General features: G+C 43.7%; 1 protein-coding gene across 1 annotated transcript; it reads right to left on the bottom strand.

Moving 5' to 3' along the window:
* Positions 1-7,967: 7,967 nt before the first annotated feature.
* Positions 7,968-59,621, bottom strand: enpp6 (ectonucleotide pyrophosphatase/phosphodiesterase 6). Its single transcript, XM_078562026.1, has 8 exons — positions 59,237-59,621; positions 53,636-53,815; positions 46,153-46,264; positions 35,398-35,539; positions 24,789-24,968; positions 23,368-23,505; positions 18,217-18,340; positions 7,968-8,704 (listed from the first exon to the last, which is right to left on the bottom strand). The coding sequence occupies exons 1-8, from the start codon at positions 59,475-59,477 to the stop codon at positions 8,499-8,501; spliced, it is 1,323 nt and encodes a 440-aa protein (XP_078418152.1). The 5' UTR covers positions 59,478-59,621; the 3' UTR covers positions 7,968-8,498.
* Positions 59,622-72,089: the final 12,468 nt, after the last annotated feature.

The following is a 72,089-nucleotide window of genomic DNA, read 5'->3' on the forward strand; positions in this document are numbered from 1 at the left end:
GCCTTCAATGGCAGAGAATTCCACAGGTTGACCACCCTCTGAATGAAGATATTCTTCCTCATCTCAGTCCTAAATGGCCTGCCCTGTATCCTGAGACTGTGGCCCCTGGTTCTAGACTCCCCAACTGGGAGAAACATCCTCCCTGCATCTAGTCTGTCCAGCCCTGTTAGAATTTTATACGTTTCAATCAGATCCCCTCTCACTTTTCTAAACTCTAGTGAATACAGGCCCAATCGAACCAATCTCTCCTCATACGACAGTCCTGCCATCCCTGGTATCAGCCTAGTGAACCTTTGCTGCACTCCCTCTACGGCAAGTATATCCTTTCTTAGGTAGGGACACACATTGAGAATTGGTTAACGGACAGAACACAGAGAATAGGAATAAATGAGTCATTCTCAGATTGGCAGGCTGTGACTAGTGGGGTACAGCAAGGATCAGTGCTTGGGCTCCAGCTATTCACAATCTATATCAATGATTTGGGTGAGGGGACCAACTGTAATATTTCCAAGTTTGCTGATGACACAATGCAACGTGGGAATGTGGGTCGTGAAGAGGATGCAAAGAGGTTTCAAGAGGATTTAGACAGGCTAAGTGAGTGGGCAAGAACATGGCAGATGGAATATAATGTGGAAAAATGTAAAGTTATCCACTTTGATAGGAAAAACAGAATTGCCAAGTGTTTCTTAAATGGTGAGAGATTAGGAAGTGTTGATGTCCAAAGGCACCTGGGTGTCCTTGTTCATGAGTCACTGGAAGCTAACATGCAGGTGCAGCAAGCAATTAGGAAGGCAAATGGTATGTTGGCCTTTCTTACAAGAGGACTTGTGTACAGGAATAAAGATGTCTTACTGCAATTAAATAGAGGCTTGGCGAAACCAATTTTGTACAATTTTGTCTCCATACCTAGGAAAGGTGTACTTTCCATAGAGGGGGTGCAGCCAAGGTTCACCAGAATGATTCCTGGGATTGTGAGATTGTTCAATGAGGAGACTGGGCCTATATTCTCTACAGATTAGAAGAATGAGAAGTGATCTCATTGAAACAAACAGAACTCTTACAGGGCTTGACAGGGTAGATGCAGGGATGATGTTTCCCCTGCTGGGGGGTGTTGAACCAGGGGGCACAGTCTCAGGATAAGGAGCAGACTATTTAGGCCTGAGATGAGGAGACATTCTTCACAGAGGGTAGTGAATCTTTGGATTTCTCTACCCCAGGTTCCTGTGGAGGCTGTCATTGAGTATGTTCAAGACAGAATTTGATAGATTTCTGGATATTAAAGACATCAAGGGATACTATCTCCACCATCTACAAGGCACGTGCCAGGAGTGTGATGGAATGCTCTTCACTAGCCTGGATGAGTGCAGCTCCAACAACACTCAAGAAGCTCGACACCATCCAGGACAAAGCAGTCTGCTTGATTGGCACCCTATCCACCACCTTCACTTCCTCCACCGCCAACACACAATGGCAGGAGTGTGTACCATCTACAAGATGCACTGCAGCAACTCATCAAGGCTCCTTGACAGCACCTTCCAAATCTGCAACCTCTACCACCTAGAAGGACAAGGGCAGCAGGTGCATGGGAACTCCAACACCTGCAAGTCCCCTCAAAACCATACACCATCTGACTTGGAAATATGTCGCCGTTCCTTTACCGTCGCTGGGTTAAAATCCTGGAACTCCCTTCCTAACAGCACTGTGAGTGTACCTACACCACATGGACTGCAGCAGTTCAAGAAGACGGCTCACCACCACCTTCTCAAGGGCAATTCGGGATGGACAATAAATTCTGGCCCAGCCAGAGAAGCCCACATCCCATGAATGAATAAAAAACAATGGGGATAGTGTAGGGAAATGGTATTGAGGAAGAAGATCTGATCTAGTTAAATGGTGCCGCAGGTTCAAGATGCCCAATTCCCTACTCCCGCTCCTATTTCCTATGTCCCTGTGATCCAGGTAAGCTCCATTATCTGATAAAAACAAAAACCTACTGCGGATGCTGGAAATCCAAAACAAAAACAGAATTACCTGGAAAAACTCAGCAGGTCTGGCAGCATCGGCGGAGAAGAAAAGAGTTGACGTTTCGAGTCCTCATGACCCTTCAACAGAACAGGTTTCATTATCTGTGTTAATTAGTGTGATTATTTCAGACTTCTGAGAGCCACAAGACATAACACAATGCTTTCTCATATTGATAAGATTTGATAAGAAGTGGGGAAAAGTAAAATCAAATCGCCAACATAAACTTGTTGCTACAAATGCAACAAAATGTAATTACAATACTTTAAGTTGTACAATGAAACAATAAGCTGTGGAATAAATTCCATGGCCATCATTTCAGTGCCATATTTTAATTGGGAAAAACGTGTTTTTCAAGAACCTAATCATTACAAACCAACAGATTTATAAGTTTAAATAGTGAAATTGACAAGTTTTTAACAATTAACAATCCAGATATAAACTTAATTTACTTACTTGTTTTCCAGAAAGTGTAAGGTTGTTTTTCACCTTGATAGTGATCATATATATTTTTTTAAAATAATAGCTACATTAATGATTATTGTATATGTTTGAACACTAGTTTAACTCATTCGGGTCAAGCATGGACATCAGATGGGAGTGGCACAGCTGGACAAAGATCCCCCTTTCCCTGGGTTTTTTTTAATCCCAGTTCTAGGCAGAATACATTCACTGGCTAGATTTTGTGGTCAGCAACATAGGGATAGCCTTCACTACTGACGTTAAGAAAAGCTGCTGACATGGCTTAAGCAGGCTCAAGAGCATCAATTTTCACGGGCAACATTTCCCCCCGTTGGGGGGGGGAGTTGCGGGAGCAGGTGTGGGTGGGTGGCCCTCCGATCGGTGACCCCGATCAGGGGCACGGCGCCATTTTTCGTGAGTGGGCCAATTAAGGCCCGCTCAGCATGATGTCCGCGCGTAAGTGCTTGGTTGCGAAGGAGCGCTCCGACCTCCCTAAGACTAAATGCTGCCTCAGGGAGATCGGTTCCCAAAGTGAAAAAGTTATTCTGTCAAAAATTTCATTTACCATCCATATCTCCTCATGTGACAGTGTCACATGAGTTGGGACATGGACATAACTTTAAATAAAAGTGAATCTTAATTTTTTAATTCAGTCATGAAGCCTCATCCCGCCCGTGGATGAGGTTTCATGCTTTTTCAGGTGGCCGCCAGCGCTCCTGACCTGCCCGCCAACCTTAAGGTCGACTAAAGGGCAGATCCACTAATTGGTTTAATTGTTTTTTGAATGGCCTCAATAGGCCATTGACAGGTTGGCGGGTGCACAGCTGACCCGGCTGCACCCCCGCCGACCTGAAAATGCAAACGACGCAGGATGTCGTCGGGAGTTCCGCTCGATGTCATTCCATGTCGGCGAGCAGGCCCCGCCCCCCGCTCACCGACAGGAAAATTCTTCCCCACTATTCCAAAGTGATTTTGAATCTGGCACCATCTGTAGGGGATCTGTGGCACCCAGAAACAGTGAAGTCATCAAGCAGGTTGATCATCAAATCAGCTTAAATAATTCTTACAGACAGCAAACCAGGAATTAAAAATCATGGATTATAATTCATTTTTTAATCATTTTACAGGAAGTGATACAAAGATTGAGACGTACAAACGTGTTTAAGGTTAAAACTGAAATACTATAAACAGACTTTTAAAAATAAATTATTGTTTTTATTGTTTTCAAAAGTCATGGAATTTTTAAATGATATTGTCAGGGAGTGACATTCAATATTTGGTTAGTTTTTCAGGGCTAGAGAGGTTGTTCATTTATCATCAAAAACTCAGTTACACCTTGCTCAACAACACTTAACATTTTCGATAACTTTTACAGTGAGAATAGTGTGTAAAAAGTTGAAATTCACATCAAATCACTGATTCCAGGCAGGTTGTGTCTGTGAATATTGCAACAGCACAGCCTGTGGAGAAGAACGGTATCATTGACAGCAAGTTCCAGATTTCCAGGTTTAACTGCATGTGCGAATGCTAGAAATCTTGCTGTCAGTTTTACACAATAATGATGATGATCGATGGCAGTTCCGCCACTATTACAACTGCAAATTTTGGATTGTTAAGTGTTCTGATTTGTACCTGTCCCACAATCCACGTTTGTGGTGGGAACAGTTCCAATACAGCAGGGGGAATGCATCTCCTTGACACCAGCAGTGCAAATTCTGCTAGTTTACATTTCAGATGTACCTTGCAGCCCTGGAATAAACCTAGCAGACGAGTGAGTGGATCTGCTAAGCTGTCTGCGTAGGTCCGGGCAAAGTGGCTGGATTTGAATGCAGGATTAAACGCAAGTTTGGTTTTTTTTTGGTCATATTCTTCCCGGCGTATATTCGGCAGAGAATGTGCAAGCTTGAAGAAGTTCATGTGGAGTGTGATGTGTTTAGTGCATTGGTTCAAGTTGACCTTCTCTTGCATTTTATGCATGTGGTGGTTGTAAGAGGTTGTCCCCAGATTTTCCTCCATTCTTCTTTTGTTATTTGGTGACACTGACTTAATTATCAAGCTTCCTTTAGAATGACTGCGAGTTCTGTTAAGTGGGGATGAGTGCAATGTGAAACTTACAGGTTGATTTACAGGTGTTTGGGTCTGAGAACAATTAACTGTGAGGAAGGCTCTCACTATAGTTAGCAGCGTGCCACTGGCTCCGGCAGGTATATGAGCACATCCAACTAAGTGAGCTTTGTCGTTAATTATTTTTTGTGGAGAGTCTGGTCTTCCAACATCTAATTCTTTGTTACGCCAGATTGGGGAGAGGGTGGACAGGCTGACTGGAATTTTTAATTATGTGCAGGCCAGATTTTTAAAAATTCTTTCATGAGGTGTGGGTGTCACTTGCAAGGCCAGCATTTGTTGCCCATCCCAAATTGCCCTTGAGCTGTGTCTCACTCAGCCATTTCAGACAGCAGTTAAGAGCCAACCACATTACTGTGGGTCTGGAGTCACATGTAGGCCAGGTTAAGTAAAGATGGCAGATTTCCTTCCCTGAAGGACATAGTGAACCAGATGGGTTTTTACAACAATCAATGATAGTTTCATGGTCACCATCACTGAGACAAGCATTTAATTCCAGGTTTTATTTATTGAATCTAAATTCCACCAGCTACCATGGTGGGATTTGAACCCATGTCACCAGAGAATTCAGCTGGGCCTTTGGGTTACTAGTCCAGTAACACTACCACTACAGGCATTGTCTGTGGGACAGTTTAAATGGCATGGGGCCAGGGAGTATATGTTGGGAAGTTTCAGTATCATAACTCACCAAGACTGTTGTGATTAGGTTGTATTTCAGGCCACAAAAGCCAAGAGCTAGATCACTCAGAGGAGGTTTAAGGTATGGTAGGCCCTATCCCTCTTTGAATGTAAGCAACCCAGGCTCATTTATGGCCACCTGCAACAATTTGATGAATTAAAGCAGCACATTCATATTTAGTATTCTTGCCCACCTAAGAAGTGATTTTGGTAAACTGACCTCTCTGTATTTGTGAATATGATCACTGCGGGGGGAGCATAATTTCATTCAAGGCTGAAATTGTCAGGGCTAACTGTTAGACTCAATGGCCTGGATTTTCGCTGAGTCAGGAGGTTTAGGGAGCCCTTTAAAAATGCCCTTGCAGGACCCCATTCTGGGATTCCCGCCCCCATTCCCATTTCTGTCAATTTTTTGCAGGATTAAGGTGCAGGCAGTCAGCCCATATGCAGCACTCCTGCCCTTTCTGGCTCCATTGCGGGAGTGGGAAATTTAAACTTACCCTCGCAATTTTAGTGGAGTTCGACCTGTTCAGTAAGTCGACGTGGCTCGCAGTCTCTCATTGGAGATGTGAACTATGGCAGAATGTCAGTCCCATATGGGAAAACAAAAAAAATACACACATGCTGCTGGAATTCTTTCATTGGGAGTCTTTGTATAAATGTTAGAAGCTGTACTGTAAGTTAGATGTGTTTTTACCGCAGTGACAGATTATAGGGCTCTGTTCTACAAAGCCAAGTTCAATGTTACATTGATCAGCATTGTATAAGTGTTGAGTTACATTAGAGCAACATTCCCATTGAGAAACCTGCTTTTATGCATTCAAAATTGAAGAAAACACTGCTTAGGATCTCTGGTGTAATAATCTGAAGTGATTTAAATGACCAGAGTCCTTTTAAAATGAAAGAAAAACTTCCGCAGCTTTCACTTAGAGAATATAAAACTCCCGCCTTCGCCTGGACTGCTTTAATTGACAGGACATCTGGTGTAGCTTAGAGAAAAAAGCCATCTGGTTTTTCAGTTTCATAGACTCCATTGTTTACATTTCATAGGATTTGTTATTATAGCTGAGCCCATTATGAAAGCTTGGCTGAGTTTCAAAACCTCCAGAACCATTCATCTCAGTAGGGCGTGATTGGCAGTTTTAAGAGGATATTAAAGGTTTACCTATCTTTGATGTACTTAGTAAACTAGATTTTTGTTTGTTTTTACAACAGGTTGACCACTTGAGGGATTTAAACTTTTAAATAGGTTTTATGCATCGAGAGTTTTTTGAGTAGGAAGTGTGTTTGAGTAAATGCTCTATTAGGTTGTTAGAAGTTTAATTTTTTCCATGTCCATTTCAAAGACATGGATCCTGAGGTCTACCAATGGTGGATACTGGGTGAGTGGGTATGGAGGCATAGAGGGGGCATGGGAGTATGGAAGAATGGAGGTGGCTAGGGAATATGAGGAGCATACAGGGACTACGTGGCTATGAGGGGCCATCGGGGATATGAGGAAGCATGGAAGGATTATGGGGGCATGAAGGGGCATGGGGAATATGAAGGCGTACAGCGTGGCATGTGGGCTGGGTGGAGGGTGGGTGAGGGTTGAGGGTTCATTCATTCATCATTAAAACTGGGCCAATGTCCCAGTAAACAGAGGTGGGTGTTCTATCCTGCTGGCTATGCTACCCGCCCGCCTCCGCAGCCGCATCAGGCCTACCTAGGTTGGCAGTGGGCCCAACTCCAACCAATCTCCATCTCTGCAGAGCAAAAAGGAGGCAGGTGGGGGGCCCTTTTGAAGGAGATAGGTCTGCCAGGTCAGGAAGATTCCCAACTCGACCTTCCTGCCTCCTCCATGAAAATCCAGTCCAAGATGTCTAACCCTGGAAAGATGTAGGATTCCCATACTTATGGAGGAACACCTTGAACTGGGTTTCACGCTCCTTCGCCAATGGATTTGAAGTCCTGCCCCAAGTCTATTAACGACCAATTGACCATTAATGGCTGCAGGGCAGCTGGTGCTCCCCTCGGTGGGCTCCCCCCACCTGACATTTTAACCAGAGGGGCGGGGAATCTGACACCTTGTATAATTCAACACCTTGTGTGGAGGACATTTTGACATAATTAAGTAATAAGTTAATAACCTGGAAATTGGTCAAACCCTTTGACTTGGAATGTGACAGGTAGCAAAATGGATCGATTACAGAAAACCATGTTCCATCAAGGTGCAGCATAATTCTATGTTTAATTGCACCAGCATGAACGTCTGATATAAGTCTTCCTTATCTTGCCAGTGGGTCTATCGGAAAAAAAACGAATGGAAAATGAGCATCCCTATCTATTCACTCATTAGAGAGAGAACGGAGGGGTGGTGCAACAGTTAGCATATAGTGCCATGCAGTGTGAATAGAGCCTCCTGATCTAGTTTCTGAAGCCCTTGCTAAAAGGTGTTCTCTCAAATAAAGACAGAAGGAAGATCCACTTTACCCAAATGAATGTCTTCTCAACATCCCAAGAAGAGCAGTGTTTTGGGGCAGTTTGATTGCTGGACAGCATTAAATAGTCACTTGGCACTGTCATCTGATCTGTTTATTCTGGGTCAACTACACTAGGAACCATCATGTCTAGTGAGGACACCAGGACATTAGGTAGTATTTAAAAGTCAGCATTACACAGGATGTAAACTAGTAGTGAAATGAGATCAACAAATTTCATTCCTTATGTGGTTTTGACATAGAAGAACATCCCAAGGTGCATCACACGAGCCTAATTGGGCAAAAAATGAACACCAAACCAAATAAAGAGACATTAGGAGGAGAGACCAAAAGTTTGTAAAAGAGCTGTGATTCAGTGAGTATCTTAGAGGAGGAGAAGGGGTAATAAGGGGATATAAGAAGAAAGTTCCAGAGTGTGGGGCCAAGATGGCTGTAGGCACTCCCACCAAAGTAAGGAGGAAATGCACAAAGGGTTAGAGTCAGAGTAGAAGCATGATTGTCGCTTCTGGGTATGTTTGGGAGGTGCTCGATTATTGTGTCTTGTGGAATGCAATATTGATCTTAAACTCAAAAAGAATCATTTTAAAGCATTCAGCAGGGAGCCTGTCAAACCATGATGCTTTGGCAGCATTGCACATGTTATTAGCATATCCCAAAACAATCAAATACAATAATCTTGCCAAAAATCACACATGTTAATTGAATTTCTTTTTTAAATGGACTGAAAACACATTAGTGAAATACCCAGGCCAGTGTTAGTATCAATATGGTGACACTAATTTTTGCACTTTGCGCCAAATTAGCATTGTTCCTCAGCATCGACTCCACATGGGACCAGGTGCCATTGTTTGGCAATGGTTTTATTCCAGCAACACGACACATGACGTTGTACACATCAACCACCTTAAATGGAGGTACCTTGTAGTTTTTTCTGAAATCTGAACAGTAGAAAAACTGAATTAGTTGTGAAATTTCCTTACATATTTTAAAGTTTTGACCACTGTCAAGACTGTGCACTATAAAATGTGATCATCTCACAATATCGAAATTTAAGGTTTGTTCTGGTAAAAAGATTGTTCTCATACACATGAAAGGAATTGATCTGGCACACTTTGACGTAGGTGATATTTACCAAGCCTGTTACTTAGTTTGCTTTGTAAATGTGCTGTTTTATTGGACCAGCAGTGATGAAGAATTGGCGATTTATTTCCAGGTCAGGATATGTGACTTGAATGGGGATTTAGAGGTTATGCATTCTGCTTGTCCTGATGGTGGAGGTCAAAGGAAAGGATGGGCTGTTACAACCACTTGTATGGAAGTGGCAGGCATTAATCGGGGATTCACTTGTGCGCCCATAACAGTGGAGGGCATCATCTCCCCCGCCCTGGAAGGGTTATTTTAATTTAAGTTGATAAGTTTCCCTTAAAGTTTTTGTTTCTGTTATAGTGGGGGAATAGTACCCCTTTTAAATGGGGCACTTAATTTGTTATATCTATAAAAAAGATGTATAAATAGGAACAGGCTGAAACTATGGTGGTTGGGTTAAGAGTTGCAGAGGAAATTTCAGAACATAGAGCCTGTTTGTGAACACACGTCTGCCAATGGTTTGGTGATGCAGTAGAGTTGCATCAAGAGTTGTATCTTGAAATTGTTACAAATTTACAATGGCCAAAACAAATTTAGATTTTATTGCAGAGTGTTTTGGTAGGGAGGGGGTTTATTCAACCTTTTCTGATGAACAATCTGCAGATTATGATACAGTTAAGACTGCTGTGCTCAATACATATGAGTTAGCTCCAGAAGTTTATAGGTAAAAATATAGAAATCTGAGGAAGACACAGAGTCGAGACTTTTTTGGAATTTGCTGGAGAAGAAGAAATGGTGTTTGATCAATGGTAAAGGGAAATGAAGTTTGCTTAGGATTTTGAATACCTTAGAAAGGTATTCTTAATGAAGGAATTCAAAACAGTATTCCTTTAGGAAAAAATTTCCACCTAGAAGACTATAAAGTTCTGAAATAAGGGAATGGCTGTTTTGGCTGATTGTTACGAATTATCCCACCAACACATAGGTGGCAGCAAAACTTTGTTTGCAAACCCACACAGAAACTGGAGAGATAAGAGAAGTGATAGTAATCATTTGGTACTACAGAACTTGAGTATTGCTGGAAACAAGAGACATTCTGCCATTTGGCTTGGTGGCAGCATCCAGGATGCTGCCGTCAAGCCAAAAAGACATTCTGCCTATCACACAAATGAGCAAGGTGGCGTATGAATTTCAGTGCCAGTGTGATGCTAGGTATGTAGGCTGTACATCCCAAAACTGCCAGATCATAGCAAACAGCATGTCCCAGCTGCTATTTGCAATGGGCAAGGTACAGACCATATCCAACCAGCCTGTGCTTGCAAAACTCAAAACACAGTGTCCAACATGAAATGTGACTCACGATTGGACAACATTTGCTAAATAACACTCAGTATGCTAAGAATTACACAGACAACCTATTTAAGATTGTCAGTCAGGCTCACAGTGTGGTGCATTTGTGTGTATGGGAAAGTACATTTATCAGTACACAGGGCCCTGTTCTTTGCAGCCAGAAAGAATATGTACACACGTTGTGCCTGTTTCAGTTAAACAAAGTAAGTGACAGCCATTTGCTGACTCATTCCTCAGGGCAATGCATTGACCAATTAGGGTCAAGCTACCTGGTTTAAATTTCAAACAATGCTTGGCAGTTAACTGTCAGTCACCATCACTGGTGCATTCTCCATGGCAATGCTTCTACCAATCAGAGTCCACTTGCCAACCAATCAGCACTCTTCCCTCATACAGTATAAATTGTTTTCCTCCTATATTGGTGTTCTTGCGAAGCGTCCTGCTGAGTACAAGACAAAAAGCTTCGACATGTCTCTTTTTTCAGCAATACAGAAGTAATAGTGAACAGAACACTAACTACAATGAAGGGGATAGGAGAAATGAAAAGATAGATGCTTCTCAAAATAATGAAAGAGACAGTGTGGGAGATTAAAATGATTCAAGGAGACCAATTTGTTACTTTCGCTATAAGGCAGGCCCTGAAAATGAAGAGTGCTGGAAGTTGAAAGCTAAGTCGGTAGCTTTCATTGGCATGTTTAGTGCTTTTCCAGAAAATGCTGTACCAGAGAGTGAAACTAGGGACAAACTGATACCGTCTAATGTATTTGTAAATCAGAACATAAAGACTACAGGATGTTTATACTTGAGGGTGAAGTAACTCCATTTTTGTCTCACAGAAGAGCCAAAAGGATAGTTATTCAGATGGATATGGCGTCGGCCCAAAGCATGATGTTAACAATAGACATGAATTTTTCTCTAGAGAGTTTGCTAAATAAAAGTGCATTAAGACATGGTATTGATGTAAATTGTTTGCCTGTTCCACTGCGTAGAGTGAATTTAAACTGTGTTTTAGTCAGTGGGTCTGTTAACATGAGACTGGTGTCCAAATTGCCTATTAATAATGTTGATCTTATCTTGGGGATCAATCTAGCTGGAGACCATGTCCTATCTCCAGACATTTCCACAAAATCCAGTGAAGTGGGTAAAAATAAGAATGTATTCACCAGGTCTGTGTGAACTTTGAAAAGCATATGCCTATCATTGAATCTGTTGTAAAAGGCAATGTTTTGACTCAAGGGGTGCCCAAAAAATCAACAGCTCAAACTTCTGAAATTGGAAAGATACTGACAACTCACATTGACAGTAAATAATTAAAACTAAGAGGTAAAGGTGTTTTACCTGCCTGCACGCCATCAACACAGGTGCCAAAACAGAATACAGTCACAGAATTCCAGGGTAATGGACAAAGAAAGAGGAACAGCGCTTTAAACCAAAATGATTTGGCCCTAACCAATGCTGTCACTGTGGAACTATGAAGACGGATTTGAGTCCCAGGGTGGGAAATGTAAAAATTTTGGATAAGTGGAAGCTAAATCAGATTTAAAACATTTAGTAAACCCTGAAAGGTTGTAAAACCTATTTACTTCATCAGATCAAAGAAGAAATTGTACATGTGCAATAATTAATCTGGAAATCAGCTTGAGGACATCCCAGAGCAGTGTATGTCATTATGGAGATGGGTGGAAGCGTTCTGGTTTCAAGTTATCTGGGTGTTAGTTGAGAGTTAATAGCGGAGTGGACCTCGTGTAGTTTGCAGCTCGCTGAGAGAAGGCAGCCAAAGTAAATGACAGTTAGAGAGATCTACACTGTAAACAGATTAAAGAACTAATGTTATCGTTGACTGTGTGGAGGCAGGTAAGGCTTAATCTCAATTTGAATCTTGCAAGGGAACAGAAGCTGGAAGATTGCCTGGTTTGAAGCCAGTGGACGAATCTACAGTGGGCCTCACAGTGTCTTGTTGCAAAAGGAGGTGATCAGCTGAATTGGCTTGGGGGTGTTGAAAAGTAACCAGAGCAGAGGATTGATGCATTCACAGTCAGGAGAGAATGGACGAAAGTTTTAGCTCTGAGAATGGATGGAGCCGGGGAGGATTCTCCAGAGGACTGTGGTGTACTTGTGGGTGGTCCCTACAGAAGTGAATGGCTTTGGGATTGTTGTTTCTTGTGGGAGAGTTCTTGTGGGAAGCAGGGGGTGGACTTGAGTGCATGGCATACATGGTTGTGAGCCATATTGTTGGGAATGTGGGGGGTGGGGGCCAGAGTGGGCCATTCGGCCCTTCGGACCTGCTCCACCATTCAATGGGATTGTGACTGATCTTCTAATTCAACATCATTTTCCTGCACCATCCCCATATCCCTTGATATTTTTAAGGTGTAGAAATCTATCAATCTCAGTCTTGAACATTCTTAACGACTGAGACTCCTCAGCCCTCTTGGGCAGAGAATTCCAAAGATTCACCACCCTCTGAGTGATGGAATTCCTCCTCATAGAATCACAGAATCTTAACGGCACAGAAGGAGGCCATTCGGCCCATCATACAAGACACTAGTTAGACCACACCTAGAATACTGTGATCAGTTTTGGTTCCATTATCTAAGGAAAAATATACTGGCATTGGAGACAGTCCACAGAAGGTTCACTAGGTTGATCCTGGGTATGGAGGGATTTTCTTATGAGGAGAGGTTGAGTAGGTTGGGCCTGTACTCATTGGAGTTTAGAAGAATGAGAGACGACCTTATTGAAACATATAAGATTCTTGGGGGGCTTGACAGGGTAAATGCTGAGAGGTTGTTTCCCCTTGTGGGAGAGTCTAGGACCAAAGGGCATAATCTCAGAGTAAGGAGTCGCCCATTTAAAACAGAGATGAGGAGGAATTTCTTCTTTCAGAGGGTAGTCAATCTGTGGAATCCTTTATTGCAGAGGGCTGTAGAGGCTGGGTCATTAAGTATATTCAAGGCTAAGATAGACAGGTTTTTAATCAGTAAGGGAATCAAGGGTTATGGGGAAAAGGCAGGAAAGTGGAGTTGAGGATTGTCAGATCAGCCATGATCTCATTGAATGGCGGAGCAGACTCAATGGGCCGAATGGCCTACTTCTGCTGCCGCATCTTATGACCTTATGAAATAAAATTTTGAAACAAAGAAGCTGTGGCTCTTGCTTGTAAGGATTTGGACAAAGCTCATACTGAATGGGAAGAAGAAAAATAGAATGTAAGAGCATGCAAGAGGTGATTAAAAGAATATCAGGGATTTTCATTGGAACATTGACATAACTTCAATGAGATTCTTAAAGTAGTGATGGAGAACCGTGATCCTGCATTTAAACAGGAGAAAGATGACTCAGATGGTTGGCTTGCTGAGCCTTTTTTAAAAAAATGTGGACATTAAAGAATCTATAGCTCTGAAAGAGAAGAGTGATCCAAAGACTGAGTTAAAAAGTCAATGATCAATAAAACGTAAAATCTTATTTTAAAGAAGAACGAAAGGAAATACTGGATCTAGAGGGAAAAAGGCATTATGACAGAGGATATCTTCTGCATCTACAATTTACACCTGCTAGTTTATAAAAGTCAGAGGGACAATCAGAAGTCAGCAATGTTGATCTTGACAAGGTTAACCAAACCTTACCAAGGATACAATTGTCTAACTGAAGATGTGGAAATTCAGTGATATTTACTCGACATGAGAAAGGAGATTTACTATGACACATGTTGGAAGGTGAAGCCACTAGTAGCAAAAATTTTTTCATTGGCACAAAAGAAAGAATTTAAAAGTCTATGTAAAGAAGACTAGGACTCCTAACAGCTACTTGCATTCGGTTGATACAGGTCATTGTGATGTGGACTATAACTGGGAAAATGTGACAGCATTGAGGTGGGGGCAGAATATTGTGCTGTATGTAGCAAATTAGTCATTAAAATGTTTGGATTTTTCTTTATTCTTTCATGGGATGTGGCCTAACCAGTGACGCACTGGTTAGGCCAGCATTCATGGCACATTCCTACTTTCCCTTGAGAAGGTGCTGGTGAGCCGCCTTCTTGAACCGCTGCAGTCCATGTGGTGTAAGTAAACCCACTCTGCTGTTAGGAAGGGAGTTCCAGGATTTTGATCCAGCGACAGGAAAGTAATGACAATATAGTTGCAAGTTAGGATGGCGCAAGGCTTGGAGGGGAACTTGCAGGTGGTGGTATTCCCAGGCATCTGCTGCCCTTGTCCTTCAAGGTGGTAGAGGTCGTGAGTTTGGAAGGTGCTGTCGAAGGAGCCTTGGCAAGTTGCTGCAGTGCATCTTGTAGATGGTACACACTGCTGTCACTGTGCATCAGTGGTGGAGGGAGTGAATGTTTATTGTGGTGGGTGGAGTGCCAATCAAACAGGCTGCTTTGTCCTGGATAGTGTTGAGCTTCTTGAATGTTGTTCGAGCTGCACTGATCAGGAAAGTGGAGAGTATTCCATCACATTCCTGACTTGTGCCTTATAGATGGCGGACAGGCTTTGAGGAATCAGAATGTGAGTTTCTCGCTGCAGAATTCCCAGCCCCTGATCTGCTCTTGTTGCCATGGCATTTATATGGCTGGCCCAGTTCAGTTTCTGGTCAATGGTATCCCGCAGGATGTTGATAGTGGGGGATTCGGTGATGGTAATGCCATTGAATGTCAAGGGGAGATGGTTGGATTCTCTCTTGTTGGAGATGGCATTCTTTGGCACTTGTGTGGCATGACTGTTACTTGCCACTTATCAGCCCAAGCCTGAATGTTGACCAGGTCTTGCTGCACGTGGGCATGGACTGTTTCAGTATCTGAAGGATTGCGAATGGTGCTGAACATTGTGCAATCATCAGCGAACATCCTCTCTTCTGAACTTATGATGGAAGGGAGGCCATTGATGAAGCAGGTCAAGATGGTTGGGGGTAGGAAACTACCCTGAGGAACTCCTGCAGCAATGTCCTCAGACTAAGATGATTGACGTCCAACAACCACAGCCATCTTCCTTTGCGCTAATTTTGACTCCAATCAGTGGAGGGTTTTCCTCCTGATTTCCGTTGATGCCAGTTTTGCTAGGGCTCCTTGATGCCACACTCAGTCAAATGCTGCCTTGATGTCAAGGGCAGTCACTCTCACCTCACCTCAGGAGTTCAGCTCTTTTGCCCATGTTTGAACCAAGGTTGTAATGAGGTCAGAAGCTGAGTGGCCTGGGTAAAACCCAAACTGGGCATCAGTGAGCAGGTTATTGCTGAGCAAGTGCTACTTATTTGAGAGTAAAGATGGCAGATTTCCTTCCCTAAAGGACATTTGTGAAGCAGATGGGTTTTTATGTCAATCACAACGGTTTCATGGCCATTATTACCAAGACAAGCTTTTAATTCCAGATTTATTAATTTAATTTAAATTCCACCAGCTGCCATGGTGGGATTTGAACCCATGTCCCCACAGAATTAGCCTGAGCCTCTGGCTTATGAATCTAGTGACATTGCCACTACGCCACCACCTCCTATAACATAGAATGTTACAAGTTGTTATATTTTGGATAGTGATTATTAAGACTCATTTCTTAGGGGAGGGGTGTTACAATTATGAGGTTTATAAGATTGTTATATTTGGGACTGTGTCTTTAACTTAAGGTAAAATGAAGGGAGTCGTGTGACTTGTCCTGAAGACCTGAAGAATTGCCTGACGGCAATTCCAGGTGTTTTGATTGTTAGAGATTAAAAGGGGGCCCAGATTGTTTTACTGGTGAGAAGGTGCAAAGGCGTTTACACTTGAGACAATGGCAGCAGCCTGTGTGCTAACAATGGATAGACTGTGAGCCTCCAAATTCCCAGAGAAGTGTTGAGAACGTTGGGTTGAAAACAGTTGTGCTTTAAACTGTCCATTTGGTTCCAAGATGATATTGAAGGATAGCTAATCACCATTTCTACCTAGATACAAGAGCCATGTGATTCATGTTGCCATGGAAATGAGCTTTGAGAGGGTAAGGTCTTCTAAGATATTCCTGAAAGCCCACAGACAGTTAGTCTGCCAGGATCCAGAACAGGGAGAGCTACCTTAGGCAGCAAGCTGCTCTGTTTCACCATGCAGGTATGTGGGTGGGAGCTAGCACTCAGATTAGAAAGCCCAAATTCATGAGACGTTAAAACAAGGCTGGAAGATTTGCCCAGCTTTAGTTAGAGGGAGAAGTTTCCAGGAAAACTCACATCATGAAAGACAGTTCTAGGGTTAAAGGTTTCTAAGCTGGGAAAAGAAAAGATCAGAAGTAAACCCTCGGGAACTAAGAATCATTTTGGACTGATCTGGAAGAATTGAATTTCTACCTGTAGGACTGTGTAATGTATAACCTTATAGTGGGTTTTTCTGTTTATATTAAAAGTTCATGATGCTATTGAATGGCGGAGCAGGCTTGAGAGGCCATATAGCCAACTCCTCCATCTAGTTCTCATGGTCTTAAAAGTGCCAAAGTCTGCAGGCAGGTCAGGAAAGACAAGGGATTGTGTACCATGGTCACAGACATAGGATGCGATTTGTGAAATTGATTAGGGCCCTTTCACTGCTGTGCCAGAGGCAGTAAACTGTTTGGAAAGTTGTGGGAAAGATGGGCACATATTTGGGAGGTGAAAATATGTTCAAGGACTTTGGAGTGTACTTGGGAGGTTGGAGATGCAACAGCAATTTGTAATGACAAAGGGGTCAATAGTGAGTTTTTTGAGGTGCAGGGATCAAATCTAAATGGGTGAAGGACAGTACCTCAAGAGAGGGAACTAATGACAATTTCAACTAGGATCAGGGCCAGGAAGGGAAGTTTGGAGGATAGCAATTTAGGGGGAATGGGATCAAAAGAGCAATAAGTGGGCCTCATGAACAAAAGGAAAAGGCATTAGGGGAGATAGGAGAGAAACTGGAGAAGGATGCAAATTCAAGGCTGGGACAGGGGGAGTGCTTGAGGGAAGTTTGGCTTGTTGGGCTACGGGAAAGGAGGGGAGTAGAAGAGGCAAGTAATTTAATGGTCTTGATCTTAGCAATAAAGAAGCCCATGAACCCCTTGCACATGTTGTTAGAGTATTGAGGGTGCAGGAATGGAGGATTGCAGGAGATGGTGGGTAGTGGAGAAAAGAAGCCAGGGTTAACTTTACATTCCAATATGTTGCTGGAGTAGTTAATAGTTTTGGTGAAGGAGAGCAGGGCCCCACTACTGGGGTCTCTACCAAAGGGAAAGACCAGGGCAGGAGAGAGTAAGAGTTTCAGTGTAAGGACAAAGGCATCAAAAATGGAGGCAAAGTTATTATCAGCAGCAATACTGTAGTGAATGGCTGAACAGTTGGCAGTTTGAAAGTGCAGTTGTAAGTGACTTGGACTACCTAATCTTCAGGAACTGCACCCTAATCCTATAGAATTCCCTTCCAAATCTCCTGTGCCCTCCTACCTCTCTCCAAGTTTTCAAAAGCTTCCTTCTGGCCTGTTTTTTGACCCTTCAATCTAATGCACCTTGTTCAATGTTGATACTTTCTAAAGCATTGAACATTCCTAAAATTTATTTTACAAGATAATCTGTCATGTGAGAAGCTATATAAATTGAAATTGTTTTTGTTGTACTCACACGTATTAGTCCTGTTTTGAAAGCCGATTTACAAATTAGAAAAAAGCAAAATACTGCGGATGCTGGAAATCTAGAACAAAAACAAAAATACCTGGAAAAACTCAGCAGGTCTGACAGCATCCGCGGAGAGGAATACAGTTAACGTTCGAGTCCGAATGACTCTTCATCAAAACTAAGGAAAAATAGAAAAGAGATGAAATATAAGCTGGCTTAAGGGGGTGGGGGCGGGGGGGGAATTGTCCCTTAAATCCCCCCCTTAAACCAGCTTATATTTCACCTCTTTTCTATTTTTCCTTAGTTCTGATGAAGAGTCATTTGGACTCGAAACGTTAACTGTATCCCTCTCCGCAGATGATGTCAGACCTGCTGAGTTTTTCCAGGCATTTTTGTTTTTTGTTACAAATTAGAAAACTGTATCTAAAGGTTACCTGGTCCATACGCCAAAAAGAATCCCCTCATATCCGTCAATTGATTGTCATAGCCATGCCATCCATGCGGCCAACCCTTCTTGCTACCTGTTTCATTGGCCCAATAAGGCAACTTCTGTTTATTCTGAAAGGAAAAAAAACAGCTGTGACTCTGAGCTGCTAGAATAGTCAAAAGGTGAAGCAAATCTTTAACAGTGATGCCCATCAGAAAAGTACACTGGAAAGAAATATAACTGAAGCTCTGATTCTCCTAATGCCATGTACATCTCCTCTAGACCCATCTTTTGTTTCTTTACTTGTCCCTTTGCCATCCTATTTGCCTTGCAACGTCATTTCCTTCAATCTCTCCTGTTTTCCCCTCTTTCACAGACTGTCTCTTTAGTTCTTTCTGCATCGCCTACATTTTCCTGCCTCTGTACTGGTTTAAAATCTATTACATCCCTAACTTTTTCCAGTTCTGCCCTAAAGCATTAGCTGTGGGCAGAATTTTTAGCTCGGCGTGCAGGTGCGCGTCCGACCCGCTCGTGCGTGAAATAGCGCGTAATGACATCGGGCGAACATCCCAATGTCATCGTGCCCTCGCGCGATATTTCGGTCAGCGGGCATGCACCAGAGTTGGTTGCGCGCCTGTCGACAATTAAGGGGCCTATTAAGGCCATTAATGTTGTAATTGACAGAGACTTATCATTGCCCGTCCAACGTTACGGTTGGCGAGCGTGTGAATTGGCCAGGCGGCCTTTACCTTTTTGAGGAAACCTCATCCAAGGGCGGGGTGAGGTTGCCAATGTTAATTTTTTAAAAATGTTTGGACAGAATTTTCATCACCCATATGTGAAGGTGACTGATTCTGATGCGTGGGCATTTCCTTTCAGCATTTCAAAATCTTTATTCATAGCTTTTGGATTCTTCAGCTCCCTGAGGCAGCTCCCTGCCTTCAGGGAGCTTTCAATCCACGCCCCCCCCACCCCCTGCGCTGACTTCAGCACTCACCCTCCTCCCACCCCCACCCCGGCAGCGCTGAGCATTTCAGCGCATCTTTCACGCTGGCTGGCCGTCCATTGGCCAGCTAGCGTGAAATTGCTGTTGGGGGTTGGTTGCGTTCGGTGGTCCGCTCCTGGGCCGCTCCCGGACCGCTCCCGGACCTGCCAATCATGGGCGCCCGCCAAGCTAAAAATCCCGCCCTGTGTTTCTCTCTCTATAGATGCTGCCCGACCTGCTGAGTCTTTTGAGTGTTTCCTGTTTTTATCACAAAGGCTCTACGTGTTTCAGGTTTGAAAGCTATGTGAAGTTTTATTTTCTCCAGGAAACCTCTGCTTCCAAAAATCTGATCTTGGGTACACTGTTAGATCATCATTTGTTTTCAGCAGTAATTGGAAATAATGGACGTGATTTCAGCAAAGCAAACTAAGGAAGATGATAAATTAATAGCAATGACTTGATGTTATTTTGAAAAGGTGCATCTGGATTTTGAAAAAAAGTGTCCAATGACTACAAAAATAGACACTGAGAACAAAAATCTGTTCTTGAAGCATAATTTCAAACAGCGGCTAATTTTATTTTAATGGATTATGCCCCCTTTTTATCCTAGTGAGATAAATTCAAATTTCATATCTAGATATGAGCTGTAAAATTGACCTTTTTAAAACAGTGCTATGTGGCACTTATCAATATTTAACATCATATTGACTCAGAGTCTCCTCCCAGAAAACACTGAGACAGATTTATCTGTTACTGCACTTACATTATCAGGCGAGGAGAATTGCATGCCACTAATGGAGCTCCAGCCCCTGAATTGCTTTACATTGAACTTACTGCACAGAAACAGTTCATTTGGCTTAACAGGTCTATGCTGATGTTAACATTCCACATCAGCCACCTCCCTAGTTTAAATAAGTGGCATGAAAATCAGGTGGGCTTCCTTACGGACATGATACTCTCCTCACCCAATTTTCCTCTCTTTTTTGCGCCTAGATGATGTAATTGGAAAACCTAAGGACTAGAATGAAAAACAATGTCCCATCAGCGATCAGTGTGAGAATCATGAAACACTGGCCAGAGTTTTTCTGTCGGCGGGTTGGGGGCGAAGCCCACTCGCCGACAGGAAAATGACACGGGATGATGTTGGGGGGAACCCCTGACGTCATCCCGCCCCATTTAAATATTCAGGAAGGCGGGGGCACAACGAAATCAGCTGTCCGCCCGCCGACCTGTCAATGGCCAATTGAGGCCATTGACAGGATAATTAAGACAATTAAAGGCCCTGCTCGTCCAACCTTAAGGCTGGCGGGCAGGCCAGGAGCCCCAGCGGGCTTCGGAAAAAACATGAAACCTCATCCACTGGCGGGATGAGGTTTCATGTCCGTTTTTAAAAAGTTTAATAAAGTTTTAGTCACATTTATTAACATGTCCCATCTCGTGTGACATGGTCACATGAGGGGAACATGTTAATAATTTTTTAATTTTTCTATTATTTAAGTTTATCAAACTGTCAGCGATCTCCCTGAGACGGCACTTGGTCTCAGGGAGCAGTGCACTCTTTCGCATGTATGCACAAAAGAGCGCACTTTGACAGTTGGGGAATCCCTCCCCCACCCCGCGCAGGAAGCGCATAGCGCTTCCCGTCGGGCAGCCCGCTGGGTGGGCCTTAATTGGCCCGCCCACTCAAAATGGCGGCGGGGCTCGTTTCGGCGGCGGAGTTCAGCTGCCCGCCCACCCATCGAGGGCTAAATTCTGCCCACTATGAAGAGTTATTTTTAACATTTAATTTGCTTGATGTGGTCCTAACAACCACCTGCTTTAACCCTACGTTTAACTCCATGAGCAGAATAATGAACTCAGAACTTCAGGATTACTGTCATTCAGCAGTAGCTGACATTAGCTTAACATAGCAGGTCAAAATCCATCATAACACACTGAATTTTTGCAAGCCACATAACGAGACTGTCACCATAACATGCAGCATAATTCTATAATCCATGAGACAGTAATAAAAAAACTACAGCCTCTTTGATCAGAGCAATGATAAGTTGGTGGCACATTTTAAACAATGTTCAGACCTGCAAGGCACTGGTAAGTAATCTGTCATCTGTTTAGTGCACTGGCACCAGTGCTTATTGGGTGGTTATAGGTCAAGTATTCACTGCATCAATACTTGAGAACCTGGAGTGTGGCTGACAGTTTATAACCATCTTTCACACAGTGCACCAACTGTTCAAAGTAATCTATTTGTCCAGGTCTTTCAGTTCCCTTAAACGTTTAATATTTATTCATCCTTCATACTTCCAGGTTATAGAAAAGCAGACCAGAGTCAAAAATGCATTTGCTCAAGTTTCTAGTTAAGTTTTATGGTTAAGCAACGCTATCTGAGAAATTGTAAGAGTCCAACGAAGTTTAATTCTTCTCTTACACATATTCAAGTCTGTGACTATTAGTAGGGTTGCATACTATAGCTGTTTCAAAACAAAAACAAAAATACCTGGAAAAATAATTCTTTTTAAAGAGCTTGACTGCACAATGCTATCTGCCTCCAATATCAAGGAAAATCATTCTCTTTTTGTCTCCGTATCACTTTGATACTGTTTCACACGGCAATGCCAAGACCAATTGAGGAATTTGAAACAACTGGTAAAGAAGCCAAAAACTTCAGACATAATAACTTATCCTATGACTGGAATTTTCCGGCCCTACTGGTGTCAGGCATCATGGCAGGCTGGTTGGGGGAGACAATACGGCGAGATGGCCAAAAATCGGTTTCACGCCGTCGTGAAACCAGTTTGTGATTGTCCACCCCACTCATCAATAGTGGGCGGTGTTTCCCATCACATGTTGGAAACCTAATTTCAATACTTTAGCATCTCATTATAAGACCTGCTCGCCAGAATCATTCCCCCCACGCTGGATCATCTGGGCACATTGAGGTGTTTCACAACTGTATGTAAGCAACGTATACCTGGCGAGCGGGACTTTGTTCAGGACTTTGAGGTTTGTTTGCCTACCTTGCTTCAGGCAACACACATGGCATCAGCGCCAGGTTTCGCAGGCAGCACCACATCATTCTTAGGGGGACTCACGAACAGGTCTCAGACCAGCCGTAAGGCAGGGGTGGCTTTTCAACAGCTGTAGGGATAGGGCTTGCTTGGGGAGGGTCGGGGGGAAGTGGCCTTAGGCCAGGGAAGAAGAGGCTGCAGGGCAAGGGCTTTACTGCGCAAGCCGGGTTTCCCAGGGAGTGTGTAGGGGCACATATTGATCTGTGCAAGCGGCCTTAAGATGGTGAGGGCTGAGGAGACAGTCCTAAGAGGAGATGAGGCCAGGTGGAGGTGTGAGGGTGTGCGTGAAAGAGTGAATGGTGATGTCCCTTGAGCTGGCAGTGAGTGAGATGCCAGTGAATAGTGTGATGGCCTTGTGAGGGTGTGAGTTTAGTGATGAGATGGTTGCCTTATCCTGGCGGCATGGATGAGATCATTCATCCATTTTCTGCACTGGATAGCCGACCTCTTGTGTGCAGCATTGGCACTGACCACGTCTGTCACCACCTCCCAAGCCGGATTGGTGAGACTGATGGACCTCCTGCAGCCAGAGCAAGGGTAGGGGACATCGCAGTGGGCCTCCATGGCATACAGAAGGCATCCCAGGTGTGTGTCACTGAATTGGGGGTCTGAACTCTTATTGGCTTTTGGGGCTGTGTCTTCACCGGAGCAGTCCTGGGCTGTAAGCATCAAGAAGTGTGCGCGCAGCTGCATTTTAAATACGGTGCCCTGTGTGGGAAAGCGGCGAGATAATGGCGTGGTGGGCAAATCGGAGGCCGCCCACCAGCAAGACGGCGTGTCTCCTTTAGGCTGCATAACTAATAAGGTGGGAATGGGATGATTTGGTGCAGAAACCCACCATTGCAGCCGGCAGGTAAAACAACTTCTTTCCCGCCCGCTACTGCACTTTGTGCAAATCAGGGACGACACCATCCTATGTCTTAATCTCGAACACTAGTTCTGACAAAACAAACCAGACAATTTAAGAAAAGCAACATTTCATGATTTCTGAGTGATGTGAATGTCAGAAACAGAATGCACAAAGTGAATGCAAACTTGCCAGTTCATGCAGTAAACATAATAGGAAGGATTTTATGGCTTCCAACATGATTTTATTTCACTGTACCTCAGTAATGAACCAGCCTTGTTCAGCAAGCAGAGTAAGTGGTGCTACAAACTTGCCACCTTTGTAATGATATTGGTCTGGAATTTCATCTTTCTTGTACACACTCATCTCCTTCACCTTTTTGAGGCTGCTGTACACCTGGTGAAATCAAAGAGATTATAAATTAATCGCATAAGAGATGAACTACCTTCATCAGACTGAAGTTCCTACGGTATTAAAAAAACAGCATTCTTAGTGATTCACAAAATGAAAGCTTTCAATTCAGAACAGTTGCATGGCAATCATTTTTGTTTTCCCACAAGATTCAGTCCTGCAATAAAAATTACAGAAGAATACTCAACAATGTGAAAATCAGTTGGATTGTATGACCTGAAAAGTCAACAGCAAATTCCAAACAGTTGGTAACTGTTTTTAAAGGAACGGGGAGCTGACTTTAAAGAGATTTAAAATATTCTTTCGTCTTCGTGCACAAATAAATGAAAAAGTGAATGTAAAATTTGCTGGAACTTTACTAATTGCATTGAAAAAGCACTATAGGATGATTTCGCCAAATAAGATAAGGCCATTGATGATAAAGACTTGCCTCTAGGGTGCACGGATAGAAATGTCTTTCTTCTGTCAAGAAAATCACATTAAAATCTTCGCACAAGTTGCCTTCACCCTATTCTCTCCTCAATGGTTTAATGTGCTGTATGTTGTAATTCTGATTTGTATAGACCAGAAATTTTCCAGATTTGATTCTTGGTCTGTCATGAATTAGCTGATTACAGCCAATATGGAAGGGAGGGCTACAAGTAGAATTATTGAGAATGCAGTGAAGCACCAGGTACTTAAGGCATCAATGGAGCCAACCATGATACCAAGCAGCACCTACAGCAATGGAATGGGTAATTCTTTTGAAAACTGCAAAATTACTTGATCAATGCCACTTAAATAATTTCTGTTCATATAAGATGGTCACATGTTTAATTTAGAAATAAACATAATTTTAAATTAGCTTTGGCAATAGTTCTTTCAAACCTATGCAATAATTTCAATCCCATGCTTAAAGACAGCACCAGTCAAAGCGTTGACTGCAAACTCCTGTATATACTTTTGGTATACTTCCCCACTGAGAACATGGGATTGGCAAAGATCAAATTCACAGTATCATAGAATTTTTACAGTGCAGAAGGCGGCTATTTGGCCCATCATGTCTGCACCGTCTCTCTGAATGAGCAATTCCCTTGGTGCCATTCTCCTGCCTTCTCCCTGTAACCCTGCACATTCTTCCTTTTCAGATAATAGTCTAATTCCCTTTTGAATGCTTCGATTGAACCTGCCTCCACCACACTGTCAGGCAGTGCATGCTTAATTGACTAATTTTAGAAACTATCCTCAGATACCTTGTGATAATACATTGCAATGACTTTATTGCTTACCTCATCCAGTTTCCCTTCTTTAGGCCATAGACTCACTATAGGACCTCGATCCAGCATGTTCAATACATCTGTCATGTTTATATACTTATCAAGCTCAATGATCTTCTCCATCCAGAAAATGTCAGTCATCCCATGGTCCGAAAACAGAATAACATTCAATTCATTCTTGAGGCCCGCCTCCTGTAAAATGTATAAAAGAGTAAGTCCTGGGTTTGGTTTAACTTTCTATGTTACAAGGAGAAGTTGTAAACCGCTTAAGGCAATTTTATTGCCTTTTGTGCAATTGTATCCAAAAATATTACAGCGAAGATTGTAGTGAACACTTCCAGGATTTAGGCTCCTTTTCTCAATACATTTCTGAAGTGCATCATCTCACAGTGTCCCATATCATGCAGCTGGACCCGTTATCTGCTGGAGATGAGTGAGCTTGCTTGTTAATGTGTATAGTCAGAAAATGTATGCTCCAGTGCAAACCATGCCGCAGTTCAGCAGCTTTACTCAGGACCCTAACACACAACCTGCCATTTCAATTGCCCTTGCAAGGCCACCTAAGAAAATCTGGCTAGTGCCACTAGACATGCTGCAGCGGGCATGTGCCAAGCCTTCTTCAAACTCCCAGGGTTAAAGTATAGAAAAACTTCAAGATGGGGAGGGTTGGGGGTGGGGGGTGTTGTTGGTGTGGGACAGGTGGGCACTGCACTGTTCTCTTCATGCATTCTTCAATGTGTATATGCAGAGCTCTGATTTTCCTCACTCAACTGCAATACAATCAAGCAGTGTAACTCTGGTGGGCGATTCACATTGCCGCTCGAAAGAAACCCGCATCACTTCAGATAGAAATTGTTTGGTAATACGGTGGGCCTCAGGGCCTTGGAATCTGCACATTCACTGCATTTTGTAAGCTTTGCGAGGTGTAAAAAATAACAACTTGAGCCATACTGATTTTAGTCTGTCAATATATGTTACAGTCTGGTCCAACTGTCACTAATAGCAAACCATTTCTCTAATCAAAACAAGCAGCATGATTTAATTGAACCAGATCTGTCCCATCCAATAATTGGCTGAATAAGTGTTATTAGTTCATGAGTAAAATCTTGAATGTTTGACCATATTGAACCTACATTGGAGTGTCTGAAATGACGCCATTCACTGTAACTTATAATGTAAAACAAATGCCAAGGTGCTTCATAAATATGCTTATTTAAAACAGTTGCTGAGCAAGGAAGGAAGTGGTCAGGAAGGACGACTGTAAGTAAGATCAAAGAGACGGGCTTCAAGAAACTTCATAAGGTGTCGAGAAAGGCAGAATATAGGGAGGAAATTCCAAACAGTTGGGATGAAGCAGCTTTGTCACCAGGTTTGGGGTGAAGAGAATGAAGTAGTATTTGTGAGGAGATAGACAGCTGAAGAAGATGACAGAGATAATGTCAAAAAACCACAGTAGGGCTATAGACACTAACAAAGATTCTTAACCAAATATGTTAATGGTGGGCAGCTTGTATGTTATAATAGGGATGTAGTTAGTGCAGGACAGAATACGCAGACAGCGTTGGCCAAGCTGAAGTTTTTAGCAAGGAGAGCATTAGAGTCGTTGAGTCTCAAGATGACAAAGAAACATGTAATCATTTTACCAGTGGAAAGTTTAAAATAAAGGTGAAAGAGGACAATTGTGCAGAGGTGTAAGGATAAGATTGGAGGATTAAAGTTCAGCTCAAAGCCAAATATGATGCCAAGATTGTAAATTAAATAGCACCTTAAGTGGCCTTATTTTTTGGACTGGCATTTTCTACATGGCAGAAAATAGGGTCAACGATATGAACAGTCTGAAAATAAACTTTATTCTGCTAGGCTTCCCAGGGTAGATCTATGTAGGTTCACAATAATGAAATGGAAATTTACCATTAGAGCCTATTCTCTCACACTCACTGTCCAAAATAATGGATGACTGAACTCCTGCAATCTAACCAAGTATAACAACTTTATAGAAGTGCTCAAGACCATGAGTGATCAATAGACAGAGAGGAACGGTTTTCATTGGTTGAAGGGTCAAGAGCCAAAAGACGCTGATTAAAATTGATTGGCAAAAAAAAAAAAATCAAAGATGACATGCGGAATAAATTTTTTAATGTTTAGGATCTGGAATGCACAGCCTGAAAGGATGGTAGGGACAGACTCAATCATAGCTGTCAAAACAGGAGTGCCTAAACAACAGAAGGGGAAAAGATATGCAGGGCTAAGCAGAAAGGACCAAGGAAATGGGACTGATTAAATTGCTCTTGCAGAGTCATGTTATGACCATAGCCGATGTTAATTGCTATGCAAACCAAATCCCAGAGGGAAATTGGCTTATGAGCCATACCCATTTTTTTTGGATTCTGAAAACGAGAAGACATACCAATCTCAGCAGTAAGATGTCCAGTAACACTTTTGGGATTTAAAAATTAAAAGTAAAAGTTTTATTAACAAAAATAAAAAACTTAAGCACACAAGATTACAGTTACACAATTAAGGTTAGTCTTACAAACTATTCCCAAAAAAACTCTTCACTTGGTCAAACCTACAAGTAAACATCTTCCAGGCAGCATTCCCTTACAGATGTCTGCAATGAAATCCAGTAATACAAGGCAAACTGTTATAGATTCAATAAAGGCATACTACATGACTTCTACTCTCTTTCACTCTGCGATGGAATCCACTTAAGAATAAAACTGCTTGTTGCAGCCCAAGGCTTTTCTAGCTTGACTGGATAATTAACCAAGATAAATTTTTGCTGAGCGTTATGAAATATCTGCATAAATGTCTGCCACTGCTCATTCACTGGGCTTCCCCTTAGTCTATTTTCCCTTCCCACTTTGAACAATTCTTTCTTCATACCTCTGTAATTGCCCTTATTTAAGTTGAGACCAGAAGACATAGGAACAGAAGTAGGTCATTCGGTCCATCAAGTCTGCTCCGCCATTCAATTAGATCATGGCTGATCTCATAATCCTCAACTCCACTTTCCTGCCTTTTCCCCATAACCCTTTATTCCCTTACTAATTAAAAATCTGTCTATCTCAGCCTTGAATATACTTAATGTCCCAGCCTCTACAGCTCTCTGCTGTAAAGAATTCCACAGATTGACTACCCTCTGAGAGAAGAAATTCCTCCTCATCTCCGTTTCAATGAGTGACCCCTTGCTCTGAGATTATGCCTTCTAGTCCTAGACTCTCCCACAAGGGAAAACAACCTCTCAGCATCTACCCTGTCAAGCCCCCTAAGAATCTTATATGTTTCAATAAGGTCCCCTCTCATTCTTTTAAACTCCAATGAGTATAGGAACAACCTACTCAACCTCTCCTCATAAGAAAATCCTTCCATACCTGGGATCAACCTAGTGAACCTTCTCTGGACTGCCTCCAATGCCAGTCTATCCTTCCTTCGATAAGGGGGCCAAAATTGTTCACAGTATTCTAGGTGTGGTCTAACTAGTGCCTTGTATAGTTTTAGCAAGAATTCCCTATTTTTATACTTCATTCCCTTTGAAATAAAGGTCAGCATTCCATTGGTCTTCCCTATTACCTGTTGAACTTATATATTAGCTTTTTGGGATACATGCACAAGGACTCCCAAATCCCTCTGTGCTACAGCTTTCTGCAGTCTTTCACCATTTAAATAATATTCAGCTCCTCTATTCTTCCTGCCAAAGTGCAGAACCTCACATTTTCCCACATTATATTCCATCTGCCAAGATTTTGCCCACTCACCTAACCTGCCTATATCCCTCTGTAGACTCCTTGTGCCATCCTCAACACTTGCCTTCCCACCTATTTTTGTGTCATCCGCAAACTTGGCGATAGTACATTCACTTCCCACATCTAAGTCATTAATATATATTGTAAATAATTGAGGCCACAACACTAATCCCCATGGCACTCCACTGGTCACAGGTTGCCATCCTGAAAATTCCCCCCTTATCCCAACTCTCTGTCTTATATTAGTTAGCCAATCCTCTATCCATGCTAATATACTAGCCCCAACATCATGGGCTCTTATCTTAAGTAGCCTTATGTGCAGTACCTTATCGAACGTCTTTTGGAAATCCAAATATATTACATCTACTGGTTCCCCTTCATCTATCCTGCTTGTTACCTCTTCAAAGAATTCTAATAAATTTGTTAAGTATGGTTTCCCCTTCATGACTCTACTTGATTAGATTATGTATTTCTAAATGCTCTGCTATTACATCCTTCATAACAGACGCCAACATTTTCCCAATGATGGATGTTAAGCTAACTGGCCTATAGTTATCTGTTTTTTGTCTCCCTCTCTTTTTGAATAAGGGTGTTACATTGGCCTTTCTCCAATCCTCTGGGACTTTTCCAGAATCTAAGGATTCTTGGAAGATTACTACCAGTGCATCCACTATCTGTGTAGCTACTTCCTTTAATATCCTAGTATGCAACCCATCAGGTCCAGGGGACTTAGCGACCTTTCGCCCCATTAGTTTCCCTAGTACTTTTTCTCTAGTGATAGTTATTGTATTTATTTCCTCCCCCACTTTTGCCCCTTGATTATTTAATATTTTTGGAATGCTATTAGTATCTTCTAATGTGAAGACTGAAGCAAAGTATTTATTCAGATCCTCTACCATTTCCTGATTCCCCATTATTATTTCCCCTGCCTCATTCTCTAAGGGGCCTATGTTCACTTTGGCCTCTCTCTTCCTTTTTATATATTTGAAGAAGCTCTTACTGTCCGTTTTGATATTATTTGCTAGTTTACCCTCAAAGTTTATTTTCTCCCTTTTTGTTAATTTTTTGGTCATTTTTTGTTGGTTTTTAAAACTTTCCCAATCCTCTGGCTTACTACTAATTTTTGCCACATTGTATGTTTTTTTCTTTCAATTTGATATTATCCTTAACTTCTTTGGTTAACCATGGTTGGTTTATCCCCTTCCTTGAATCCTTTTTCCTCACTGGGATATATCTTTGTTGAGAGTCATGAACTATTTACTTTAAACATCTGCCATTGTTCATCAACCATCTTTTCTGGTAAACTCTTTTCCCAGTCCACTCCAGCCAACTCTGCCCTCATTCCATTGTATTCACCCCTGTTTAAGTTTAGTGCAATTGTTTCTAACCCAAGTTTCTTACTCTCAAACTAAATGCTAAATTCTTCCATGTTGTGGTCACTGTTTCCTAGGGGATCCTTTACTCTGAAATTACTTATTAAACCTGTCCCATTACACATTACCAGATGCAAAATAGCCTGATCCCTGGTTGGATTCACAACATATCATTATAAGAAACTGTTCCAAATACACTTGCTCGTGTCTACCTCTGCCAATTTGATTTTCCCAATCTACATGAAGATTAAAGTCACCCATGAATAATGTACTGCCTTTTTTACATGATCTCATTATCTCCTGATTTATTGTCTGTCCTACAGTATAGCTACTGTCAGGGGGCCTATAGATTACTCCCACAGTATCTTCTTCCCCTTGTTATTTCTTACCTCCACCCATATGGATCCTACATCTTCCAATCCAAGATCCTTTCTTGCTATCGTACTTAATCCATCTGTACTAACAAAGCTACCCCACCACCCTTTCCTTCCTACCAGTCCTTTCGAAAAGTCTCATGCCCTGAATATTTAGTTCCCAGCTTTGATCTCCTTGTAACCACATCTCCATAATGGCTATAAGATCATACCCATTAACCTCCATTTGTGCCGTTAATTCATTTATTTTGTTCCGAATGCTACGTGCATTTAAGTACAGGGCCATTAATTTTGCCTTTTAACCATTTTTTCCCCATTTGACCCTATTTGCTGCTTTTTAAAAAATGTTTCTACTCTCTGTCCCTTCCTATCACACTCTGGGTATCATTACCTAAATAGCTGCCCTGCAAGCCTGCCATATCCTTTTGCTTTGTAAGCTTATGTATCCCCGTTCCAGAACCCTCCCCCCTCTATCTAGTTTAATGCCCTCTCTACAGCCATTGTTATTTTGTTCGCCAGGACACTGGTCCCAGCATGGTTCAAGTGAAGCCCGTCCCACCCGAACAGCTCCCTTCTACCCCAGTACTGGTGCCAGTGCCCCATGAACTGAAACCCATTCCTCTCACACCAATCTCTGAGCCACACATTTAACTCCTTGAATTTATTTACCCGTGTTTACCCGTGGCTCAGGTAGCAATCCTGAGATTATTACCTCGGAGGTTCTGCTTTTTAATTTAGCTCCTTACTGTTCAAATTCTTTCAGCAGAACCTCCTTTCTAGTCCTATCAATGTAGTTGGTACCAACATGGTCGACGGCAACTGGATCCCTCCCCTCCTACTCCAAGTTCCTCTCCAGCTCTGAGGAGATGTCCTTAACCCTGGCACGGGGCAGGCAACACAGCCTTCGGGACTGCAGAGAACAATATCTATCCCCCTAGCTATACTGTCCCCTACCACTACTAAGCTCCCATTTATTCCCCCACTTGAATGGTACCTTGTACCACAGTACCATGGCCAGCTCACTCATCCTCCCTGCAGTCCCCGCTCTCGTCCATACAGCTTGCAAGAACCTTGTAACTGTTGGACAGTTGCAGGGGCCGAGGCTCCTCGAACGCTACCCCCTTGGTCCCCAAACCTGTTTCACCTGCAGTCACACCCTCCTGTCCCTGATCACAGACCAAATTTGAATTACCTCATCTGAGGGGTGTGACCACCTCCTGGAGCAAAGTGTCCAGGTAACTTTCCCTCGATGTGGCACAATGCCTGCAGCCCGGACTCCAGCTCCTTAACTTGGATCCAAAGTTCCTCGAGCTACAAACATTTGATACATAGGGGTCCAGCAGCGCCCACATGCTGCAGCAGCAACACATCACCCGTCCTGCCATTGCTATCGTATTTTATTAAATTTATTAATTAATTACTCTAGTATCCCCACTCTTTACACTTTATTATAATTATTTTTATACACACTCGCATCGATCTTATACTTAACAAGTTATCTTTCAGAAAAAGAGGAAAAAAGACTAATTTGTATTTATGTCTCCAAAGAGCTTACTTTTTCTTTAAAGACTAGAAATACTCACCAATCTTACTCACTAATCAGCTGTTGTCCATGCTCTTTTCCCTCTCACATTCTTTTATGGTCTCACACGCTTCTCTCACTCTCTCACTGTTAAATGCCCCACTCCTCTTGCACTTGCTCCCTGTAAATGACCATGCTATTTCTCTCAAACCCTCTCCTTGTAAATGACCATGCTTTTTCTCTGACACCCTCTCACTGTAAAATTATTGAGGACACTGGTTTGAGACCCGAGTTGCTCACCCTCAAACTGAATTTGAAATTCCACCATGTTGTGATCACTACCCCTAGAGGTCCCTTAACTATGATATCTCTTATTAATCTCACCTCATTACACATCACTAGATCTAAAATAGCCTGTTCCTGGATAGATTCTGCAACATATTGCTCTAAGAAGCAATCCCCGATGCACTCTACAAATTCGTCTTCCATATTACACCTGCCAATCTGATTTGTCCAGTCAATATGCAGATTAAAACCACCCATGACAATTGTAGCACCCTTCTTACATGCCTACATTATTGCTCATTTTATACTTTGTCCTGCAGTGAGGCAACTCTTCCGGGCCTATAGACAACTCCCACCTGTGACTTCTTCCCCTTGCTATTCCTTATATCCACCCAATCTGATTCCACATCATGATCTTAAGCACCTAAATCACTACTCACCACCGCACTGATATCTTCCTTTATTAACAAAGCTACCCCACCTCCTTTTCCTTCTGCCTATTTTTTCAGAATGTCAAATACCATTGAATATGGAGTTCCCAGTCTTGGTCACCCTGCAACCATATCTCTGTAATAGCTTTCAAATCATATTCATTTATTTCTATTTGTGCCGTCAACTCATCTATCTTGTTACAAATGCTGTGTGCATTCAGATAAAGAGCCTTAAGCTTTGCCTTTTTACCATTATTACTCAGTCTTGTTCTAATTTCTTCTGCACTCTTCTGCTTATATTTTCTGTCCCTTCCTGTCACACTTTCATTATCTTTCGCCTCTTCACTACACTGCACCTCTGCTCTCATCTCTTTTTGATTTTTTAAACTTCCCTTCAATTGAACCCTCCCCCCAACTAATTAGTTTAAAGTCCTAACCACAACCCTAGTCATATGATTCACCAGGACACTGGTCCCAGCATGGTTCAAATGAAGCCCGTCCCAACGGAACAGCTCTCTCCTTCCCCAGTACTGGTGCCAGTGCCTCATGATTCAGAACCCATTTTTCCCACACCAATCCCTAGCCTCCAACAGAAAAGTCAGTCGTGAGCCTACCGACTCAGGGGCCGGCTGCTCCACAGGAATAATACGCTCGGAGAGGCCTTACTTGATTCAAAATGGGGCTTCCACCCCCCACCTGGGAGGAAGTCCTGCCCTAGAGAGTTGCCGGCCAATCTGTGTTCCCAACAGTGTCCGGGTCAAGCGGTGACCATTGTTGGAACCCGAGGAAAAAGAGCCACGGAGCCCAGACGGGCCTGGCTGGGAGAGCCCAGCAAGGGGGGGTGAGGGCCAGGGTTAGAGAAGCCTAGGTGTACGGTTAAAATGGGGCGCCTCTGATGGGCACATGGAGCCCCTAAAGGAGATTTCCCAACTTGCACAACAGTAGCCCACGCAGTAAAAGCTACCAGGCTACCTACCTTGCCTCCACCTTCCCTGCCACACATGGAATAGCGGTGGAGCCAGAATAATGCCCTTAAATAGCCATTAATTGGTCACTTAAAGGCCTCAATAGGCCTAAGGATGAGCAGGCTGCATGATGCTTTCCCTGCCCACCATAATATGGAAGACAGGTCTGGATAGGCAGGAAGGTTTGGGAAGACCACCCACTTTATTTTATGAGCCTTTCCCACCTTCAAATATGCCGGTGGAGTGCCATAAAATCCAACCCCATGTGGCTCCCAAAGTCCCAGAAAGTTGTTGAAGGTATCGGGTTGTAAACAGCTATGCTGTAAACTACCCATTTACTTCTAAGAAGAAATGGGGATAAAGATGGCTAAACAGCATTTCTACCTATATCAAGACTAATGTGTTTCACATTATCCTGGGGAAGAGGGTAATGGAAGCCATTTTTGAGATAAGGTTACAGACTACCCTACAAATTAGTGAGTATCCATCGGGAACCCATTGGAAGCTGGGAGCAACTCTGGACTGCATGCTATAAGGACTGCAATTCCATGGAAAGTGCAATGTGTGATAAGCATAAAAAGGGAATGTTCCTCTCTATAGTTTAAAGTATAAGTTGCCTACAAAAAGAAACCAGTGTTTAGTCATTGGTGCTTTTTGTCATTTGTTACAGTACAACATGAAATCTTGCCGTGTCATTCCTTCAGCTATTAAATGGAAGTTCAAATTTCTTTTTAAATGATATCACTCTCTATTGAGATCCTAACAATGTGCACAACACATCAGTTTACAATGAACACTAAGGAATGACATCTTCAAACTGATAGCAGACTGTTTCCAGGAAAGCAGTGACAGTCCATACTGAGGGGCCAGTCTTGCACTGCTTCAACTCTGTGCATCAGCAGTACGACTGGAAATAGTGCAAAGCAAATTTTAAACAGTTCCATTTAGCTCTTTTCTGGCATTAAACATGTAATTCGATATCTAATTATTGGAAAATCTGTGATTAGTCATTAAATGTAGGTTGACATCTTTTACTCTGAGGAATAATAAGGAAACCAAAGACTTGCATTTATGTAGCATCTTTAATGGCCTCAGGACATCCCAAAGCACTTTACAGCCAATTTAAAACTTTTGAAGTGTAGCCACGGTTGTGATGTAGGAAATGTGGTAAGCCAATGTGTGCACAGCAAGCTCCCACCAACAGCAACGTGATACTGACCAGATAATCTGTTTTTTAGTGATGTTGATTGAAGGATAAATATTGGCTAGGACATCAGGGATAACTCCCCTGCTCTTCTTTGAATTAGTGTCATGGGATCTTGTATGTTCAACTGAGAGAACAGATGGGGCCTGGCACCTCCAACAAGGCAGCACTCCCTCAGTACTGGACTGTCACCTTGATTTTTCTGCTCAAGTCTCCCCTGTGGGATTTGAGCCATAACATTCAGACTCAGATGCCAGAATGCTATCTGTTGAGCCACAACTGACACAGGCTATATGCAAATCTCAGTTAAGTAAATCAATGAGCTTAAGCTTGGGGGGGGAGGGGGGGGGAAAAGAGGGTGGGAAGCATGGGCGGAAGCTGGGAAGCTAATTTTGATTTTATGTGATAATATGGGTAAGTTGAAAGAAACATTGACTTCACTGGGAATAAAATGGAACAGGATGCAAAACAGGCTGCCGACTCACCACCCCCCATTTTACACTATCACACAAAGTCAACATTACCCTTAAGGATTCCAAAGCTGGTGATTTTGAAATGTTTTGGAATGTTCTTCCAGATATTTTATGAATAAAGTATATTTTTCAAAAAAAAAAAAGCAGTGTTGATGCATCCACTAACAGAAAAAGACGGATATTCTCAGAAGTAGAATTTTGTTAATGAATCAGTCAGTATATACACCAACAGTTGCCATTTTTCTGACCTGAATTTTTATGTTCATTTCTCTTAAAGTGTCATCCAATACTTTGGTGGCTTCCTTCCTCTGCTTTGACCAAGGGCCAAAATGATGACCTTCAACGTCATTGCGCTCATAGTACACGGCAGCCATCTCTGCTTCCCCCTTCCTAATCAGAAAACAAATAGTTAATTAATGGCAGCCCCTTCTTTAACAGGTACAATTCAAGTTCCCGTTCATACATTTGTGTCATTTTTGGGACAGTTGCAACATTTTAAATGACTTCTTATTGGAAATGCTTCATGGATTGGCGGAACAGGCGAGCCCACATGTAGACATTTTAAAAACCAATCGTAGCTTGCAACAATCAGGTCCGTATGGGAGTTTCACAATGCATAGAGAAGGGCACAGACTTGATGTAACCATGGCCCGGTTGGAATTCTGACACAACCGAATGATGGCGATCCACAAAGGGGATTTTTTTAAAATAAACCTGGCAACATTCATTGAACTTGGGTTATTGAGATAACTTGCAATTTATCATTTCTTAATTTGGAATTATGAAGTCCTTCAATTACTCATATCCTGATTACATGAGCCCTAAATTCCCTGCTAATATCCTCCGAGGGTAACTGTGTAACTGGGTTACTTCTCAGCAATTAGCAGACTCACGTATGAAGAAAAATGATTTTTTTGAAAGTGATGACTATTTGGAGTGAACCTCCTAATTGCATGGGGAACAGAGCACCATCACCGGGAATGGTGACCCTAAATCGCCACTGTGCATTGGTGATGAATGGAGTGAATGATTAAGGTGGCGGATACAGTGTCAATCAATCAATCAATGTTACTCTGCACAGTTTCACAGAACAAAGACAGTTAACAGTTCTTAACCATCAGAGGAAGGCGATGGCGTAGTGGTATTGTCGCTGGACTAGTAATCCAGAGACCCAGGGTAATGGTTTGGGGACCAGGGTTTGAATCCCGCCATGGCAGCTGGCGGAATTTGGGTTCAATAAAAATCTGGAATTAAAAGTCTAAAGATGGCCATGGAACCATTGTTGATTGTTGTAAAAACCCATCTGGTCTGGCCTACATGTGACTCCAGACCCACAGCAATGTGGTTGATTCTTAAATACCCTCTGAAATGGCCTAGCAAGCCACTCAGTTGTAACAAACCCTCACAAAAAATGAAACTGGATGGACCACCTGGCATCAACCTAGACAACAGCAATTGCAGCCCTGTTGACCCTGCAAAGTCCTCCTTACTAACATCTGGGCTAGTGCCAAAATTGGGAGCGCTGTCTCAGACTAGTCAAGCAACAGTCTGACATAGTCATCCTCACGGAATCAAACCCAGATTCCACCATCACCATCCCTGGGTATGTCCTGTCCCACCGGCAAGACAGACCCAGCAGAGGTGGCAGCACAGTGGTATACAGTCGGAAGGGAGTTGGCCCTGGGAGTCCTCAACATCGACTCCGGACTCCATGAAGTCTCATGGCATCAGGTCAAACATGGGCAAGGAAACCTCTTGCTGATTACCACATACCGCCCTCCCTCAGCTGATGAATTAGTGCTCCTACATGCTGAACATCACTTGGAGGAAGCACTGAGGGTGGCAAGGGCACAGAATGTATTCTGGGTGGGGGACTTCAATGTCCATCACCAAGAGTAGCTCAGTAGCACCACAACTACTGAGCTGGCCAAGTCCTAAATGACATAGCTGCTAGTCTGGGTCTACGGCAGGTGGTGAGGGAACCAACAAGAGGGAAAAACATACTTGACCTCATCCTCACCAGCCTGTCCATGACAGTATCGGCAAGAGTGACCACTGCACAGATATTGTGAAGATGAAGTCCCGCCTTCACATTGAGGATACCCTCCATTGTATTGTTGGCGCTATCTAAATGAGATGGATTTAGAACAGATCTAGCAACTCAAGACTGGGCATCCATGAGGTGCTGTGGGCCATCAGCTAAAGCAGAATCATACTCGAACGCAATCTGTAACCTCATGGCCTGCATATCCCCAACTCTACCATTACCATCAAGCCAGGGGATCAACACATCATCAATGAAGAGTGCAGGAGGGCATGCCAGGAGAAGCACCAGGTATAACTAAAAATGAGGTGTGAACCTGGTGAAGCTATAACACAGGACTACTTGCATGCCAAACAGCATTATCAGCAAGTGATAGATAGAGCTAAGCGATTCCACAACCAATGGATCAGATATAAGCTCTGCAGTCCTGTCACATCCAGTCGTGAATGGTGGTGGACAATTAAACAACTCACTGGAGGACGAGGCTCCACAAATATCCCCATCCTCAATGATGGAGGAGCCCGACACAACAGTGCAAAAAAATCAGGCTGAAGCATTCGCAACAATCTTCAGCCAGAAGTGCTGAGTGGATGATCCATCTCGGCCTCCTCCGGAGGTCCCCAGCAGCACAGGTGCCAGTCTTCAACCAATTGGATTTGCTCCACGTGATGTCGAGAAATGGCTGAGGGCACTGTATACTGCAAAGGCTATGGGCCCTGACAATATTCCGGCAATAGTACTGAAGACTTGTGCTCCAGAACTTGCTGCGCCCCTAGCCAAGCTATTCCAGTACAGCTACAACACTGGCATCTACCCGGCTATGTGGAAAATTGCCCAGGCATGTCCTGTACTCAAAAAGCAGGACAAATCCAACCCAGCCAATTACCGCCCCATCAGTCTACTTTCAATCATCAGTAAAGTAATGGAAGGGGTCATCAACAGTGCTATAAAGTGGCACTTGCTTAGCCATAACCTGCTCACTGATGTCCAGTTTGGGACCCACCAAGGCCACTCAGCTCCTGACCTCATCACAGCCTTGGCTCAAACATGGACAAAAGAGCTGAACTCCCGAGGTGAGGCGAGAGTGACTGCCCTTGACATCAAGGCAGCATTTGACCGAGTGTGGCATCAAGGAGCCCTAGCAAAACTGGAGTCAATGGGAATCACGGGGAAAGCTCTCTGCTGGTTGGAGTCATACCTAGCACAAAGGAAGATGGTTGTGGTTGTTGGAGGTCAGTCATCTCAGCTCCAGGACATCACTGCAGGATTTCCTCAGGGTGGTGTCCTATGCCCAACCTTCTTCAGCTGCTTCATCAATGACTTTCCTTCCATTATAATGTCAGAAGTGGGGATGTTCGCTGATGAATGCGCACTGTTCAGCACCATTCACGACTCCTCATATACTGAAGCAGTCTATGTCCAAATGCAGCAAGATCTGGACAATATCCAGGCTTGTGTTGACAAGTGGCAAGTAACATTCACGCCACACTAGTGTCAGGCAATGACCATCTCCAACAAGAGAGAATCCAACCATCGCCCCTTGATGGCATTACCATCACTGAATCCCCCACTACCAACATCCTAGGGGTTACCATTGACCAAAAAGTGAACTGGAGTAGCCATATAAATACTGTGGCTACCAGAGCAGGTCAGAGGCAAGCAATTGTGCGATAAGTAACTCACCACCTGACTCCCCAAAGCCTGTCCACCATCTACAAGGCACAAGTCAGGAATGTAATGGAATACTCCCCACTTGCCTGGATGAGTGCAGCTCCCACAACAATCAAGAGGCTTGACACCATCCAGGACAAAGCAGCCCACTTGATTGGCACCACATCCACAAACATTCACTCCCTCCACCACTGACGCACAGTAGCAGCAGTGTGTACCATCTACAAGATGCACTGCAGGGACTCACCAAGGCTCCTTAGACAGCACCTTCCAAATCCACGACCACTACCATCTAGAAGGACAAGGGCAGCAGATAGATGGGAACACCACCACCTGGGAGTTCCCATCTAAGTCACTCACCATCCTGACTTGGAAATATATCGCCGTTCCTTCACAGTCGCTGTGTCAAAATCCTGGAACTCCCTTCCTAACAGCACTGTGGGTGTGCCTACGCCACATGGACTACAGCAGTCCAAGATGGCAGCTCACCACCACCTTCTCCAGGGCAACTAGGGATGGGCAATAAATGCTGGCCCAGTCAGTGAAGCCCACATCCCGTGAAGGAATAAAAAAAAACAGTTGAATTCCAAGGCGTAGCCCAACAATGACTCAGTTAGGGCAGTTATTTTACAGCAATTCCGCAGGATTAAATTTCACCAGAAATGGGGGTGAAATTTTCTAAGATTGGTTTGTGAAAGAACTCGTGGACACCTCTCACATCCACCCTTCCACTTGCCCCTGGCAGAAAAAGGTAGAATGGCTGGGATCACATAACCCATCACTGATACCACCTGCGTTTTTCCCCCTCCTCCGATGCCAGATCTGCTGGCATCTAAAATAAAAACTGGTCCTGGCTGAAGTGGGGCCTAAATGCAGGTTTCCCTGTAGAATGATTGTTTGCCATTGGGAAAGCTGCAAATTTGGAATGGAGGCTGGTGTGAAACGTTTCTTTTCCTTTTTGTCCATTCCATATGCTGCATTTACACTATAACAAGGCGTGCCAATGATATTTCTCCTGCCCCGTCACACCCACAGTGGTGGGGATCCTAGTGGCACTGAAAATGGCATATGATGATGGGCATGGGGTGTGTCATGGGACTCGATATTATGATGAATTGTGGCAGAAATTTGTCGAGCTCCCTAGGAGACTAAGAGCCAATATTCCCTTTGACGATGCTGTGTTCCCTTGTGCAGCCAAGAGACTCACTCCAAATCATCTTTTCTTAACCTTATTTTTCTTCTTATTGAAGCCATTCATAGTTTCTGCAATGCGCTGAGCAACACTTCCATATTCCTTATAGTATTCTCAACAATGACAAGTCTTTGTGTAATATGCTTGAAAAATGAAACAGCAACAATTTCCATAAAGTTGCAGAATGCAGAGCAACAGCCATACAAGTGGTGGCCATTTACTGAGAGTAAATAGTTGACACAGTTACTCATTTGCATGTAAACAAAGAAATAATGTGCCCAATGAGAAAAGAATCACACAAAACAAGTTGTTACCACAGACAAAATTGCTGCGCTTTGCAATCTTATGATGTAAGCCAATACTCACTTGCTTTGCTCAAGCTGAAGTTTTTTTTAAAAGGGTGTTCAGTAGGGTAATGGCCAAAAGAATATCTTTCAAAACAAAGCCAATACTTAACTTTTGGACATTGCTGATGAGTGAACGATCAGTGTCAGCTGGGTGGTCCCTTTCAAAGATCATACGGTAGAAAGTGACAATGCCATCATCAAGTCATGGTGCACATTTTAAAGGCACTTTGCTTTCCACTAAAATAAGAGGGACCACAGTCTGATCGGTTTAACATGACTTCCCTTGGAAACAGGCTTTAGCAATCCAAATGGGGTCCCATGATATACAACAATCTTCCTTTATCCCTGTCCTCCTCATGCTCGGGCAGTGGCAACTCCAGCATCTTAATCAGTTGTCCATTCTTCACATATGCAGTAGCTCAGTTCTTACTTGACACCCGTACAAATACAGTTTTTATTGAGGGTAGTTGGATAATGGTTAGGAGCAGGAATCCTTAATTTTCCCACTCAATTGTCGAGAGAAGCCAAGAAAAATTGTTGTATTCCTGCCAACTTTTGTCCTTAGCCAATGTAAATCTGAAAATTTTTATTTGTATGGAGCAATGCCATACAATGTGATGCATTCAACTAAAAGGCTATGGAAAATCTCCCCGAAACAATCTAATCCAGAAACTCTACTGAAAGAGCTGCACAAATGTTGTGATTATGGCAGCAGCTTAGAGTCCGGGTAGTCTGTGGCGAGGACTCACATGCTGACTCTCCAACCTCTCTACCACCTACAAGCACAATTCAGGAATATGATGGGGTAATTACCGCTTGCCTGGAAGGGTACTACTGCTGCAACACTCAAAAAAATGCAACACCATCCAGGAGAAATTGCCACCTTTTCCACCTGAACAGTTCCTGAAACACCCACTCTGTCTCCCACTCCACAGATGCTGCCTGACTGGCTGAGTGTTTCTAGCAATTTCTGCTTTTATTTCAAAAGTCCAACATCTGCGATGTTTTGCTTTTCTGACATTGAAGCTACACCCCAAAGAAATTTGAGCTCTCTGAATTTAACATCAGTGCTAGTATGAATGCAGAAGGTGTGTAGATGTGAAATATAGCCCCATTTCCCATTTTTTTCTTGGAAAATAATCACTATTTCTACAGCTGTTTTAGATTGTTTTCAAACTAAATTCAATCTCAGTTTTTTCAGCTGAGTTACCAAGTCTTGAAGAATGTAAGTCCCAAACTAGGTCATCACGCAACACTAAATTAATCATCTGCACAATGTACAGATGTTTCCAAGACATTACGTAATTTCCCTGATGGCTTCTTCTAATTGCTATTTATGCCTTATAGTTACAACATCTGATTTGCGCAGCATATCATTTTTTTTTAAGATTTGACTCCTTTTGTGATTTAACTGCTTTTATTGTGCAGCCATTTTGGAAGTTTAAAAACACGTCCACGTCGGTTTTACAAAATTCAGGATGCAAAGTGTGAGCATTTCCAATTTCACAAGAAGATTACAATATTTCTCCTCCGTAGTATAAAGGGTTAACAGAATAGATATGCTAACCTATGAGGTACATAATGGAATACTTCCCACTTGCCTGGATGACTGCAGCTCCCACAACACTCAAGAAACTTGACACCATCCAGGGCAAATCAGTCCGCTTGATTGGCACCACATCTAGAAATATTCACTCCCTCCACCACCGACGCACAGTAGCAGCATTGTGTACCATCTACAAGATGCACTGCAGGAATTCACCAAGGCTCCTTCGACAGCACCTTCCAAACCCGTGACCACTACCATCTAAAAGGACAAGGGCAGCAGATAGATGGGAACACCACCACCTGGAAGTTCCCCTCCAAGTCACTCACCATCCTGACTTGGAAATATATCGCTGTTCCTTCACTGTCACAGGGTCAAAATCCTGGAACTCCCTTCCTAACAGCACTGTGGGTGTACCTACACCACATGGACTGCAGCGGTTCAAGAAAGCAGCTCACCACAACCTTCTCAAGCGCAACCAGGGATGGGCAATAAATGCTGGTCCAGCCAGCGAAGCCCACATCCCGTGAATGAATAATAAAAAAAATCTGAAGTCTGCACATAAAGCTCTGCCTATACAGCTGTGAAAATGAGAGGTGTGAGGATGATGTTCTGACTTGTCCCTCCTTCTCCTGTGAGAAGAGTCTGGCCTATGTTTGGCATCTTTCCCTCTTAACTCCACAGATATAAGTAAGGTTAAATCTACACCTCACTATTCTATGTTATAGGGCGTGATGCTTCAGTGTACTGCTATACCTGTTTCTTTTACTTTGATAAGAGTTGTTGTGCTCATCTCTCTCTTTTGTGTCAGACTGCAAAAAGGTACCAAAGTATTTGTGGATAAGCTACAATACTAATACTAATCCAGAAGCAAGCAGAGAGCTGATTTTCTGTTTCGAGCACTCTTTAAGATGGAGAGCCTGCCTAATGGCAAATAAGGAGAAGTTATATACCAGCTTTAAAATCTGTGTTTTTTATGTCAATATTAAGTGAAATATTAGCCAGGCTAAGCACAGTAACAGAGCAACATCACTTGGTATAGAAAATCTTGGGACAGGAATTCTTGTGACAATGTGCCTTCAATAACATCAGACAGTGTATTTTGGCTGGAGCAGGTGCTAGAATTCATTCCAGAAGTGACTTTTACCCAGGAAAGATACAGAAATGGTACAATATGGTGGAAGGTGGGATATATCACTGGACGTTTTCATTCAGGAGGTGGAGAAGAGGCAGAGGGTTCCTCTATCCACAGGGAGCCAGGGGACAAACTCTGAAAAGGCATTTCACCACATCCCAGTCACTCACCTACCCACAATCTCCATCAATCTCAACTCATACTTCACATTCATAGCTCCACCCAACCCTCATACACTTAAGCACTACTGCAACCTCACAGCCACATCTCACAACTTGTACACATTGCCAGCTATTTAACCACGATAACTGCATCACTGAAAAAAATTACACAACACTCATTGACACACTTTCCTCTCTCTTGCAGGTCCATGTGACACAATTGAAGGGAGCAGCACCCAACAAACAGGAGACAGGCACAGCTCTATGTCCTTGCTGTTGGCTTTCAGCTAGCCCAGCCCATGCCGAGATGGTGCAGTTCCAAGTAGGGCCTTCTAGGCCCAGAACTGCTCGAGGACATCCTGCAAGACCATCTGCAATATTCCCCACGGAAAGTCAGCAGCCTTCCGCCAGCTATGCTGTAGCCACTGCAGTAACACTGTGTAGGGGCACTAGAACGTGCAAAGGCACACGAAAGTCAGGTACCAAGGAAATGTACAGTGAAGATTACTTGACTTTGCATGGAATATCGGTTGGTTTGTTTGATAAAGTTGATTTGGGTTTGTTGCTTTTTTTGGTGGCTTTTATTTCTGCGTTCTGTCTAAGAGGACAACATGATGGTCAGCAACAGAGGGAAGGTTAGGGGAGGGATTGTTGTTGATGGTGATAACAGAAACCTGGCTCAAAAAAGGAATGAACTAGGTACTAAATATTCCTGGGCACAAGGTGTTCAGGAAAGATAGGGAGGGAAAGAAAGGAGGAGGGGAGTCATAGGTCTGACTAAGGGGAATTTCACACAGCCAGAGAGAGAGGATGGCCTAGAGGGCAGAATCGATATGGTCCATGAAGAAACAATAGAGGTAGCATTACACTACTGAGTGCATTCTATAGACTTCCAAATAGTGGGGAAGATATAGAGGAGCAAATTTGCAAGAAAATTATAGAGAAGTGCAAAACCTATAGAATTGCTATAATGGGGTACTTTGATTTATCCAAATATAGGGCAGTATTTTACCATAGGTAAGCAGGGGGCGGGGCCCGCTCACCGATGCGTAAAATGACGCAGGATGATGTCGGGCGGAAGTCCCAACGTCATCCCACCCCATTTAAAATTTCAGGATGGCGGGGGCGCAGCAAAATCAACTGCACGCCCGCCGACCTGTCAATGGCCACTTGAGGCCATTGACAGGATCAATTAAGCAATTAAAGGACCTGCCCATCCAACCTTAAGGTTGGCGGGCAGGCCAGAAGCCCTGGCGGCAACTAGAAAAAACATGAAACCTCATCCAGTGGCGGGATGAGGTTTCATGTAGGGTTTTTAAAATTTTAATAAAGTTGTTATGGAAATTATGAACATATCCCAACTCATGTGACAGTGTCACATGAGGGGACATGTAAGGGATTTTTTTTCCCTCTATTTTTAATATTTTTAAAAGTCGAGGCAATCTCCCTGAGGCTGCACTTAGCCTCAGGGAGACGAGTGCGCTCTTTTGTGCGCATGTGCGAAAGAGCACACACTCAATTTTAGGGCTTCCCCCCACCCCCACCGCCCGCACAGGAAGCGCATAGCGCTTCCCTGCGGACATCACGCTGGGCGGGACTTAATTGACATGCCCACGTAAAATGGTGGTGAGGCCCCAATCGCTGCCGGCAATCAGGTCCACGGCCGCGCCCGCCCATGATTGGGTCAGCTCCGCCCGCCCAACGAACAGAAAATTCAGCCCATAGACTTGGATAGTGATAGTATTAAGGGCAGAGAGATGGAAGCGTTTCTTAAGTGTGTTCAGGAGAATTTTCTGGATCAGTATATTTTCAGTCCAATGAAGTAGAAGGCATTGCAGGATCTGATTCTGGGGAATGAGGTGGATCAAGTGTCAGCAGAGGAACATTTAGGAGACACTGATCATCGTATCATAAGGGTTAGGTTGGTATGGAAAAGATCAAAGAACAATCCAGAGTAAAAATAATTAATTGAGGGAGGGCTAATTTCAAAGAGGTGTGAGCAGGTCCTGTCCAGGTAAATTGGAACTGAAGATTGGCAAGCAAAGCTGTAACTGAACAATGTATTGCCTTTAAAAGGGAAATTGTTTGGGTACAGTCGAGGTACATTACCATGAAGGAGAAAGATAGGACAACACAGTCAGTGTTCCTTGGATGGTGAAATCAAGTTGAAGCAGAAAAAGAGTACGTATGACAGGTGCCAGCTTCATAACAGAATATAGAAAGCTAGAATATAGAAAGTTTAGTGGGGATGTGAAAAAATAAACAAAAGGAGCAAAGAGAGAGTATGAGAAGAGACTAGCAGTTAACACAAAAGAGAGTGCAAAAGTCTTCTATAGTTACATAAATGGCAAAATGTACTTGGTAAAAGGAGGAATGGGGCCGGTTAGGGACATTTATGAGAATGAAGTCCCTTATCCCTGAAACCAGTCACATGGACAGAGTGGAGAATCTGGGACTGTTCTCCTTAGAGAAAAGAAGGTCAAGAGGAGATATGACAGTGGTGTTTAAAATGATGAGGGTGTCTGGGCAGATAAACAGGGAGAAACTGTTTCCATTGGCAGAAAGATTGAGAACCAGAGGATACAAGATATTAAATGAATGGCAAAAGATGACATGGGGAAAAACGTCTTTTTTTGAGTCAAGTAGTCATGCTCTGGAATGCACAGTCTGAAAGGGTGGTGAACACAAGTTCAGTAGTAACTTCCAAAAGGGAATTAGATCAATGTTTGAAAGGAAAATATTGCAGGGCTACAGAAAAACGGAGGAGAGTGGGACTAGTTGCTTTGCTCTTACAGAGAGCCGGCATGGGCTGAATGGCTTCCTTCTGTGCTGCAAGCATTCTATAATACTATGGTTCTAAATCAAAGAAATAGTAGACTCCCAATGTGGCATTTCATAATGTCCTACCTCAAAACTTCAACAGCATCCGAAACAGCAGCTGCAAAGTCTTTGTCTGATGGAGAGTAATAGTAGTTTCGGCAGTATGTAGGCATTTCACCCCGAATCTCAACTTCACAACCTGGTTCCAAAAAAACATTGTTAATTCAGTAGATTATTTTTGTGTTAAAAAAAGTAGCTCCCATTCACCCGTCATCCCTGTGCTCCCATTGTGGAAACGCTTGGTTTTGTCATCGCTGTGTTTGACTCCCTTCGTGGCCTCGGCCTCCCTCTCTCTGAAACCTCCTCCAGCCTACAACCTTCGGAGATATTTGTGCTCTGGATATTCTGGCCTCTGACACATCCCCGACTTTAATTGTTCGACTGTTGGCAGCCATGCTTTCAGCTGCCTCGACCCTAAGCTTTGGAATTCCCTCCCTATATCTTTCCACCTCTCCAGCGGTCTCAACTCATTTGGGACAACTCCGTAAAACCTGCCTCTTTCAATCAAGCATTTGGTCACCTTGCCTAGTGGCATGGACTTCATGATCGGGTCAAAGAAATGTTCGCCTCACTGATGGTTGCTCAAAGTTTTCACAATCCTTAACAGTGGAAACTTGATCAAGCACGACACCATTTGCAGGGTTGTGAACCAACTGACTTAAAAAAAGGCCGACCCATAGCAATAACGCACTGCAGGTGGCCTAAACAAGCAGAGTGCGCAATCTGCACCCCTGAGTGGGAGGAATCCCCACCCTCTAGGGCTGCCTAGAAAGGCCAGCGCCTCGAGCAGTCCCAGCAACACCAGAACCGGGTAGTGGGCACTGCGGGCAAGCCCACAAAGACGACAGCAATGGATCCCTGAGGACCCAGACTCAGGCAAGTCCTGGATTTCAGGGCGGGGAGGGATCGAGCACCCAAGGAGTGGTGTTGGGAAGGGTTAGTGGGGCATGTTTTATAGGCCTGATGGGGAGGCACAAAGCAGGGGTATCGTCTTTTGTGGGGGAGGGGGGGGGGGGGGGGTGATGATGCAAAAGCAGACTCCCGCTCTCACCCGCGTGCCCACGCCAACTGTATTATGGCGTGGGCAGGATAATATTCCAGTCAATTGGCTTGTTAACAAGCTTAGTTGCCAGTTAGTGACTTTTTTTTTTAAAACGGTAGGTGGGCTGCTGATGATGGCACCCATCCGCCAACTGTATCATGGGAAACCAGCGTGTTGATGTCAGGTTCACCACCCGATGTCATCACAATGGATTTTATACACACGCGGGTTGGCAGAAGTTCAATTTGCAAACATTAAATCCTCGCTGTAGAATCTGCGAACAGGACAAGAAACAGTAAGGCTCTCCTCCCAATCAAGTTGCAGAGACTTCACTGAGAAGCGCAGAGTGTAAACCAAAGAGTACAAAGCAGGAAATGGGAATTTGATTTAAATCAGGTCTGGAAAGTGAAATAGGGATTTGGAGTGGCAGATGGGATTAAGTGAGAGAGATAAAGAGAGACTAACAGAAAAAAAAAATATTAACTTTTAAATTGAAGTTTTCAGGGCCGGAGGGGTTATTTGGGAATAATTATGATTTATGATGGTAACATGACAAGGCAGAGACATGGCATGAGTTGTAGAGTGCCGCTAGTTGCTGGGCTATCTACACCACTCTCCCATTAACTTCGCAAAAACAAATACAAATGAACCCCATCACAGGCACCTAGGGCTGGTATTCCATGCGGTAAGAACCCTCTTAATTATGTCATTTATGGTCTTGGCATGAGACCCAGCCCATAGAGAGAACAATAGAAACTCATTCCTGCAGGTAGTAAATAGTTTCTGTAGGTTTTTAAACAGTTAAGTGTTCTTCTCACTTTTCCTTTTCCTCTCTTTTCTTTCGTTTAATCCAATCCAATCCCCTCTAAAATAATAATAATCAGAACAGAGTTTCCTAACCTGTTCTGATGAAAGGTCATCTTGACCTGAAACATTGGGCAGAATTCTCCCCCTGTTGGGGGGGAACTTTAGGAGAAGGCACGTGGAGGCATGCCTCCAATCGGCACCCACAATGGGGGGGGGGGGGGGCGCTGCCATTTTACGTGGGTGGGCCAATTAAGGCCATAAGACCATAAGACATAGGAGCAGGAATTAGGCCATTCGGCCCATCGAGTCTGCTCCACCATTCAATCATGGTTGATAAGTTTCTCAACCCCATTCTCCCGCCTTCGCCCCATAACCTTTGATCCCCTTACCAATCAAGAACCTATCTATCTCGGTTTTATATACACTCAATGACCTGGCCTCCACAGCCTTCTGTGGCAATGAATTCCATAGATTCACCACTCTCTGGCTAAAGAAGTTTCTCCTCATCTCTGTTCTAAAAGGTCTTCCCTTTACTCCCAGGCTGTGCCCTCGGGTCCTAGTCTCTCCTACTAATGGAAACATCTTCCCCGCGTCCACTCTATCCAGGCCTTTCAGTATTCTGTAAGTTTCAATCAGAACCCCCCACATCCTTCTAAACTCCATCGAGTATAGACCCAGAGTCATCAAACGTTCCTCATATGTTAAGCCTTTCATTCCTGGGATCGTTCTCGTGAACCTCCTCTGGACCCTCTCCAGGGCTAGAACATCCTTCCTGAGACACAGGGCCCAAAATTGCTCACAGCCCAGCGTGATGTCCGCCAGGAAGCGCTGAGCACTCCCTGTGCGGGTGGCGGGGCGGCGGGATTCCCGCGTGCGCACAAAAGAGTGCACTCATCTTCCTGTTGGTGGAGCGAGTGAATGTTTAAGTTGGTAGATGGGGTGCCGATCAAGCGGGTTGCTGTGTCCTGGATGGTTTCGAGCTTCTTGACTGTTGTTGAAGCTGCACTCAACCAGGCAATTGGAGAGTATTCCATCACACTCCAGGCATCCGACATCCGTATATGGCATTTTCTGACATTTTCCCCAGCACTGTTGGAGTCCATGCACCAGCATTGGGGGCCTCTTCTATTGCTTCTCTTTCCTCCACCTCACCCTTGCTGCCATTCCTGCCCTGAGTCCTGGAATCCCTATTCCCCCTCACTCCCATTCCCACCCACCATTCTCAACTTTACAGTCCTCGGTGTCCATTGTCACTATCAGGGACTTCAACTAGCTCCTCTTCCCCCTCACTCCCACCCTCACTCCTGTATCCACTCCCAGCCTTGCCCTCAGTCCTGAAGTTCCTATTCACCCCTGCTCCTTTTGCAACGCTCCATTTTCACCTTTAAATTCCCGATGTCCGTTGCCTCCACGGGGACTTCTTCAGCTGGTCCATCTTCCCTTTTGCCCCCATTCCTGCTCTCAGCAAGCACTGAAGTCCCAGACCTCTTCAGCTGCTCACTGCATCGACCAACTTCTGCCATTAGATGGAGTCCAGTCAATCCGAAATCAGGCAACTTGTTTCTCATTTATTGTTTGATGGAATGTGGGAATCACTGGCAATGCCAGCATCTGTTGTCCATCCCTATTTTCCCTTGAACTAAATGGCTCGCTAGGTCATTTCGGTGGGCAGTTAAGAGTCAACCACATTAAAGTTATGGTTGCGTTCCTGAAAATCACGACTTCAAGTGAAACAACTTTAAGTGAATCATAGGTTCCCATAGGAATCAATGCTAAAAACTGGAGACATTTCTCAGACAGGACGGAGGTGGTGGTTAGGAGGAGCGGCGAGCAGGAGGGAATACAAACATACAAATAGGGAGGAGTAGGCCATTTGGCCCCTCGAGCCTGCTCTGCTGTTTGATAAGATCATGGCTGATTGGATTGTGGCCTCAACTCCACTTCCCTGCCTAGCCCCTATACCCATTGACTCCTTTGTCAGTCAAGAATATATCTGACCCAGCCTTAAAAATATTCAATGACCCAGCCCCCACTGCTCCCTGGGGAAGAGAATTCTATAGACTACCAATCCTCAAACTGGATGCAAAATTCAATCATGTTATGATCACTGCTACCTAGAGGCTTCTTTACTATGAGATCATTGCACATTACCAGGTCTAGAATAGCCTGCTCTGTGGTTGGCTCTAGAATGTACTGCTCTAAGAAATTGTCCCGAAAACACTCTATGAGCTTATCTTCCAGGTTACCTTTGCAGATCTGGTTCATCCAATTTATATGTAGATTAAAATCACCCATGATTATTACCATACCTTTCTTACAAGGCCCCATTATTTCTTCCTCTATACCCTATCCTACAGTGTTCCTACTGCTAGAGGCTCTATAAACTATCCCCCCCCACCCCCCAAGTGATTTCTTACCTTTGCTACTTCTCATCTCTACCCAAACTAATTCTACACCTTGATCTTTAGGACTAAAGTTCTAAAGTTCTGTTGTACGAATGTCATCCTTAATTAACAGAGCTACCCCAACACATTTTCATAGCTTCCTGTCCTTCCAAAATGACAAGTACCCTTGAATATTGAGGCCCCAGCCTTGGTCACCTTGCAGCAACGTCTTTGTAATGGCTATAAGATCATACATGTTTATTTCTATTTGAGCTGACAACTTATCCATTTTATGAATGCTACAGGCACTGATACAGAGCCTTCAGTTCTGGCTCTTTGCTATTTTTGCAAACCCTGACTTTATCTGATGGCACACTCTTAAGTTTGTACACTCTATCCCTTCCTGCCACACTCTAATTATCATTATCCTATTGCTACCTTGCTCTCTTGCCTCGTCCTTTCCTTTAATTTACCACATCTTCCCTCACATGATCCCTCATCCTCACTATTTAGTTTAAGGTCCTCTCTGCCACCTCAGTGATATGACTTGCCAGAACCATGATCCCAGCACAGTTCAGGTGAAGACTGTCCCAATGGTACAGCTTCAACTTCCTGGTGCCAGTTCCCCATGAATCAAAACCCATTACTCCCATGTTAAAACGAAAATGCACTATTAGAACTGGATTTCTGGGTGCAGTCAGGGAGTCAACGGCAATGGTGGGGGGGCTTAGTTTAAAGGGCAGGCGAGGGGTCTTCACATGTGGGCTGCCGGTGGGCTCTCCTTTGGACATTAGCTGCCCAAGTAGGAGGGACCCGGCCCCCCACCAAATTTCAGGCACGTCTGCCATGGTTACCTGGTGGCTTACCCACATGGCATGACCCACGCCCGCTGCTGGTTGAATACCAGCAGTGGCAGGATGAGGCCTTTAAGTGCTCAAAGGCTTCAATTGGCCTCTGGACAGGAAGGCCGTCCCCACCCTTCTCTCCCTGGAATAAATGGGGTGGAGCTGGGATGGCGATGGGGGTCTCCACCTCACACCTTTCTTCCTGATTATACATCTCCCCACCTTCCAGCCCACCTCCAGGAGAGCATTAAATTCTGCCCCACCAGCGCAATTTCCAAGATCATGGATAATTTGAGGTGGAAAAGCCACTTCCATGATGTTAGAAAGTAACAATCATTGAGTATATTTAAGACAGAGATCGATAGATTTTTGGATACGAAAGGGAATTAGGATTACAGGGATAGTGTGGGAAGTTGGAATTGAGGTGGAAGATCGGCAAAGTCCTTACTGAATGGCAGACCAGGCTCATAGGACTGAATAGTCTTCCAATTTCTTACCTTCTCATGTTCTTATGAAAGGGCACTAGGCAGTAGGAAAATGATCTTTCTTAGAGTTATAGTAAAAATGATTTATTCTGATTCTAGTGAACGGAAAGCCACTGGGTGCACCTGCTGGACACACTTTTGAATAAGGTCAGAAAGCCCAGCAGAGGAGTATTGAGACGATGTGGGTTGGGGGCCAAGAAACTAGGTCCCTTATGAAGAAACCTGTAAGTGGTCTGCAGTTCCCTAACAAGGAGAACGGCTAAAGCATTGAAAGAACAAAGCTTTGCTCCCGGATCCTTGTCATCCAGGTCTCCATCCTATATTGGATGCACATCTGCCAGTGCCAAAAAGTGTGCCTGGTCTGACATTGGTCCCTCCAAATTTCCTACCCCCATGCCCAATTTCTTAGCAATTGATTTTGTAAGTCTATCCCAGAAAGTTCACTTCTCTCTGAGGGTCTGCCCTTTGAGCTTGTCAGCAGTGGCTTTATTGCTGGCACTCTTACCTATGACTCAGAAAGTTGTGGGTTCAAGCCCCCACCCCCGCCGAGACTTGAACAACCAAATCAATTCTGATGCTCCAGTGCAGTACTGACAAAGTGCTGCACCAACGGAGCGGCCATCGTTCAGATGAAATGTTGAACTGAGGCCACACCTGCTCTCTTAGGCGGATGCAAAAGATCCCATGGCACAACTGTGCAGGGTTATCGCCAGTGTTCTGGTCAATATTTATCCCTCAATCAACATCAAAAAACAGATAAAATCTGTTGCATTGTGGGAGCTTGCTGTGCCTAAATTGGCTGCCCTAAAGCACGTGCTACATTACAAATGTGACTACACTTCAGAAAGTACTTCGTTTGCTGTAAAATGCATTGGGACATCCTGTGGTCATTAAAAGTGCTATATAAATAAAAGTATTTTCTTCCTAATTTGACCCCAACTTTGTTTCTAACCATTCTACGTCCTCATGCCAAAGGTTATGGGTGTGCATACACCAAAATGGCCATGAATTTTCAGGTACCTAACAGATTTTAGAGCTAATACAGCAAGTCAGTACTATCGGCAGGCGGCCTTGTCCCTTGGCAATGCACATTGGAAATTTGGACATAGATCCACTACTTTCCCATGGCCAGCTGAGGCCTCAGGCCAACAGCACAGGCTCAAAGTTACCCTTAATAACACTGGAGCCATGTATCTGAGCATAAGATTATATGTGATTGCGTAAAAAATCATACACTCTTCCAAATTCCCAGCACATTTTTGCATTGGCATAGGACAGCTTCACAAAAAACACTTACAACAACTTATATTTATTCAGGATCTTTAACCTTAAACCAAAGAATGAAACATCCCAAGATACTTCACAAGAGTATTATAAAACAAAATATGACATTGAGTCACATAAGAGACATTAGGGCAGATGTCCAAAAACTGGGTTAAAGAGATAGGTTTTAAAGAGTTTCTTAAAGGAGGAAAGCAACTAGAGAGGCGGAGAAGTGTAGGGAGGGTATTCCAGAGCTTAGGGCATGGGCCAAGGCACAGCCACCAATGGGGAATGAATAAAATTAGGGATGCTCAGGATGCCAGAATTAGATGAGTGCTGGTATCTTGGAGGGTTGTGGAACTTGAGGAGATGACAGAGAAAAGGGATACATTGACCATAACTCTCCAAGTCTAATTGGATCTTGTATCAGGGGAACGAGGCTTTTTTTCTTGGCAACTATTGCCATATCATATGTGACAAAATGAAAAGCAAGGCCAAAGAAAGGGAGCTGGGGGAAACAGGGAAGGTGGAAGGAAGTCATCCTGAGTTTGCATACTTGTACCCCAACTGTATTCATTCATTGACGTGCACTGTCAGTTGCCGAAACAATTCAGTGTTAAGTGGCTAAATTAAAGTAATCATGAAGATAATAGTGGATAGGTTCAAGCATTGCCAAATACTAACCCGGCCAGTAATACATATAAACTGGTCTGTTATTCTTCATCATGGTAACCCAGAGTGGTTCTGACGCATTCCACCACATAGGCAGTTGGCTATCCTTATTCTCACCAATTAGAAATGACTTGTTCTTTTGCTCATCCCACATATAATTTCCAGTCATCTGATGGACATCGCAATAGTGTCCTGGAAGAGACACAGAGATTATAATAAACGTGAGTCTTCTCCTCACATACATATCACTCTTTCATCAATCAATCATCTGCCAGTCAATTTGGTGTTTGATATTGTTCATCAATTAACTAAAGTATCATTGGCATTGAGATTTATTGATCTTTATTTTATTTTTACAACTGGTCTAAACTATGCCCTTTATTAACTTTAAAAGTAAAGTTAATCTTATGGTCAATTAGTTCAATTTATGATGTGTGAAAATACAAAGGGGCTCTGCCGAGTAAATATATTCATCAGTGGCCCTGTGCCTAATTCCGCCCAGACAAGTAAATTGATTCGCTGTCTGTGAGGGTTAACATGCTGAAAAAGATCATTCGCAAGACTCATCTCAAATGAAACATTTTGCTGAACTCTCTGACTTTGTTAACATCAATTGTAGAACTTTACCATGGCCCTGAGACATCTGCTAACTCAGCAGAGTTCAGGAATCAAACCTGTGGGAAGTCTGAAAAAATACCAAACCAAGCATAACGAATTTTGTTCTTTAATCCCAGGGGCCTTGTTTATATCCAATCCTTTTAGTTTCTATCTAACACAATTTTTACTCATTTCTACTTAGGCCATGGATCAGTTAACCCATTGGCCTTGACTAAAGCTGGTCTCGTTAATAAAGCTATTGCAAAGAATTCATAGAATATATCAACTTCAAAGGTTAGCTATCTCTCTTTTCTTAGAGGTAGGGGTCATTGTAGATGTACAATGGGTCCATCAGCATCGGAGGAAAGAGATGGCAGGTTGACATGGTTGGGACGGGTGCGGGGGGTTGGGTTGTACCATGACTTCTCTTTTTAACTACTGGTAGACTTGCTGTGCACTTGCAAAATATTTTGTTATTATTTAAGTCTTCGTGGCTCTTTTCCAAATTCTTGTAGCTGATTTTATATTGGTGTTAGAAACGGACAACAGCAGGCCGGCGAGCGGGAGGCAGCGAGTTAGTGACGAGTGTCCGACAGGCGCACAACAAGGGCATCAGTGGGGGGGGAGGAACCGGACATGTGCGGGCGGTCGGAGCGGGTGTCAACTTCCTGTTCCAGTTCGGTGTCAGGAAATAGTGTTAGTTTATATTGTCTTTCCTCATTCTTCCTATCAAAATGAATCACTTCACTTCTCAGTGCTGAATTTCATCTGCCACGTGTCTACTCATTTTACCAGCCCATCTACTTCCCCCCCAGTTTCTATCCTCCTCCAATTTTGCGTCATCTGCAAACTTTGAAATGATGCCCTTTAGATCATTATTACACCTTCTGGTGCCTTTGACAGGGAATGCATGCAGCACCAATATAATCAGATTTGTTGCACTGCAAATTATTTGATAAAATAGGGTTCAGAGGAACTCAATTACATTTGCATATAAGTATGAACTTTGACCGTAACGTCGCAAGGAAATTTTAAAGGTAATGCTTGTAAAGTTAAGATTGGTTATTGTGCTAAAGATAAGACATTACTTTAGCTAAGATGATCAGTGCTTTCTCAATTTGATTAGAGGAACCTAAAGAAATGTCTACATGCAGGGAATGTAACAGCTTTGTGTACGCAAATCTTCTTTGATCAGACAGCCACAGTTTGAAATGCAGAGGTGAATTTTCCTGGCCCTGTGGGTTGGAGGCAGGGGTGGGGCTGGGAAATGGAGGCGGGGGGTGGAAACTGCGTCTGGACAGCTCCCCATGCATTGCCATCTCCGGGGGACTTTTCCAGGGGTTGGCTGCTCACTCACAGAGTTGGTGGGTGGGGGGGAAGCTAATTTATTTCTTATTCTTTTATTGGTCGTGGATGTCACTGGCAAGACCAGCATTTGTTGCTCATCCCTAATGCCCTTGTGGTGGTGAGCCACCATCTTGAACCACCTTAGTCTAGGTACATCCACAGTGCTGTTAGGAAGGGAGTTTCAGGATTTTCACCCAGTGACAGTGAAGGAACGGTGATATAGTTCCAAGTAAGGATGATGTGTGGCTTGGAGGGGAACTTGCAGGTGGTGGTGTTCCCATGCATCTGCTGCCCTTGTCCCTCTAGGTGGTAAAAGTTGCTGGTTGGGAGGGTGCTGTTGAAGGAGGCTTTATGATTTGCTGCAGTGCATTTTGTAGATGGTACATACTGTTCCACTGTGCGGCAGTGGTGGAGGAAGTGAATGTTCAAGGTGGTGGATGTGGTGCCAATCAAGCAGGCTGCTTCATCCTGGTTGATGTCAAGCTTCTTGAATGTTGTTGGAGCTATATTTATCCAGGCAAGTGGAGAATGTTCCATTACACTCCTGACTTGTGCCGTGTAGGTTTAGGGAAGTCAGGAAGTGAGTTATTTGCTGCAGAATCCTCAGCCTCTGACCTGCTTTGTGGCCACAGTATTTATATGGCTAGTCCAGTTAAGTTTCTGGTAAATGGTAGACCCCAGGATGTTGATGGTGTGGGATTTAGCAATCGTAATGCTGTTGAATATCAAGGGGTGAGAGTTAGATTCTCTCTTGTTGGAAATGGTCATTGCCTGGCATTGGTGTGGCATGAATGTTATTTGCACTTGTCAGCATAAGCCTGAATGTTGTCTGGATCTTGTCCTGCATATGGACACAGTCTGACTCCGTATCTGAAGAGTTGCAAAAGGTGCTGAACATGTGCAGTCATCAGCAACCACCAGCATCTGACTTTATGATAGCGGGAAAGTCATTGATGATGCAGCTGAAGTTGGTTGGGCCTAGGACAGTGCCCTGAAGAACTCATGCAGCGAGATGACTGGCCTCCAATAACGACAATCATCTCCCTTTGTGTTAGGTATGGCACAAATATTCCACCTCCGCATACATGTTGAAGTAGACACTCTGGAATGTGTTGAGCACTTCCCATACCTTGGCAACAACCTCTCTCAAAAGACCACCATTGACAAGGAGATCCAACAACAGATCAGCTGTGCTAGCTCAGCCATCTACAAACTACAGCAGTGAGTGTTTGACAACAAAGACCTTTGCAACACAACAAAAGTGCCGGTGTATACAGCAGCTGTCGTCACCACACTCCTGTACTGTAGTGTGGCCTGGACTGTGTAGCAGCAACACATAAGAGCACTAGAGAACTTGCATCAACAATGCCTTCACCGCATCCTCCAGATTCAATGGGAGGATTGTTGAAAAATGCTAATGCCCATCTTGAAGCCAATTCCATAAATATTCAGGCAAAACTCCTGCAAAATCAACTTTGCTGGACTGGACACTGTCCAGAATGTTGAAAACCATCCCTACCGCCATCATCCCTCACCCCCTTACCACCCCCACCAGGTCCTGCCTTCTCTCAACTCTCAAAAGGCAAACATTCCAGGAGAGGACAAAGGAGATGCTACAAAGACACTCCAAAACTCTGCTTGAAGTGCAGCAGCATTGACATTAATGACTGGGATGAGTTTGCCAGCAATGGTTCAGAATGACAACAGCTTGTCCGTCAAGCTGCATCGCACTTTGATTCACAATGCCTTACTGATACAGCAGAGCAGCAACAGAGAGGGCAAGGATAGGAGGAAAATTCTTCACCTTGAACTCCACTACCTCATAGGTCATCCTGCCCTATGTGCCCAAAGATCTGTGGGTTGAGAATCATCCTGTTCGGTCACGAAGGCCCGTCTCAACCATGAGAAGACATCATCCTTGAATCAAGGGACAGCCGACATGTTCCCTGCTCTAGGCTGGAAGTATCCCGATGCAAAGAAATTCATGCCCGTGGTCACCATCACAGCACCTGGCAATGCTATCCTTGCTCTGCCCGGTGTCTGCAGATCTGCCTACAATAGGTGGCAGACTGCAATCAGCACCTCCTTAGTGAAACATGGCGGTGACTGATGCATTGTTCTTTGCTGAGTTTGAGGTAGGAGAGTTGCTCCCTGAGGATCCTGGGTGGATGCGGCTGAGAGCTTTTCTCCCCCTCCCCCTTCCTCTTTGAGCAGTTTGCCCTGCTCTGTGTTGCTTCTGTTCATTCTCCCTGTCACGCTCCAGGCCAAAGTGGACAGGAACTACAGTACCAATGACTGAGAATAAGTCGTCTGAGCAGAAACCTTGAAGTCAGAACCAAGGCGTTTGCCATGTCCCACACTTTCAGTGCAGGCATCACAACACTGACATGACAGTGCAAACCACCAAGTACTTCCACTAACTCAACAGCAGCCATTAAAAACCAATCAGCCAGTAACCTACGAGTAGTTAATGATCCCTTCATATAGCACTGGTTGTGGATTGTTTTTTTCTCGCTACTGAATGCGCGTTCAGCCGGGTGACTTTAAGAAAGGGCGGGCAGGACTGTTGAGCTCCCAAATGACAGGGTTGGCATCACAACTTGCCTACTCTGCATACTTCTGCTGCACACCCCTCATCCCTCCACAAAATGGATCTGGCATGGCCTGCACCAGGAGTGTGTGGCACAGATGCCATCTGAAACTGCACTCATTGCACTGAAAATACGGCTGTAGGAAGCCAAATTAAGCCTCTGTTGAGCGTCTTAGGATGTTTACTTTTTAAAATGGGAGAGAAGTTGACCTACTGAAGACTGCAGTTGACCCTTTGGATTCAATTCTCCCAACAGCTGTCTACTTTTTTGGCAGGGGTTACTTTCTGAGTAGGCTTTTTATTTGGTTTGTAAAATGGTCAGCTAGCAGAGGGATTTGAGTCTGTTTTAAACACGGCCGCCCACCACACTGGGGTTTACCCTGCACCCACTGCCATGCTCAGACAAAGCCTAAAGCTCCTAAAGCAAGGCAGCTAAAAAAACGGGGGACCATGACTTTCGCCACACGGTGTTTCTATGGAGGGGGAAAACCCCTGGAACAGGAGCAAAGCCTCACAACCATCCTTGGGAGGCTAACTCATCTCTTGCTTTTCCTGCATATTTCAATCGTCTCATCAAATAACCCAGGAGTGGTTAAGAGCGCTACTACTTAAAATAAACGTAACCAACAAAACTTATTCTTCCATAAAAGCAAAGAACTGCAGATGCTGGAAATCCAAAACAGAAACACCTGGAAAAACTCAGCAGGTCTGGTAGCATCGGTGTGCTTTTCTCCGCCAATGCTGCCAGACCTGCTAAGCTTTTTTCTTCCACTTATAATACGATTAAGGCATTCCATTTTAGCAGGTTTAGTCCAATGCTACATATTATATGTTAACATAATTCGTTTAAAAAATAATCTAAATATTTGATTTTCTAAATGCACGGTAATTTATGTAGATTATACCTGCATTTGTTTAAAAAAATCCTGGTGTGACATGCTCCTGTAACAGATTAAACAAAGATGTGCCAGGTCACAAAGTCCATTTAAAGTTTCGTGAATGAGATTTTTTCCACTGATTTTAAAGCCCCGAGTGTATTTCACTGGAGATTTTTCTTCTCTCTAGTGCATCTTACTTACCGGTCATGAGGGAGTAATAATTCGGATAGGAAAGGCTGGGGAACTCCGGTGTCAAGTAATCCGCTTTAACGCCCAATTCAACGATCTCCCTGAAACCCGGTAAATTCTGCAGCTCCCTTTCACTGATGTAATCAAAGCGGAAACCATCTATCAGGAAAACCAACAGTTTTCTATTTGTAAGGCACGGGACTGAGAGAAAGGCAATCACACTGACTGCACAGAGAGCTGTGTGCCTGGCCATTGTTAATCCCTGGCTGCGCTACAGCAATGTGAAACATCGGCTAGATGCTGGGCTCTGGTGTGAAAGGAGCCGTGAGCTGAGGTTTCTGCAAAGGGACGGAGGTCAAAGTACTGGATGGAAAAGCTTCAAGAAAAAAAACCCCCCACAATATTTCATGTGCTAAATTGCTGACTACATCAACTTTACCTCACGGGAGCTTCTGAGTTTAGTTTTGGACGCCCTCCCATTATTGCCTCTCAGCTCTTTTATTAATAGGGCATATGTATTCTAATCTTGGCTAAGTGAGCACTAACTAGAGTTTACTGCGTCGTTTCATGTGCACTGTTTGGCAATCGTTCTGAGCCTATCATAGGTCACTTGTCCCTTGGAGACTGCCCCACCATTCAATAGGATCATGGCTGATCTGATTGTGGTCCTAGCTCCACTTTCCTGTCTGCCCCCCCCCCTATAACCCTCAACTCCCTCACCTAACAAGAATCTAACTCTGCCTTGAATAAGTTCAATGAGTCAGCCTGCACATACGAACAACCATTGGGAGAAAAAGTTTCTCCTCATTTCTGCCTGAAAAGGGAGACTTCACATTTTTAAACTTTGTCCTCTAGTTTTAGTCTCTCCCCCACCCCCACGGGGAATCATCTTTTCAACATCCACCCTGTCAAATCCCCTCAGGATCTTATATGTTTCAATAAGAAATATGTCTCATTCTTCTAAACTCCAATGGGTATAGGTCCAGCTTGTTCAACCCTTCTTAATGAGGTAATGCCTTCATCCCACGAATGAGACCAGTGAACCTTCTCTGAACTGCTTCTAAAGCAATTCTATGGCCAGAATATTGCGCTCGTCAGGTGGGCGTGTGCATGACCCGAACAAGTGTAAAATAACGTGTGATGACATCGGGCAAGCGTCCCGTCGTCATCGCGTACTTGCGCAATATTTTGGTTGCTGGGCGCAAGCAGGAGTCGGCAGTGCGCCCGCTGACAATTAACAGGCCTAATAAGGCCGTTAAAGTTCTAATTAAATGACATTTTTTGCTGCCCGTCCAAACTTATGATTGGCGGGCAGGTGAAAAGGCCAAGCGGCCTTTGGATCTTTTGCAAAACCTCATTCACGGGCAGGGTGAGGTTTCGATCAGTGATTTAAAAGAAAAATTTTAAATTTCAAACTAATTTCTAGCATATCACCGCTCATTTGACAGAATCACATGAGAGGACATGTTATTAACATTTTTAAATTCTTTATTTTTTATTTTCAGAATTCTTCAGCTCCCTGAGGCAGCTGCAGCGCCCGATTGCTGGTGGTGGTCAGCTTTGCAACCGCTCCAGGGTCCGCCCACTGCACCCACCCATTGAGGGCAAAATTCTGCCTGATCTTGTTTTAATGAGGAGACCAAAACTGCACATACTACTCCAGATGTGGCCTCACCAAAGCCCTGTACAGCTGTATTAAAAGTTCCCTACTATTATATGCCATTCCACTTGCAATGAACACCAACATTCCATTTGCCTTCCTAACCACTTTCTGTATCTACATACTAACTTTATGTGATTCGTGTACCAGGACACCTAGAACTCTATGTACCACCGAGTTCTGTGATCTTTCTCCATTTAAATAGCATACTGCTTTTCTATTCTTCCTGACAAAGTGAACAATGTTACAGACAGGAAGAGGGTTAATTTAAACAACACCAATTTCTCCTCTCACCACCCGTCCGTAAACAGAAAGGTGTTTTGATTTCTTTCGTTCCTTATAAGGGGTGGCGTTTTTCCAACCCCTCGATTTTGGTGCAATCCAATTTTCTATTAATAACCCCACAGCAAACTCAATGTAGGATGAACTCAAAGGGTTAGCTTATTTGCACGCACTCAAAATGCGGAAAGAGAGTTCGCAATGTCCCCCTCGCATTCAGATAGTAAGACAGAGATAGAGGAAAAAAAGATTTACTGTACAGAGACCACAGAGAAAATAAATACTGTCTCACATGGTTTTGAGAGTCCAGAATCAAAGTCCAATGAGGTATTCCTTCACGGAGGTTGGTGGGTTGAAAACCAATGCTGGATAATTCACTTTTGGGTGGTGTTGACTTCCCATAATAGGATAGGCATGCAGAGATGAATCAGTCTTGTAGGTGATGGCACAAAATTTCCAGCAGAAGCAGTGCAAAAGGGGGCCAGTTATTCCACATGGGCAGAGCTCCTGGTCTGTGAGGATGCTAGTTAGATGCCAAACAGCAGATGGAGCTATGCAGTTCAGCAAGGGAATGTTACTTGTTCCACAAGCCAGAGGCCCATGTCACATGACTCTACCATTAGGAATTGAAAGGCAGGCTGTGGGTCCTTTGTCTTAGCAGACGAACCATCTCCTTCTGGCCAGCCTGGGTTATTAAATGCAGATGGATTTTGTATACCTCTCTTTGAAATTGGGCTGTACAGTCCACAGATAATCATCAGTGGCTCCTCAGAAATAATGAGGTGTGAGTTTTCACGAAACTGTCTTTTGTTCAGGGGTTACAGACAGACAAAGGTTCAGTCATTTTAAAGATCTTTGTTCAGTTGTAAAATTTAGGCATAGCAATGAGCATTTCTATTTATATATATTTTTAAAAAAATACAGTGTGTGGTTTTAGTCCCTCACAGCCCTTGCGGCCTCAGAGGGAAAAAAAAGCTGCTATGGCATCCAGAATAAAAGAGACATTAACCAGACTTTGTTTAATAAACAACAAACTTATTAGTTTATTATAAAGCCAGTCTTGCCAAATAGAAAGGCAAAGCTTACCAACATCCAGATGGAATATAAAATTTTACTAATTACTCTTTTGAGATACCCTAAGTCTGACACACGCACACACACACACACACACAAAACAATGAAAATAAAGTAGAAATGGAAGAATTTGGCCAAAGGTTATAAGTCAATGGTTCAAAGGCAAAGGATATTTTTATTCATTCACAGGATGTAGGCTTCACTGGCTGGGCTAGCATTATTGCCCATCCCTAGTTACCCTTGAGAAGGTGGTGGTGAGCTGCCTTTTTGAGCTGCTGCAGTCCATGTGGTGTAGGTACACCCACAGGAATGGCAATATATCTCCAAGTCAGGATGGTGAGTGACTTGGAGGGGAACTTCCAGGCGGTGGTGTTTCCATCTATCTGTTGCCCTTGTCCTTCTAGATGGTAATGGTCGTGGGTTTGGAAGGTGCTGTCTAAGCAGCCTTGATGAATTCCTGCAGTGCATTTCGTAGATGGTACACACTGCTGCTACTGTGCGACAGTGATGCCAATCAAGTGGGCTACATTGCCCTGGCTGGTGTCAAGCTTCTTGAGTGTTGTGGGAGCTGCACTCATCCGAGCAAGTGGAGAGTATTTCATCACACTCCTGACTTGTGCCTTGTAGATGGTGGGCAGGCTTTGGGGAGTCAGGAGGTGGGTTATTCGTCACACGATTCCTAGCCTCTGACCTGTTCTTATAGCCACAATATTTATATGGCTAGTCCAGTTCAGTTTCTGGTCAATGGTAACCCCCAGGATGTTCACAGTGGGGAATTCAGTGATGGTAATGCCATTGAACATCAAGGGGCGATGGTTGGATTCTCTCTTGTTGGAGATACTCATTGCCTGATGCTTGTGTGGCACAAATGTTACTTGCCACTTGTCAGCCCAAGCTTGGATATTGTCCAGGTCATGCTGCATTTGGACAAAGACTGCTTCAGTGTCTGAGGAGTCGTGAATGGTGCTGAACATTATGCAATCATCAGCGAACATCCCCGCTCCTGATCTCATGATGGAAGGAAGGTCATTGATGAAGTTGCTGAAGATGGTTCGGCGAGGACACTACCCTGAGGAACTCCTGCAATGATGTCCTGGAGCTGAGATGGCTGACCTTCAACAACCACAACCATCTTCCTTTGTGCTATGCATGACTCCAACCAGTGGAGAGTTTTCCCCCTGATTCCTGTCGGCTCCAGTTTTGCTAGTGCTCCTTGATGCCACACTTTGTCAAATGCAGCCTTGATGTCAAGGGCAGTCACTCTCACCTCACCTCGGAAGTTCAGCTCGTTTGTCCATGCTTGAACCAAAGCTGTAATGAGGTCAGGAACTGAGTGGCCCAGGTAAAACCCAAACTGGGCATCAGTGAGCAGGTTATTGCTAAGCAAGTGCCACTTGATAGCAATGTTGATGACCCCTTCCATTACTTTACTGATGATCGAGAGTAGACTGATGGGGCGGTAATTGGCTAGGTTGGATTTGTCCTGCTTTTTGTGTACAGTACATACCTGGGCAATTTTCCACATAGCCAGGTAAATGCCAGTGTTGTAGCTGTACTGGAACAGCTTGGCTAGGGGCGCAGCAAGTTCTGGAGCACAAGTCTTCAGTCTATTGCCAGAATATTGTCAGGGCCCATAGCCTTTGCAGTATCCAGTGCCTTCAGCTGTTTCTTGATATCACATGGAGTGAATCAAATTGGCTGAAGACTGGCACCTGTGATGCTGGGGACCTCCGGAGGAGGCCGAGATGGATTATCCACTCAGCACTTCTGGCTGAAGATTGTAGCAAATGCTTCAGCCTCATCTTTTGTACTGATGTGCTGGGCTCCTCCATCATTGAGGATGGGGATATTTGTGGAGCCTCCTCCTCCAGTGAGTTGTTTAATTACCCACCACCAATCACGACTGGATGTGGCAGGACTGCAGAGCTTAGATCTGATCCATTGGTTGTGGGATTGCTTAGCCCTGTTTATCACTTGCTGCTTATGCTGTTTAGCATGCAAGTTGTCCTGTGTTATAGCTTCACCAGGTTGATACCTCATTTTTAGGTATGCCTGGTGCTGCTCCTGGCATGCCCTCTGCACTCTTCATTGAACCAGCGTTGATTCCCTGGCTTGATGGTAATGGTAGAGTGGGGGATATGCTGGGCCATGAGGTTACGGATTGTGTTTGAGTACAATTCTGCTGCTACTGATGGCCCACAGCACCTCATGGATGCCCAGTTTTGAGTTGCTAGATCTGTTCAAAATCTATCCCATTTAGCACAATAGTAGTGCCACAGAACACGATGGTGGGTATTCGCAATGTGAAGGCGGGACTTCATCTCCACAATGACTGTGCAGTGGTCACTCCTACCGATACTGTCATGGACAGATGCATCTGCGCCAGGCAGATGATGGATAGATGATGGAGTTCTTGAAAGGGAGTCCGGGTCATACAGTTGATCTCTCAACACTGATCCATGAAACAGTCACTGACTCTGGCACTGCTTTTCAGATGGACTCAAAGAATACTCAAGGGTGCTCTATTTTAGCATGTGGAGCATCTCAGGACTGGCTTATATTCATTTCCGGCTGTGGACTGGCTCTGGACTGCAAAAGACGATGTCTTCCTTCTCAAGAAGTTGGTCCTTCTCTTCTCAAAGCAAAACCAAAACCCATTTTTAAAACACAGTCTTCCAAGAATGGGCTTTTTTTCAGTGCCATAAAATCCGTGTGACCCCGTTTACACACTGTAATGCACTTCGAATGCAGGGCAGATTTCTTGTAAGAAACAGTAAACTTTTTTAGAGCTTCTGATGAAGCTACATGCTTGTTCCAAGACTAAGGCTAAATAACTCTAACCCTAAGATTACCCGCGCTTAGGGCTGATTCGCCTGTACAGTCACATGATCCCCATAACAGCATGATAGGTTTAACTTACAATTACTACATCCACACCTCCCCCCCTTTAATTTTGATTTACTCTCTTAATTATAAAAATATATTAACCCATGTCATATACAATTATATACAGGTCATGCAATTATAAATTTAGTCTTTGAGGAGTTTTCTGATTCGGTTAGAGTGACGGAACTCTACAACTGGAGGTTCTTCCATTGGGTAAATTTGACCAGGAACTGTAGTATGAGGGACATCCTTAGATAATGGCAGCTCAGAATTATTTACTTCAACAAAGACATCAAGTATGCCTATTCTTTGTCGATCTGACACCTCAGGGATCAAAGGTTCGACTTCGATTTCAGGCAGGTTAACTGGTTGTTGGATTGGGCCTCGACTTCTGAGATAATCCACGTGTTTCCTAACAATCCTGTTTTCCACTTCCACTTGATATGATAACGTTCCTGTTTCAGGATCGATTGTACCAGGAACCCATTTCAGTCCAGTTGCAAAATTATGTGCAAAAGCTGTCTCTCCCACAGTAAATTCTCAACCTTTACTGTGAACATCATGATTCACTTTCTGACTACTCTGGTTTTTCTCCACCTTCCTCTCTAAATTAGGGAATATTAGACTTAATCTTGTATGAAGTCAGTGCTTCATTAGCAATTCAGAAGGTGTTGAATCAGTGGTCGCGTGAGTTGTGCAAAAGTTGAACAGAAATCTTGATATTCATGTTTCTAACGTTCCCTCGGATAGTTTCTTCATGCCTGTTTTAAAGGTTTGTACTGCTCTTTCTGCTAACACATTGGATGAAGGTTAATATGGTGTTGTTCTGATGTGTTTAATCCCATTTAAGTTAACGAATCTTTGGAATTCAGTACTAGCGAAAGCAGGAATTCAGCAAGGCTCCTTAGACAGCACCTTCCAAACCCAAGACCACTACCATCAAGAAGGACAAGGGTAGCAGATAGACGGGAACACCACCACCTGGAAGTCCCCCTCCGAGTCACTCACCATCCTGACTTGGAAATATATGACTGTTCCTTCACTGTCACTGGAACTCCCTTCCTAACAGCACTGTGGGTGTACCTACACCATATGCAGCGGTCCAAGAAGGCAGCTCACCACCACCTTCTCAAGGGCAATTAGGGATGGGCAATAAATACTGGCCCAACCAGCGAAGCCCACATCCCGTGAATGAATTTTGAAAAAGCACCATTATCTGATACAATAACTTCAGGTAGACCATGTAGACTGAAACTTTGGCGCAGTTTTTCAATGGTTGCACACGATGTAGGTGATCTCACTTCATACACACCCATGCACTTTGAATGTACATCAATGATCACAAGAAACATGGTACCCAGAAATGGATCTACATAGTCTATAAGTAGAAACATAGAAACATAGAAAATAGAAGCAGGAGTAGGTCATTCGGCCTTTCGAGCCTGCTCTGCCATTCAATATGATCATGGCTGATCCTCTATCTCAACACCATACTCCCCCTCTCTCCCTATATCCCTTGATGCCTTTAGAGTCTAGAAATCTATTTATTTCCTTCTTAAATATATTCAGTGGCCTCCACAGCCTTCTGTGGTAGAGAATTCCATAGATTCACCACCTTCTAAGTGAGGAAGTTTCTCTTCATCTCAGTCTTAAATGGCCTACCCCGTATCCAGAGATTGTGACCCCTTGTTCTAGACGCACCCCCCCCCAGCCAGAGAAAACATCATCCCTGCACCCAGTCTGTCCAGCCCTGTCAGAATTTTATATGTTTCAATGAGATCCCTTCTCATTCTTGTAAACTCCAGTGAATGTAGACCTAGTCGGCCCATTCTCTCCTCGTACAACAATACTGCTATCCTAGGAAGCAGTCTGGTGAACTTTCCCTGCACTTCGTTATGACAAGTATCTCCTTTCTTAGGTAAAGAGATCAAAACTGCACACTAATACTTCAGGTGTGGTCTCACCAAGGCTCGGTACAGCTGCAGAAAGACATCCTTGCTCCTGTATTCAAGTCCTCTTGCAATGAAGGCCAACATACCATTTGCCTTCTTAACTGCTTGCTGCACCTGCATGCTTGCTTTCAGTGATTGGTGTACAAGGACACCTAGGTCCCTTTTTACATCAACATTTCCCAATATATCACTGTTTAAATAATACTCTGCCATTCTGTTTTTCCTACCAAAGTGGATAACTTCACAATTATCCACATTATACAGCATCTGCCGTGTATTTGCCCACTCACTCAACTTGTGTAAATCACCTTGAAGTGTTTAACATCCTCCTCACCACTCACATTCCCATCTAGTTTTGTGTCATCAGCAAACTGCAAATATTATATTTGGTTCCCTCATCCAAATCATTGATATATACTGTGAATAGCTGAGGCCCAAGTACTGATCCCTGCAGTGCCCCTCTGGTCACCACCTGCCATTCTGAAAAAGACCCACTTATTTCTACTCTCTGTTTCCTGTATGCTAACCAATTCTCAATCCATGCCAATATATTACCCCCAATCCCATGTGCTTTAATTTTACACACTAACCTCTTATGTGGGACTTTATCAAAAGCTTTCTGAAAATCCAAATACACCACATCCACTGGTTCTCCCTTATCTATTCTGCTAGTTACGTCCTCAAAAAACACCAGTCGATTTGTCAAACATGATTTCCCTTTCATAAATCCATGCTGACTTTGTCTAATCCCATTGATATTTTCTAAGTGCCTTGTTATCACATCTTTTATAATAGACTCTAGCCTTTTCCCTACAATTTATGTAAGGCTAAACAGTCTGTAATTCCTTGTTTTTTCCCTCCCTCCTCTTTTAAATAGTGGGGTTACATTTGCCACCCTCCAATCTGCCAGGACTGTTCCAGAATATACAGAGTTTAACCCAGGGTTGACCAGGCCACTCCCACAAATGCACTGGAGCTGAAATGGGCAACTTCTGCTATTGTTGACACCGGAGAGAGTGTTTAACCATTTTTTTCTATATCGCTGTCTATACTGGCCACCAGATATAACTTCATGCGAGCATCTTCATTTTCGAAATACCAGGATGCACACTATGAAGTTCTGTCAATACTGGTTCTCTTCCTTGCAAAGGAATGACGACTCTTGCTTCCCATAACGAGATACCACCTTGACAACTGAGTTCAGATTTACAAGCATAGAATGGTTTTAATTCTTCAGAGGCTGGTGCATTTAACCATCCTTACGATATTTGTTTACGGACCCTTGCTAAAATTGGATCCCGGTTTGTCCAATTCTTTATCTGTGCCACACAGACTGGTGAGAGTGCAGAAAATTCAATGCAACTACTACCTCTTGAGGTACTGGAGCATGTGTAATACTATCTGGCAAAGGGAGATGACTGAGGGCGTCTGCATTTGCTCTATGCACACCTGGTTGGTGCATAAAAGTGTGCTCATATGCCGACAAAATTAAAGCTCATCTTTGAATTCTAGCAGAGGCTATCGGTGGGATTGCCTTATCTTCACTAAACAAATCTAACAGTGGCTTGTGATCTGACACTATGGTGAAGTGTCAAACGTGCAAATATTGGTGGAACTTCTTTACTCCAAATACAATCGATAAGCCTTCTTTTTCAATTTCTGAGTAACCTTTCTTAGCTGCAGAAAGGGTTTTGGATACATATCCTATTGGTCTTTCAGATCCATCCTCCATCTTGTTTGACAATGCTGCTTCCACTCCGTAAGGAGATGCATCACAAGTGAGTATCAATTCCTTAGACAGGTCATAGTGCACTAGCGGACACAACAAGTGTAAAAGCTTCTTGGTTCTTGTGAAGGTTTTCTCTTGCTGTGCCTTCCTGGGCCATCTATGGTCCTTCTTTACTAATAAGTGTAAAAGGGCTAACACTGTAGCTAGATTAGGCAAGAATCAACTATAAGAATTTACCATGCCCAAAAAAGACTTGAGCTCCGTGACGTTGGCAGGAGATGGTGCTTCCTTGATTGCCCTAACTGTCTCCTCTAATGGATGCAACCCTTAGGCATCCCGTCGATGACCCAAATACATGACTTCTCTTGCTTGGAAAGTGCACTTTTCTTTTTTCAAATGAACGCCAGCCTCCAAAAACCTCTTCAGAGCCTCTACTAGGTTGGCCAAATATTCTGCTTCCGTGGATCCTGTGATCAGGATGTCATCCCAGTGCACTATAACTCAGGGGAGTCCTTGTAGTAGGCTTTCCATGGTTCTTTGGAAAATCGCGCAGGCAGATGACACACCAAAGGGTAAGTGTACATTGGTACAGGCCCTTGCGCGTGTTTATGATGACAGAACCTCTTGATGTGTTGTCCAGCTCTAGCTATTGGTGTGCATGGCTCATGTCCAGTTTAGTGTAGAATCTTCCTCCTGCAAGTTTAGCATACAGATCTTCAATCCTTGGGATTGGGTATCTGTCTATTTCGCAGCCTTGTTCAGAATTAATTTATAATCTTCGCAGATGCGAATGGTTTGGTCTGGTTTCGTCACAGGGTCTATGGGTGCTGCCCATTCTGAAAATTGGACTGGCTAGATTATTCCTAACTTCTCCAAACGTCAAAATTCCGCATCCACCTTCTCCTTTAGGGCGTAAGGCACAGGTCTTGCCTTAAAAAACCAGGATGTTGCTTCAGAATCCACTGAGCCATCTGTTGCCAGTAAGATACAGGTGCAGAGGTGATGCTTTTCACCTGTCTTGTCTCTCCAGTGGACGTTTTTAGCTGAGCTGTGATTTGCTCCAAACTCAATGGCTGGGTACCTTCTCTGAGGTATATAAAGATGTGTTCTCCCACCACTATGATCCATGCTCCTGTGTCAACCTCCACAACCAGAGGCTTTCCATTTACTTGAAGGGTAACAGTGATTGGTTTAGTTTTCCTGGTCTTCAGATTGTGTAGGGAATAGATGTCAGTATCAGCTACTTCTGATTCATCTGTATTGTACACTTCATTTAATTTGACCTGCTGTCTGAATGGCTGTCTTGATCTAACCCTGCACTATTTAACAACATGCCCTCTTTGTGTGACAGTAATGGCATTCTGCCTCTTAAATTCTGCACGTTTCAGGTACTTTGATTTCCCCCACAACGGTAATGCTTTAACTTCTGGGTTACTGGTGAGCTGCTTCCAGTGTTTCTTTCTGTTGTTCTAGCGGCAGGGAACGTGTCCCACTTCGCAGTAGCCTCCCCAGTCTTCGCACCAGGCCCAGCCTCAGGTTCCCGCCCTAACTGCACAACGGCGCCATGTTGCACACTCTGCAAAGCTTGTGAATTCCGTTCAGCACTCTCCATTGCTAGCGCTATCTCCATGGCTCGCTTCAAACCTGTATCAACTTCTGCAAGTAAACAGTGCCGAATGGCCTCATCGTTTATGCTGCAAACCAAATGATCTCGCAACATGGTGTTTAAAGTATTACCAAAGTCACAGTGCTCCATTAACTATTTTAACTTCATGATGTAAGTTGTGATTGACTCACGGGGGGCCCTTACTCGAGAGTTGAACTTGAATCTTTGCATGAGCACTGAAGGATTAGGCTGAGATCATCCCTTCACGAAGTGTACCAGCTCGGTGAAGGATCTGGAATTTGGTGCATTCAGAGTTGGCAAGCTACAGATTAGATTATATGTTTTGCTCCGCAGACACTTAGGAGGATTGCCTTCTGTTTCTCCTCCACCGTTATTTCGTCAGCTCCAAAGTAGAAATCTAGGTGCTCCAAGTACTGACTCCAGTCCTCGATGGATGACTCATTTGGCTCAATTCTGCCAAAGAGAGGCACTGCTGGTGAGTATACTTCTTTTCTTTCTTCTCCTAAAAATCAAAATACTCACAGTCACGAGGCGAGGTGCTGCGTCGTCGCTATTTATCTTTCTCTCCAATTGTAATGAACTTGGAGTGCAGGGCAGCTTTCTTGTAAGAAACAGTATACATTATTTATGGAGCTCCTGATGTAGCTACATGCTTGTTCCAAGACTAAGGCTAAAAAACTCCACCCTTAAGATTACCTGCGCTTGGGGTTAATTCAACTGTACAGTCACTTGGTCCCCATTTGATAGGTGTAACTTACAATTACTACATACATAGCTCATCAGGGTCACGAGGTTGACTGTGTTTTTCCACTGTTTAATTACCCTTTCTTATAAAAGGATGCTTTTTCCAGGAATATCAATCAGAGTCCTGCATTAAGGGACAGTGTCTTTTAAAACAGGTTCTTCCAGAATGACCAAAGTCCTTGAAGATGAACCATTTTCTGTGATCAAAGTGTTCGTGGCATTATTATGACAACACGGCCTTGGCAGAAACTTGGCTCATGGGTATGATATCTTTCTTCTTGATGAAGTTTCCCCACCTGCCTATACCTTCCACCACTGGTCCCAGCCAGGCCACGAATCATACCTTGCTCCGTCTCCACACTCGCCTGACATCTTCTCCTGTTTGAGCATCTTTGTTAGCTGATACTATTAACAGTTCTCTCCCCTCCAGCACTGCCTCTCATCCCCTTCAAATCTCCTGTTATCAAGACCTTTTTGAAAAAACTCTCACTTGACCCCCTCTGCCATTTCCAACCGCTTTTTCCCCCTCTAAAGTCCTTGAACCTGTTGTTGCCTTCTAAATCTGTGCCCATCTTTCCCACAGCGCCATACATGAACCCCTCCAATCAGGTTTCTGCTCGTGCCATATCACAACAAGTGGAACTTTTGCAACACTTTGGGGATTTCATGGGCTGCTTGGTCCCCAAAAACAGGCATAACGCTACTCAATTTCTTTGCCTTTGTTTAAACAAAAACTAGGATATCTTTTCCTTCCAAGTTCACCACATTCACTATTTCCACCTCCCTCTATCTGAAAGGGCTGACCCAATTTCATGCAATGATAAGGCTTTCCAATCTGGTTTGATTAATTTTGGACTATGACTTCTGGCTAGCAATCAGCAGAAATCCTGATTAATTTGCTTTTTTTCCCCTGC

The sequence above is a fragment of the Cetorhinus maximus genome, chromosome 2, assembly GCF_964194155.1.
Source record: "Cetorhinus maximus chromosome 2, sCetMax3.hap1.1, whole genome shotgun sequence".
Lineage (NCBI taxonomy): Eukaryota > Metazoa > Chordata > Chondrichthyes > Lamniformes > Cetorhinidae > Cetorhinus > Cetorhinus maximus.

Bases quoted from the DNA above. Each gene is read 5' to 3' on its own strand.
- enpp6 (XM_078562026.1), bottom strand. From the start codon at position 59,477: ATGGCCAGGCACACAGCTCTCTGTGCAGTCAGTGTGATTGCCTTTCTC. The intron at 24,969-35,397 runs GTCAGAAAAATG...TACATTTTACAG, and splicing joins AAATGAACATAAAAATTCAG to GAGGCGGGCCTCAAGAATGA. The intron at 8,705-18,216 runs GTAACCTTTAGA...TCTACTGTTCAG, and splicing joins CTTTTTGGCGTATGGACCAG to ATTTCAGAAAAAACTACAAG.